Source organism: Papaver somniferum, unplaced genomic scaffold, assembly GCF_003573695.1.
Source record: "Papaver somniferum cultivar HN1 unplaced genomic scaffold, ASM357369v1 unplaced-scaffold_102, whole genome shotgun sequence".
Taxonomy (NCBI): domain Eukaryota; kingdom Viridiplantae; phylum Streptophyta; class Magnoliopsida; order Ranunculales; family Papaveraceae; genus Papaver; species Papaver somniferum.
The window spans coordinates 418185-490273 of record NW_020619048.1 but is presented as its reverse complement, the minus strand read 5'-3'; the positions used below and the strand labels follow the sequence as shown (position 1 = coordinate 490273).

The 72089-nt window shown below is 35.5% G+C and overlaps 4 protein-coding genes and 1 long non-coding RNA gene across 10 annotated transcripts; 4 read left to right on the top strand and 1 right to left on the bottom strand.

Annotated features, from left to right (window-relative positions):
- The first annotated feature begins 16118 nt into the window (after window positions 1–16118).
- LOC113327509 lies at window positions 16119–19847 on the top strand. The gene is made up of 6 exons (XM_026574697.1): window positions 16119–16412; window positions 16704–16766; window positions 16905–17414; window positions 17621–18841; window positions 18931–19001; window positions 19309–19847. Exons 2-6 carry the CDS (start codon window positions 16704–16706, stop codon window positions 19613–19615), a joined length of 2172 nt encoding a protein of 723 aa, XP_026430482.1. The 5' UTR covers window positions 16119–16412; the 3' UTR covers window positions 19616–19847.
- Window positions 19848–20252: 405 nt separating this feature from the next.
- Window positions 20253–25114, top strand: LOC113327533. Of its 4 annotated transcripts, XM_026574719.1 has the most exons (8): window positions 20253–20384; window positions 20539–20656; window positions 20779–21198; window positions 21391–22561; window positions 22657–22723; window positions 23025–23310; window positions 24747–24823; window positions 24908–25114. In XM_026574719.1, exons 1-6 carry the CDS (start codon window positions 20365–20367, stop codon window positions 23032–23034), a joined length of 1806 nt encoding a protein of 601 aa, XP_026430504.1. In that variant the 5' UTR covers window positions 20253–20364; the 3' UTR covers window positions 23035–23310; window positions 24747–24823; window positions 24908–25114. The 4 variants fall into 4 exon arrangements, with proteins under 4 accessions (XP_026430504.1, XP_026430505.1, XP_026430502.1 ...); XM_026574720.1 differs by lacking the exon at window positions 22657–22723; XM_026574717.1 differs by having other exon boundaries at window positions 21391–22723.
- Window positions 25115–31190: 6076 nt separating this feature from the next.
- On the bottom strand, window positions 31191–34723 carry LOC113327532. Of its 3 annotated transcripts, XR_003348984.1 has the most exons (6): window positions 34249–34723; window positions 32738–32872; window positions 32565–32627; window positions 32229–32379; window positions 31656–32001; window positions 31192–31478 (listed from the first exon to the last, which is right to left on the bottom strand). It is a non-coding gene; the product is annotated as an uncharacterized LOC113327532 (long non-coding RNA). The 3 variants fall into 3 exon arrangements; XR_003348983.1 differs by having other exon boundaries at window positions 31191–31478; window positions 32229–32627; XR_003348982.1 differs by lacking the exon at window positions 32565–32627.
- A 1897-nt stretch (window positions 34724–36620) lies between these two features.
- On the top strand, window positions 36621–39806 carry LOC113327523 (receptor-like protein EIX2). Its single transcript, XM_026574710.1, has one exon. The coding sequence runs from the start codon at window positions 36621–36623 to the stop codon at window positions 39804–39806; it is 3186 nt and encodes a 1061-aa protein (XP_026430495.1).
- A 29181-nt stretch (window positions 39807–68987) lies between these two features.
- Window positions 68988–69752, top strand: LOC113327511 (calmodulin-like protein 6). Its single transcript, XM_026574699.1, has one exon. It carries the CDS (start codon window positions 69043–69045, stop codon window positions 69619–69621), a length of 579 nt encoding a protein of 192 aa, XP_026430484.1. The 5' UTR covers window positions 68988–69042; the 3' UTR covers window positions 69622–69752.
- The last annotated feature ends 2337 nt before the right edge of the window (window positions 69753–72089 follow it).

The following is a 72089-nucleotide window of genomic DNA, read 5'->3' as shown; positions in this document are numbered from 1 at the left end:
TTTCATGATATGGATGTTCAAACATCAGAACCAACTCCTCTCTATTGTGATAAAAAAAAGTTGCAATTCATATCGCTCACAATGATGTCTTTCATGAATATATAAAACACATTGAAATTGATTAACATTAATTTTGTATGGCATCACTTCTAGGGCTGTCAATGGGTACCCATTACCCGGAACCAGAACCGGACCCGGTATATTTGGGTCCGGTTCCGGGTCCTAAAGTTGGACCCATTAGCTACTTAGGACCCGGCGGGTAATTACCCGATTGGACCCGAATTTAAACGGGTCCAAACGGGTAATACCCGTTGGGTACCCGCGGGTATCGGGTACCCATTTATTCATTCTTTTATTCATGTTTTTAGCAAAATTACAAGTATTTTTGCTAGTTTTAGCTTTGATATTTTACTCATTTAAATTTTTTCTCTTACATTTAACCTTTATTTAGTACATTAATAAGAAATAATAATAAACTTTTATAAAAATTACTTAAATTCAAGCCAAAAAGAGAAATATATTAAGTTTTTGAGGTTTTTTAAATAGTTTTATTAAGACCCAATGGGTACCCGGAATCGACGGGTACCCGGGTATTTAAACGGGTCCGGTTCTGGGTCCACAAATTTAGGAACCGGACCCTGAACCGTTAGGAACCGGACCCGACCATTATAAGTAGGGTCTAGTGATACCCGGGAGGACCCGGACCCGTTGACACTGTTTTATGTTCCTTCAGAATTACAGTGTAATTCTGAAGGAACCAGAACCCGGACCCGTTGACACTGTTTTCTGGACCCAGAACCGGACCCAGAACCGTTAGGAACCGGACCCGACCATTATAAGTAGGGTCGGGGTCCGGGTCTAGTGATACCCGGGAGGACCCGGACCCGTTGACACCCCTACTTCAAACAGCAGACTATTGCACTGTTTTATGTTCCTTCAGAATTACAATAAGAAGACCGTTTCTCCAAGACACTGCCTTCTTCCATACATTATTTTTTCAGTTCCAAACTCAAGTATTTTGAAGCATCTTGAATTTTAGGGACTTTTTTTAACATATATTGTCCTATTATTTTGTGGTAATACACGATCATGTATACACTATTTCCATAGGCATGTATATTTACTTATGATGTAGTATCCTTTTAATATCTTGTTTCCTTTTATTTATATGTTCGTGTTTATAAGAAGAAATTATATTGCAACCTCTTTAATATCAACAATATAATCCTAATTCCATAGTATACATGTCATGACTACTTTTGTCATAACTCATTAATTAGGTGGTGTTGTAGATTTGGTGAAGGCTGAATCTTGGGAAACCCAACAAGTAGTCTGTATTAAGGCTGCACATGGGCCGGTAAAGTCCGGGTTTCTTATGAACCCGGTCCCTGTACTTGGAGTTCACTGGTATCTCAATTTAAGGACCGGTACCTGGAGATGTACCTATACCTATAAGATCGGTCCAGTACAAGACTGGTACTCGGCTTTTACCTTCAATATTTGATGCATCACATAAATCAGTGACACTGAAAGTAGAAATTGAGTAATACCAATATCACACAACACCCAATTCTGTTTGAGGCATTAACAAAAACAGGTTGTGTGAAGAAACTCACTTCACATGCAATTGATTGTATAGTTTACAAATTAAACAAGTAAAAATAGAACATCAAACAATCTGCAATAAAAATCACAAGGATTTTTCCTTAAAACAAATTATAGAGTATTCTAACCATGTAAAATCAAATTAGGTAAGTACCCAACTCAACATTCTAAACCGATATCAATTCTTCCTTTCCCTTTGCTTGATTCACTTCAGCACCAACTTCACCATTATCAGTCAACTCCTAGAAACATCAACCATAATTCTTGAATCAACCTAATACCCATCACTGAATCAATTCACCACTTCAATTAACCAGAACCCTTTCTTCAATTTTAAACTCTGATGCAAACCCTAGTTCCAAATTCCCACTCAATTTCTTCTCCACTGAAACCCTAATATCTCAATTTCATCGTTTATTCATTGCCAACTTCGAATTTAAAGCAAGATTCATCTTTAGATTACTAACACACACTAAAAAGTAAAAACCCTAACTCAATTTATAACCAAATTACCCAACATTAGATAAATTACAACTTGTAGAAGAAGAATGAGAACTGAAGAAATAAAAGAAGAAAAATCTGGATATGGATCTGGTACTAAACAATTCTCTTTTGGTTTGGTTGCTAGTGGACTCGGTGATGGAAGTATTGATGTTTGATTATTAAGGATTTGTGGTGGTGGTATCTGTTCTGTGGCGAAAAAGAACGTGGTGGTTTATGACGAAAAAGAGAGAAGAAAAAAAAGATGAAGCGGGTGAAAAAGATAACTACTCTTAACCTAAAATATAACATCTCATATTAAGTTTTACAAATTTTATCAACGGTTAACATTGATCGGTTCTTTGGGTACCGGTTCTGTCGGGAATCATAATAGAACCGGTACATGTTCTCTTTCTACACGGTTCTGAGAATGGAAACCGTCACCTTATTTCCTTGGCCGGTTCTGGGTTTTATAATCGGTTCTCGTCCGGTTCTCCTGTTCAAGTTCGATTTTTATGCAGCTCTAGTCTGTATATATTGTTGTTTACACTTGGATTTATTTTAAATATAAAACACTTTCCTTTGCTGATTAATTAAAACAAATATGGGTACATTACATGAATATGATGCAAGTTGTTAACATCCAAAATGGTTGGTGATTCCTAAGCTAGTAATAGTTTAAAGGTGAATATATATATGTGTGGAGGGTAGATGCCAAATTTGTACGTACCAGGAATGATGCTAGTTGCAACATAGGGATGGAATGATTCCAAATGTGTGAATATACATGTATTATATTCTTATTATAAAGGAGCAACCATGGTGGAATTGTCTTGGATTGTTACAGAGTTTGATAGTGGCATTGGTTTCATATTTCTGTCTTATATGCGCGTAATAGCGAAGAGATTCTACATACCTTCGCTTAAGATCTCTTGTGGAAAGTTAGGACTAGTTAAGACTTGAGACCATTTTCTCTGCTTACTACCTCATGCAAAGCCACTGACTTGGAACTGACTATTACAGAATAGTATGCTCATATTATTCCGTAACAAATATATCGTTGATACTGACATTTTTGGTTGGTACTTTTCTCGAACTTGATCGATCCGTGGTTTAAGGGGCCGAGTCAATTAATATAGTGACTCCACCTGTAATTTTTCATCTTGGTTTGTAATTCATAGACATTACCTATTACGAATATAAAATATACTAGACGCAAGTCTCGTATTTTTGTTGAGAGGATATTTGACGGATACCAATCTTTTTTTTTCAAATTTTTTTATCGCTACTGATAATCTCGTTTTTTTTTTGGTTTTAGGTTCGGTATTGCTGTTGACTGAGTGGCCAGTAATGCACAAAAGAAAGATATATTCTGGTGCAGAGAGTGCTACGGGATGAAACTTTGGTGATGTAAAAGATCACGGTTGGGAGTGTTACTAAATGAAACTTTGGCGATGTGAAAAATCAGCCTATTGGCTGAAATATACTCCGGCGGGTCAGAAGCTCTAGGAAGAGAATTTGTTCAACTTTTAACTATAACAGAGAAAATTCATCTGAAATCATATTATTAATATATATATTCTTTGATTTTTTGTTTGCAATGTAAATCATGTTTTACCAATATTGTTATTGTTGTAGTTGCTCTTTTTGTTTCCGTTGTCTCAAAGTTGGTAGCTGTTAACTCCAGTGAGAGTCTCCTTGAACAAGTATTCCAACAAGATTTGGGTCTTTTTGAAGAATTCCAACGAGTTTTTGACATTCTTTGAAGATCACGATCTAGATTTCCAGAAGTTGGGGCCTCTATATCCATTAGTTGGTGCTCTTTCGCGACCCCTTGCACGACCACTTCCCCGACTTCTTTTACCGCCTCCACGACCACTTTTGGTACATCCATGTCTTCTATTTCTTCAAATTCCGTCTTCATGGTTATTACCGGTATCGGATGCATTACCACCTCCGTCGGACATCCGGGTTCTTGATGAGTTCTCTTTATCTCCCATTTATTTAAGGTGACGTCTTGACCTGTGCTAATGATTGGAATTAAACCTTGTTTCTCGGCCACTGACGTCAATCATTTGCATCTAACTTTCTTCTTCATTTTCTTCAAAAAAAAATCCTGAGACGCCGACACTTAATTCCATTAATTGAAACCAAAAATTATAAAAGATATACTTTTGTATTTTATAAAAATTTAAACAATTAAATAAAAACATCATGCCTTAGATACACCATGTTGTCTGACGTCTTCTTCGCCACAACTTTCTTTGCTTATGTCATCACAATTTCACTTTCGACACGATCTAGATTTTCTCTATTAATAATTAAGGGACGAAAAATTTGATTATACCTATCCATGAATGTACTTTTTCCACACCTTCACGAGGATCTTGACGTAAACTTTCTAACGTGTCCCCACTCAACATGTTATACCTTGCAAGTTTTTCCAATAGTGGAGGGACAACTCAACATGTTTTCTTGCAAGTTTTTTCAATGTTGAAGCGTCAACTCCAATGAAGAAGCGACGACTCGGGGTTTTCAACGGACCTCTCTATGCTAATCCAACAACAACTTTCTAGGAAGTCTCCCATTCCTGAATTATTACCTTCCGAACATGCTTAGGTTTCTACCAATTTTGAAGCTAATTATACCCAAATGGTCTCATTATTAGGAAATGACAAATAATTACCTATATATTAATTTGTGAACTACTACCGGGATCGGGATATTATAATACCAACACTTTAAATTGGAGCCTTCTTCGACTCCAGAATACATATTCAATCCCAGATCTCCGACATCCCCCCCTCTCATGAGACCAATACCAGACCCAATTCGTACATCGTACTCTCTCATCCTCGGAAGGTGACCCTTCTTCGGCTCTGATACCATCTGTAATGACTTGTCCCTCCACCGAAATTTTCCTCAACTTAGCCACTGTTTTATCTGGCAGTACGGGATTTTCAATGGGCAACTCTCGGGTAATCTGACAACAACTTAAACGCATAGTTTTCATTCAAATCTAGAGCCAATTGTACTAAAAAATCCTCCTATACACTAATCAGTGAAACCTACCAGCAAAACCGTAGTATTAAAAACTCGGTAGTAACGTGATCCGAACCAAGAAATTCTTCACCCAACTTATAAACCTGGTCTAGTCAATATCATAATATTTAGCATCAAGTAGTTTTCTTTCGACAAATAATAGGTATCCACAATCCATGAAGACTTAGTGAGCCGTCTAATAAGCGACCATTTCACGCGGTTTGGGGGACGCTTGATTAATCCGATGGAGACCATCTACGTCTTGATCCCTATCCAATTTTTGATGTTGGTGTTTGTAGAAAAGATAGTGTTCATGCTTACTATTTGAAGACAAATGGTTTAAAATAGTTCAATCTAACTCTATCCCTTCGAGAAAATATATCAACACTTGACTAAGTATAAAATAAAAGATAACCCACTTAAGAACTTAACCGTATATAACATTGTGAATTAGTAGTGCATAAAGTTGGATTGGACCAAGAAAATGTATGCGCGTGCTAACGCGCAACGACTTTATAGGTCGGAGTCGTTGTTTTTTCTCTACGACAATGACTTCTCCTACATTCTCTAAGACTTATATAATCCTTTGAGCGTTGTAAGATTTGATTGTCATCTAGCCGAACAGGACATGAAATATGTAAGTTTCAGGACCAAATCTCTCATTACAGGCATATGCAATCACTGAATCACAATCTTTTTTCTTATACTGAATTTCTTTCCATAAACTATATTTTGAACCTCATCAACCTCATTTTTCAAATCCCAAGATGCAGGCCTTTGGTGTCTCAAATTTCTAATTGCATGCCTACAACCTAGAGTCTCATAGATTCTTTTTGTCACCGATCAACACCTTTCCTTCATCTTGAGGAAGACGGGGTATTGGATTGTTCATCTGGAAAGGTAGTAAGTTATCATCATCCGGAATATGAGGTTTTGTCTTCCGTGGTATGTAAAGTTTCCTGTCTTTGATTTGTTTATGTGTTTTTTGTTGTAGTGGTTCTTATTGTTTTTCAACTTCATCTTCTATATCTTCAACGACCTACTTTCTATGGTGTCGTGGCCGTCGTTTCTCATCTTCTTATTCACCTTAAACTTCATCTCCATTTAGATTATTGTGTAATTCTCCCCTGCTTTCCATCTTTGCCGTTTCACAGGTATTTCCCTTGTTAGCTTCAGTTCGTTGAACTTACCCTTCTCTTTGTGTCTCAATTCCTATGTTCCAAAGGTTGTAGTCCCCCTTTTCCCTTCACTTAAATTTTTTAGCCGACTCAAGGCCGGGGAGTTTTAACATTATAATGAGTTACTTCTATAGACCTCTTTTTATTCTTTTGAGTTATAACTCTATCACCTTCAACTTTTGTCTTTTTCCTAGCATAAAAAATATAATTAGTACATCAAACATATCACTAATAAAAGAGGGTTCAGATAAGTAATAATCAAAGTTCGACTATTAATAAAATAGTCGACTGATGATTTTAAGTATTTATACATATAGAAGAATATTCGGCCAAAAACTTAGCAAATCCAAATCAGTCGATCAACAATGAATTATAAAACTTGGCCAGGTCAAACGTTCGGCTAAAAACTTAGCCAAGTTTGGATAAAAACTTAGTATGTCCACAAAAGCCGAACTTTGAAAGAATCTATAACATAGCCAAGTCAAAAGTTCGGCTGAAAACCTTGAATGGTCGAACCAGGTACATAACATTTCCTCAAACTATAGCTTATTACATTCAGCTCAAAATAAATTAATATTCCAAGATCAACCAAATTGATCTTCTGAGAGAACAAGACTAGGTTTTCCTTATAATTTCAGGGCTTTGTGGGCCAAACATGCCTCTTAAACCCTAGTTTCATTATTGAAATAACATTCTATCAATCAAACAAAATAAAAACAAAACAAGATGGATTTGTTATAAAGACTTTCTAATATACATCTGGGAGCAAACATGATTTGTATTTTGTACTCCAACGTCTTCGGGGTCGATTTGTGTTTCATTTGAATAATTACTTGCTTGATTTAATTGGAGTCCAACAAGCAGATCTTGAAGTAGATTTCTAGCACATCATTTCATTCTACTCATCATTTATAGTTGTGATTTTAATCGACAATCAAAGATTTTTCATCAACCGATTAATTGGTGATAGAAAAAATTTCAACTGTTTGGGATGAAGAATCTGACCTAAATAATTAAGAGAAAAAGTAGTTTTGAACCGATTTGGAATTTGATTAGTTTAGATATTGTTATTGATTTTATTTAAGGTAGATATAAGGGTGACATAGTCATTTAATCCCATCTAGGGAACCGCTTATAAAATACCCTATCTAGGAAAATGGCACAAAACATTTGAAGCAGTTTTATGGGTTAATGAGAGAGGAGTTATGAGTATTCATCTAGAAGGAGATTGCAAGAATGTCGTGAAAGATAACCAAGGTCACTCAACAGAGGTGAAGTGAACTAAAAGTAGTATAATAAGAGATATCTTCTTTATTCAACAAGCAGTAAGATTTGGGTTGTCCATCGTGATGCAAATTGTCGACTCTTTAGCAAAATATGCAAGAGTATTGCTAGTTAAAGTAGATTGGGATGTTAACTGACCTTCTTGGATTGATGTAGCGACAAAAAAAAATCATTCTAAATTTCAGTAAATCTTTCTTTCCTGTTATTTCAATAAAGCTTTCTCTCATTCAAACTTTACCTTCCAAAGGGGAACAAAGGGATGTTTAATACAGAAAAGCTCTGCTCCGTCATTGTGACGTAAGCCTTCCTTTTCTCCCTTGATGTTCTCTGTAATTCAATTTCTCCGTAATCAATTTTCTGTCGTTCAACTTTTTATCCTTCTCTTGATTCTCATCATCATCATTCGTTTTTACTACATCTACGAGTTAAAGATTAAACATAAAAAGTGCAATTTCTAAGCCTATTGAAACAAGCATTGATACACTACACCAAAATACTTTCATTCACCCAAGTTATTACATACCAAAAGCAAAACTTCTGCAGTTCACTACTACACCATAGACTTTCATTACCAAACCATGAGAATCTACAACCTAGATACTATAGTCAATTCAAACACTATTTTTTCATACCAGGAAAAATCCTTTATCATCATCACCTAGACACTAAAATGCTTTCAACAAAATACGACCGAAGGAAGAAGGAAACTAAGAACCTGTGCACCAACATCAACAGCAGAATTCAAAAGACTAGGAATAAGCATCCAGAAAGCCACCTTGCAAAAAGCTTTTTTATCATCTTCAAGCTTTTCTCAAAGTCTGAAAATTTGGCTGCTTCCGATACCCCAAAAGAGAACTCTAAAAGTCCTCTTCATCGTAGCTCCAGTCTTCATCTTCTTCATATCATGCGCTGTAACTACTTCCTGATGAAGCAGGGGAAGTATTATCATCTCCTGATGAATCACTCTCATCACTATCTTCGTTATCATCATCTTAATCACTGGAAACTTCACAAAGCTCTTCATCATCATCACTGGTTTTTTATTCATGCTCGGTTCTGTAAAATACCCTTGGAGGGACTCTCTCATCATCACTGGATTACCCTTATTGCATGGTTCTAGCGAAGATCTTTGGATTGGGTCTCTCATAATCATACCACTGGTGCAGTTTCCATTCAAAATACCTCTTCATCTTCTTCTGTCCTCTGCAGCATCAAAATATTCTTCACTGGTATTTACTTCCTCCACCGGATATTCAAACCTACTTTCAGAACTCTCCTGGGAATCACTCTCAGTTGCACTGCCATACTTTGGAACTTTCTGGCGCTTCTGAGATATCTCCTCTTTTTTCTGATCAACCCTTGCAAAATGTTTTGGTTTTCAATCAGCAAATAGAGCGTCAATCTCTTCTTCCTCTTTATTTTTCTTCTCTTCCTCCTCTTTTTGATGATTTGCTGCCTCTTCTGCAAGTCTGTTTATCTCCCCCTGAATCTCATGTCTCAACCTCATTATACCCTCTAATTCTAATGAAAAAACATGATGTTTCGCTTGATCATATTCACCGATATTGTTAGAAATAATCAGAATGGAGTTATTGAAACTTACCATTTTATTCTCTAAATTCCCTAATCTTTTCCTATTCTGGTAACTTTGATAATGGCCGTGCTAATTTCTCCCCAAACCCCCTATTAAAGACTACAATTTACCCATTAACTGCCATTTATGGTTCTTAGTTATCAGTAATGTCGCTTGGTTATTCAGTCCCTTCAAAGCCATGCGTATTCTTTTCAACTTCAATTTCATAAATACCCTATAAAGCCATATTTTCAAAACCTAACTGTTTCATTATCCTTAACTCCTTATGGAACTGCAATTAAGAGGAGTATTGGTAGGTCATCTAACTTTGATAAAATATATTGGGGTCCAATTAAAATTTGGTGTTTTATATAGATTATAAGAATGCAACATCAGTTGGGAGGCACCATTAATTGAAGTTTGGGCATCTCTTCTAAATGGGTTATCTCTAACACTTCTTTAGCCATCAAACCTACACCCACCACCAAAAAGCATATTATTAATCCAATTTATAAACCACCACATATCATTTTCCGTCATTTCTTTTGTTTTAACCCTAAACACCCTTGTTATTATGCAAATACCATTATTAGTTTTGGAAATTTATACCACCATATCCATGTCTACCTAAAATTTGACAAACCCATTTATGGTTCACCATCTCCTAACATCATCATGCTTACGTACAAATCACATATATCCCATAAAAACTTACAATGGATCTTTGGTTTTGTCTACACTCGGTTCTTTCATCATACGATTCACATGAACACTAATATCCCATCTCTTCCTTTATACATAAAATATGGGGAAGATAAGGACAACTCGTATGAGATATCCTGTCTCTAAAGCGGAAGTAGCAGCAAAACAACAACAACCTTACACCAATTATCTCCTGAAAATTTAAACTTCACTTATCAACTATCTCATTCCCTTTTTAAGGTTAAAAGGAATAAAAAAATAAAAACCTACTACCATCTCTACATCCATCTAATCTGTGATATCTATCAGCATAGTACCAATAAGAGATTCCTTTCTATACACCTCCATATTATATGTTTTCACTGTGTCTCTCACCCCAACCAATCTATACTTATATATACCCAGTCTACCTACCAAATGGAATCATCAAACCTACCAAATAAATCTCAAAAGATAAACCAAGATATTCAAAACTTGTCTACCCAAATGGCTGAAAATTTAACTTTACCATCTACACTCTCTGATCCAGTCTTGATGGAAAAAACTATCATCCTAGCTGAGTCTGATAGTAATTGGAAGTGGTGTATGGTGGGATACTTATGCAATGAAACTCTTGTTCCTACCTCCCCAATCTGCTACTATATATGTAATCAATGACCTCTTTCTCAATCTCCCACTTGCACAACCTTCGGTGGAATGCGAAGCAAAGTTCTCATACGGTTCTTACCTGAGGAGGATTTCAATAGTTACATTTCACAGAGGCCTTAGTCTGTATGTGGGTATCTAATGGTGCTAAAAGTTGTCCCAACCGAGGTATGGCCAATAAATTACCAACTATCTTTCACTGAAGAATTAATGTGGTTTATCATGTGTAATATTCCAAAACAATGTACTGAATTTGAATATCTTTAGAAGCTTACCTTCAAGATGGGAGAACTCATTGAAGCTTTATATCCTTATGAAAATCACCCTTTAAAGTAGATTTTCAAGGTGTGTGTCAAGATTCCGCTCAGAAAGCTTTACCAGCAGGCATCCGCATGTTTACTAGTGGAAGAACTCAACCTTTCCTTATTAAGTGTAGATACATGAAAGTTCCAAGATATTTCTGCACCTCTTGTTGTGTTCTAGATCGTAATGATGTCAATTGTTCAGCTTAGAAATTAAAACAAAAAGCCGTTAAAGAAGTTACTTATTCTAGTAGTAAATATGTTCATCCTGCTGTATCAAAACTTATGATGCCATCACCACCAGTTAACAAACAAGCTTTCACCACCTCTAATGCAATTACGGATACCATCATGCAACATACTAATATTGTGTCAGATACTCAAGTTGAGTCCACTACTGCCCTTATATGTAACAAAGGAAAAGCTAAGGAAAATGATCAAAAGATGGAAAATGCTACCCAGAAGGCTTATCAAATACATTTCAGATGGGACTTTTTATCAACCGTTCCACAACTTTGAAGATTTTTTATGTTGGCCCGATTCAGAAAAACGGGTTACCAATCATCTTCAAACAGGTTACTACTCAGTATGTTATTGTTGAAGCTTCTATCACTGGCTCGGAAGCGGTTACTAGTGGTCCTATTCGAACATCGAACTCTTCAAGAAGATTCAAAACTGCTACTGCTCCTAGTACCAATCTTATTATCACCATAGGAGATCTTATCTCAGCCGAGCAAGACGCTCCATCTAATCTCAAAAGGAGAATTAATCCCAGGGCTTATTTGAGGAAAAGTACTAGAGATAATTCAAATCTAGCTAGTATAGTGGTTATCCCTGAAGAACAGGATATTACTGAACCTGACTAAATTGGGGGAATTACCTGCTATCAATCTCTCAAGATGTTCTCTCAATACCCAACCTTTAATTGATTCTTATGGAAGCTATAATGTACCTGCTGATACTTCTCCAAACAACAATTGTGTCCGCAATAATTCTTCCCAATATACTTCTCAAAGTGGTGATACTACTAGTGCTTCTCTCGGTAGCGAGTCTAATTCTACCACTCAGGTAAATTCTACTCCTTCTCCACCTTTAATCGACCCTGCTTCAGCTGCCCCTATTAATTTTTTCCTGTCAATAATGTTAACTTGCTATCTTGGAACATTAGAGGTTTAGGTAAAAAAACTGCTAATAAAGAGCTTAGTTTGGTTTGTAAAAATGTTAATCCTGATATCATTTTCTTATCGGAAACAAAAATGAAAAAAAATATGGCTGTTAGGAAGTTAAAAAATATGGGATTTCCTTGCACTTTTAATGTTTCTAGCATTGGTAGAAGTGGTGGTCTAGTCTTGGCTTGGAAGAAGGAGATTCAAATCAACATTGTTTTATCTATCATGAGGGACATCTATGTCACGTCCATTGATATTATTCACTTTAAAACTTACCACATCCATTTTATGTATGGTGAACCTAAAAATAGTTTGAGACATGATTTTTGGGAACAACAATGCCAACAATCTAATGCCCCCTTAGATGAACCAATTTTCTTTATAAGTGATTTTAATGCTCTTCTAGGAACTGAATATAAAAATGGTGGTTTAGAGGTTGATGATTCTGATTTCTCTAATCTTAGGAATTTTTGTTCTGTTTTCAATTTACATGATCTTGGTTTCTCTGGCTCTAGATTCACATGGTCCAATATGGAACATGGACCTGATTTAATTCTTGAAAGATTAGATAGGTCCTTATAAATTAGACTGACGAAGTTTTATGCCCAAAACTTTGTGTCAATAATCTCCCTAGAGACTCTTCTGATCATTTCTCCATGCATATAGGATTTAACTGTGAGTATGTATGTATGCCTAGACCCTTTCATTTCATGACAATGTGGATTGAAGACCCCACTTGTATAGACATAATTGCTAACTCTTGGTCTGCAAATATGGAGGGTTCCCCTGCTTATAAACTTAAAGCTAGACTTCTGAATACTGAGAAAGACCTTAAAGATTGGAATAGAACTTTTTTTGGTAATATTCAAATTAATATATATACCATTTGAAAAGAGCTATCCCATGTTGGAATTTCCAACCCAACTGATTCAAGCACTACTACTAGACTCAAGGCCGGACTGGAATATCTCTATAACTTAAAAGAACTTTACTTAAAGGACAAATCTAGAGAAGTTTGGCTTATGGAAGGTGACATAAATTCACCCTATTTCCATAGAGTTACTCTCTTTAGAAGAAAAATAAATGCTATAAGTTGGATTAAATATTCGTCTAATACTATTCTAACGGATAGAAATAATATTGGTAATTCTTTCATAAATTACTTCAAAAACCTATACTCTTCCCACCCCAACAGTTTCAATAGGAAATTCTTCTTGACCTCCCTGTTAAATTCACAGCTGAGAATAACTCTGTCTTAAATCTTCCTCTTTCTCAGGAGGAAATTAAGAATATTGTATTTCAAATGGGGGGAAAAGGCACCAGGCCGTGATGGTTTTACAAGTTTGTTCTATCAGAAACATTGGGATCTTGTGGGTGAAGCTGTCATTGATATGACCCAAACCTAGTTTAGAACTGGTCATATTGCTAAAGTTTTTAATCATACTAATATATCCCTTATTCCTAAGGTTCCCCTTGATGAACTTGTCTCTCAGTATACCTATATGGTTATGTAATTTTGTTTATCAAATTATCTCAAAAACTCTTTCCAATAGGCTAAAAACTTTCATAAATAATATTATATCCCAAAACCAAAGTGCCTTAATTCCAAAAAGGAGTATTTCTGATAATATCTTGCTGGCAAATGTGGCTAGATATGCTGTTAACCATCATGATAAGATTGATGACATAACTGATATTAAACTTGACATGTCTAAATCTTATGATAAGCTGGAATAGTCTTTTCTTGAAAGTGTCTTAACTAATATGTATGGGTCTTTCTGATCACTGGATTAAACTCATAAATCAGTGTGTTTCTATCGTTTCCTATTATGTTCTTCTTAATGGTAGTCCTACTGTTTTTTTCAAACCTGGGAGAGGTTTGAGACAGGGAGACCCTCTTTCACCCCATCTCTATTTCATTTGTTTTGAAGCTCCTTCTTCTTACATTGATAGCCTCTCCAGGAAAGGTGCTTTGGAAGGTATAACAGTTTGTAAAAATGCTTCAGAAATGACACATCTTTTATTTGTTCATGATTCTCTTTTATTTTCTAAGACCACTGTTAAAAATTTGCAAACCATCAAAGACTACCTTCAAAAGTATTGATTGGCTTCTGGACAAGAAATTAATTTTGATAAGTCTGGCATTTTATTAGTAGGAAAATCCCACAACATAGGAAAGCTCAGCTTGCTAACATTCTAGAGATTGGAAACAGGGATTTATGGGAAAAATATTTTGGCACCCCTACTGTATTTCAAGCCTTTAAAGTCCAAACCCGTATGGGAATTCTCCAAGTTGTGGATGCCAGAATATCTATATGGTTACACAAGCTTATGTCTCAAGATGCTAGAACCACTCTAATAAAGCACATTGGTCAAGACATTCCTCTATTCTAGATGGGTGCCTTCCTCATCCTAAGCATTTGAGCAAACAAATGGATTCCCACCTTTGCAAATTTTGGTGGGGGAAGACTCTAGAACCCAAGGATAGGAAACTCCACTTGTTAGGCTGGGACATTTTATGCTCCCCTAAATTTAAAGGTGGTCTGGGTTTTCGAAAAGTTGAGTTAAATAACTTAGCTATGTTATCCAGGAATGTCTGGAGAATTCTGAAAAATCTTAAGTGTATGCTTGCCACTATCCTAAAAGCTAAGTATTTTCCTAGCACTGATTTTTTGAATGCCAAGTGCACTGGTAAGTGTTCCAGGACTTGGAGGTGTCTTCATGCTATTAAAGAAACCATCAAATCTTTTATTTCCTGGATTGTTGGGGATGGTCAATTCATTGATCCCTGGTGTGAAGTGGATCACTGATTTGGGCAATGTTAACCCTAATCCTCTAGTCCCACCAGACCCCAACATTAAAGTCTCTCATTTAATAAACCATTCTTCTAAAACGTGGAATATTTCTAGACTAAACACTCAGTTTGATAATGCTTTTGTTAAGAAGATTATCACCATCCCTTAAGCCAACAATGCACTCCTGACATGAGGGCTTAGGATCTTTCAAAGGATGGCAAATTCTCTTCAAAATCTGCCTACATGGGTATTAGAGGCCTTAGACAATCACACTATAAAAACCTTTAGTTGCGTATCTGGAAAATTAGGGTCTGTTACAGGATCCAAGTTTTCACTTGGAAAGCAGCTAGAAATGCTCTGTCTGCTAGAACTGTTTTGCATACTAGAATGCCTATGCACAGTGTTGACTGTGTTAGATATAGTCATCCTCATGAATCTATAATGCATTCCTTAGTAGTGTTCCCTTTTGATAGTCATGTTTGGTACTTATCTGATTTCTGTATTAACACCCAATTTTTTCAAAACATGTCTTGGATTGATAGGATGATGTTTTGGTTAACAGACCCCTTATCTAGATTTTCTGATGATAACCAATGCATGTTTGTAGCTATCTTGTGGTCCCTTTAGACAAGTAGAAATAATTTGATTTTTCAGAACCTTAATGAAAACTATACCTCTGTTATTCAGAGAGTCAGAGGCATGTTTTTAACTAGGAAAACTTTCCCTATAGCCTCTCCCACAACCCCTATCAATTTATGTGATAAATGGATGCCCATTCCTCTGGCTGGATGAAGTGCCATACTGATGGTGCTTATTATGATATTTCTGGAGCTAATAGTGCAGGATATGTGATGAGAGATTACGCTTGTAAAGATCCTTTTGTGCTTCCATGGTTTTTGAAGTCAAGTCTGCTGAAGAAGATGAAACCAGAGCTATTTGGCAGTGCTGCAGAAGGCTTTGGATCAGAAGTTCATTCATGTTATCATTGAAGGCGACACAAAGAACCTTGTTGAGCAATTTTCAACTGGCCATTTTGATGGGGATTCTAGAACGAATCCTATCTTTAAAGACATTCAGTTTTATTCTACCAAATTTGTGGATTGTATTTCTAGTTTTCAACCTTGTATCTGTAATTCAGTTGCTCATTGGGCAAAAGTAAATAATGCCTCTATGTACTGGTCTGTGCCTCCTGTTTAGTTACTACCAACAACCGAGGGGATCATTACCCTTTTTGAAGGTCGTTTTCTATTAAAAATAAATAAAAATAATAAAACTTTCTTTCCTGTTAAATTGAGTGTGCCTCAACACACGGTTCAGTAGGGCTTTCCCTTATCAGGCCGAGTCCAGACCCTAACCTTTTATATTCTCTGTTCACTTCCTGGCGCCAAAAGTTCTAGGGTTTACAAATTTACTTTACCCCTCCCTCATTCTCCACCTTCTCCTGGTAATTATTTGTATTTTTTAAAGATCTCCTTAAAAAAACGAAACCCGGTTTCTGAATCGTCTTCAACATCAATTCAATCATGAAATTTTATCCAATTTCAGATTTTTAGACCCTAAAAAATTGCAGAAATTGAAGAAGAGACGGCCAACAGAAGTCTGCAAATTTTTGGGGAGTTTTTCATTTTTTTCACAAGGTTAGTAAACTAGAGCCTTCTTCCTTATGAGTTTCCATTTCATAAACTGAAAATTTAAGGTTTTACTGGTGCTTTAAGAAGATCTCAGTGACTAAAATTATGGTCCAGGAAGTGTTCGCTTATATGTCTCAATGAAGAATTGTTAGATTCTTAATTTTTTTTTATGTTTCGTCATTTTAATTATGTTTTTTTGGAAAAGATCACCACTTACTTTGGGTCACTAATCTTCTTGCGAATATCAACTTATTAAGAATTTTGATTGTTTTCTGATGTGTAACATTGTCCTTGAAGATGTCAATGTCTACTTTGAAGGCTTGGAGGGAAGTGTTGGACATTAATACTCAAGATCCTGAGGTAGTCTGTACTGCAGTAAGATTTGGGTTGTCGCATTTTGTTTGTGGTTTTAGAATAGGTGCAGCTTGCCTTTTAGATTTACCTTTATAATCAATCCTTACTTGTTTTCTGAACTAAATACGATGATTTTTTTGTCAGGTTTTAAAACCACAATTTCTGCTGAAATTGTATGACTTGCTCATCAGTTTGTCTTTGGACTCCGTATCTCAGTTTCCTGGTGAAAAGCTTACCGATATACGTAAAATCTCCAATTTTCTTTTTGAAGAACTTTCAAGGAGGTTCGAGCATTTTTTTTCTAATGTAGGGCAAGGTGTACTATGTTCAGATTCGTGGGGTCTATTACAGGACTTAACTCTTTTGTTAAGATGCTGTATTTCTATGCTACACTTGTTAGAGTTTGATTTAAGTCTCCTCATTGAAAAATGCAAAATTCTCCTTAGTATACTCGGCAAACTATGTTCTCCGGAGTTAGCTTCTTATGTTGGAAGAAAGGGGACAAATGTAATTAGCGTTAAGGAATCCACTTCACGTGAATGCACTATTGCTGGCGAAGATTGTATTACCTCTGTAGTCGAGGAATATGAAACTTTTATGTGCTTTGTTCAAAAATCCCGTGCATCGATTCCTGTCCTGCGCTCAATCGTCGAGGTATTTTTGACCACTCAAACCCTCTTATTTACTCATTAATCTACTAATTTACTGAACATTCGAACATGAAACCATTAGAGTCACTCTACTGAAATCCTGTAGTTGTAATTTCTCAAACCAGATATTCGCTTTTTGTTATTGATATTTAAATTATGTTCATATGTTTATTCTTAGCAAGTTGAACAAACCCTGTTTTTACATTCCAGGTGTTCATCAATGAATTTCTAGTGCACAAGAAACTGAGAGATTATTTTATAATGGTTGACAGTATATCTTCTACGAGTGATAAACTATTTATGTCCCCACTGAATCTTGGTTCAAGCAATGTTCTTTTGGAGTTGTTATCTTCTCATTTTCTTTTATCGGTTTCTGACCAGCCAACCTTCCAGAACTCCTTTGAAAATTTCCTTCTGCTGTCTGATGAAAAGCCCCACTTTCTAGACCTAATAAGCCTAAATGCAGCTATGCAATTACTTTCAACAGTCCTCATATATTCTCCACCACAAATTTTACAAGCGTATATAATTTTCTTAGTATGTGGACGCAGTAGCATTAACATGGCTTCAGAGGATCAAGCATCAGAGCCAAGACTCGTGAACTGGTGCTTTTCAGCATTTGAAATATCAATGGAATTGTATTCCCGAAACATGTCAAGTTTACAATTGGGGGATGATCATGAAGAACCTGGAAGTGGGTCTAATTTTATTAAGAAACAGTGTACAGCAGGAGGATTATCACATCTATCTTTTGAATCTCATATTCGGCCGGTCATGTATAGTCAACTTAAAGCTCAGACAGCTAACTTTGCCAAATCCAGTCATGATTTGGCATCGAAAACGAAGTCTGATCTTATGGATACTTGTACTGCATACATAAAGGAGAATCAAAATATCCTTAATGAGTCATACAGAGATGAAAGTTTCGTTGTTTTGTGTTACATTATATCAATGATCCTTTCGGGAGATATCAGGGCAAATAGATTGTGGAAGAAAGGAATCATAAGTCAGCAGGAAATGTATTTGTTGGCTTCCACAGTAAATTTGATGAGCAGTTCACTGTTGCAAATAATCTGGTGCATGCAAAAACGAAGTCTGGGTAATCCTAAAATTCTAAAAGATTATTCTCAGTGTAAGGAGTACGATATGATAATTAGCATCATCAGTTGTTTCCAGCAGTGCAGCATTAGTCAACCAATGACGACCCTAGTAATGGATATGATGGCACAGTTCCCTGCAAGGCACAAGTTCTCGAAAATGATGTTTATGCACTTTGCAGGCTTGCTGTTGTTTAGTTTTGAAGCTGGATATGCCTTCTTAAGCAAAGGTTGTATACTCATGTTGATGACGTTGACAAATCTATTTATTTTCGAAGAGGGTAATCTGGATGCGCTGAAACAAGCCCCTCAACCTTCAAATAAATCGTTGGTGGTAATGTCTTTTTCTGCTATTCGTAAGTTATATGATTACATTTGGTTTGTTTATTTCCCCTGTTTTTGAAATATAATATTCTATTTCAGGTTTTTTCTCCACGAATTTCTTCCCGTCAAGTCGCGTCGAATTTTAAAAAGTTTCAAAGGTGCATCATAAGGTACATGTAATTTTTGATGAATATTTCATTCTAAATATATGCAAACAAGTTCTTGAAGATTGCTTCTATAAATTTCTTATACTATTGATATGTGCGTAATTCCATTGAAGTAGTTCACCACATTTTGGATTTCCGATGATTAGAATTTGGAGTCTGATATTTGGTTTCGGTGTAGGTATTCTGGATTGAAAACTGTGAAGTGTTTATGCTTTGGGATTTTGTTTACGTCACCCAATCCTATTTACTGTCTCCAGATGTCGCATTTAGTTTTTCGTTTGATTGCTATAAACTCTTTGATTTTTTGCAGAATCAATGAACCAATTCAATCTGAAGCTTCAAAAAGTAGCCTGATCAACGATGGGGTAGAACAGTTTGGGCCCAGCACAATGGAGGAGAATAATTGTAACAGCCAGAAGCAATTGAATTTGAAACGCATGCTAGGTAACACCAGACATCAAGATTATGATGAGTTGGCTGATTTTGTTGAGTTCAAGGAAGGAAAAGATTATTCGAAATATGAGAAAAATCGAAAGAAATACCGTAAGTATGTGTGCGGAAAAAAGGTAGGCTACAGGAAAGAAAGGAGAAGAAGATTGAGAGCTATCCTGACTTAGAAAGCTTGTCATGAATCTTAAGTAAGTTCTTTACTAGAGCTTTAATGTGTGCAAATTGCAAATGTTGTTAGGGTTTAACATTTTGAAATCCTGTTTCTTTAGAAGTAAAAATTCCGGAAAAAGGACATAAAAATTAGTGAATTTTGTATAGGTATCCAGTAATATAGCATGTACGTATATTTATAAAAAACTTTTATAGTGAAACTGTTATTTCGATTATATTTGAAAACAATCAATCACAGTTTGGCTTGCAGGTTCTGGAAAGTTAGATTAGTTTTAAATCTGTTGAAAATTCCATTTGGGCCATTATTTGAAAACATTATTACAACTTACAAAAATAAAAAATAAAGCAAACCACTTGATTTCACTGTTTGCGGAATATTTGCCTCTTTCAAAATGTAAGTGTCAATACCGTTTCATATAGGATCAAAAGATTCCACCGATCTTGGCCGTTAGATCGAGAAATGGTTGTCCTTCGTAAAAGAACTCAAATTCAAATCACCAAATTTAATGTCCTTGTCTTTCCGTTAGTTGTCATAACGGTTCACTACACGTGGCCTTCACTCGTTGGATCGTCATTTATGGCATCCGTTAGTTTGGTGAGTATATCGTGTATAGTAGCTCTCTGTACTGTGCCCGAGTGTTGGCGCGAGATTTCCCCCCACCCCTAACAAAATCCTTTCTACCCATCGGAGATTCACTAACCCTTTCCTTGAATTCAAGTGATTTGGGGTTTTGTTTTTCTTCAAATGGCAGAATTAGAACAAAGGTATAACCCAAACTCAAACCCTAGTTTGATTTATTTATTTTTTTCTTTTCAATTAGGTGTGATTTGTTTGATTTTACTGCAATAATGTCAGAATTCATGACAAATATGTCTTAATTTAGTATTGGTTGATCATAAAGATGTGTTATTGTTGCAGTAAAATCGTTGATAAAGATGTGATTTTTGCTGTTAATGAATGTGACTGGAAGGTGTCAATGACTACTACCTTGAAGACTTGGAGGGAAGTGTCAGACATTAATATTCAACTGGCTGAGGTAATTAATTAAGCTGTAGATCTGTAAGATTGGATGTCGTATTGGTTTCTAGTTTCTAAATTAGTGCAGCTTACCTTTATAATCAATTATTGCTTGTTTTCTGAATGAATTCACTTCCTCAGGGTTTAAAACCAGAATGTCTGCTGAAATTGTATGACCTGCTCATCAGTTTGTCTGTGGACTCGTTATCACGGTGTCCTGGTGAAAAGTTTACCGATATATGTAAAATGTCCAATTTTCTCTTTGAAGAACTTTCAGGGAGGATCGAACATTTATTTTCTAATGTTGGGCAGCATATACTATGTTCAGATTCATGGGGTCTTCTACAGGAGTTAACTCTTTTGTTAAGATGTTGTATTTCTATGTTGCACTTGCTTGAGTTCGACGGAAGTCTCCTCATTGAAAAGTGCGAAATTCTCTTAAGTACACTCAGAATATTATGTTCTCCGGAGTTAGCATCCACGACAGGAAGGAAGGGGAAAAGTGTTTGTATCACCTCTGTGTCCTGTGCATTTCTTCCTGTCCTGCACTCAATCATCGAGGTACTCTTGACCACTCAAACCCTCTTATTTACTCATGTATTTATTGATTATTTGAACTTGGAACCACATCACTAGAATCATGTAGTTGTAATGATATAAACCAGGTATGAAGTTTTTGGTATTGATATTTAAATTGTGTTCATGTGTTTGTTCTAAGTCAACGTGTACAAACACTAATTTTTATTTTTACAGGTGTTCATCAATGAATTCCTAGTGCACAAGGAATTAGGAGATTATTTTACGACGGTAGAGACTGTCTCTTCAACAAGTGATAACCTATTTATGGATCCATTGAATCAAGGTTCAAGAGATGTTGTGTTGGAGTTGATTTCTTCTCATTTTCTTCTATCAGTTTCTGATGAGCCAACCTTCAAGAACTCCTTGGAACCATTCCTTCTGCTGTGTGATGAAAAGCCCCCTTTCCTTGACCTAATAAGCCTAAATGCAGCTATGCAATTACTTTCAACAGTCGTCATATATTCTCCACCACAAATTTTACAAGCGCATATGATTTCCTTGGTTTCTAGATGCAGTGGCATTAGCATGGCTTCATATAATCAAGCATCAGATTCAAGACTAGTGAACTGGTACATATCAGCGTTTGAAATATCAGTGGACTTGTATTCCCAAAACATGTCAAGTTTACAATTGGGTGATACTCATGGAGAACCTAAAAGTGGGTTTGGTTTCAGTGGTAAACAATGTACGGCGGGAGGATTATCACATCTATCATTTGAATCTTATATTCAGCTGGACATGTATAGTCAACTGAAAGTTCACACAACTAACTTTCCTACGTCTGCTCATCTTTTGCAGTCGAAAATGAAGTCTCATTATAAGAATGCTTGTATTGCATATATGAAGGAGATTCAAAATATTCTTAACGTGTCATCCAGAGACGAAAGTTTCTCTGTTTTGAGTAACATTATATCAAGGATCCTTTCTGGAGATATTGGGACTAGTAAATTGTGGAAAAATGGAAACATAAGTCAGCAGAAAATGTATCTTTTGGCTTCCATAGTAAACTTGATGAGTAGTTCACTGTTGCAAACAATCTGGGCAATGCAAAAAGGAAGTTTGGGTAATGCTGAAATGCGAAAACTTTATTCTCAGTGTAAGGAGTACGATATGATCATAAGCAAAATTAGCTGTTTCCAGCAGTGTAGGATTACCCCCCAGTCAATATGTACCCTAGTAGCGGATATGATGGCACATTACCCTGCAAGGCATAAGCACTCGAAAATGATGTTTGTGCACTTTGCAAGCTTGCTATTGTTTAGTTTTGAAGCTGGGCTTGAGTTCTTAAGCAAGAGTTGTATACTTATGCTGATGACATTGATGAATCTATTTAATCTTGAAAAGGGTAATCTGCATGCACTGAAACATCTTGAAGTCGAATCTTTATCATCTCCACGTTCAAATAAATCATTAGTGGTAACATCCTCTTCTTTATTGAAGTCGTTAGGGCTATATGGCCGTGCATTGCAGAGGCTAGATTTCTGAATTTTGCGAATCCGTATGTCAGGTACAGATAGTTTTTATGAATTTCTCATTGTAAAAGTATGCAAAAAAGTTCTTGAAGATTGGTTCTGAAAGTCTCTGATTTTATCATTGTTACATATGGTCGAAATAGTTCACAACATTTGGATTTTGGTGATAAGGATTTGGAGACTAATTCTCAGTTTCGTTCTAGGTATTCTGAGATTTAACATTGTAATGTGTTGAAGCATACAGGGTTTCTTTATGTCACTTAATCCTCGAAACCGTGTCTAAATTTCTGATATACTTCGTCCATCTATTGCTATTAACTCTTTGGTTTTTCGCAGGACAAATTAATCAATTCAACCAGAAGCTTCAAAAAGTTCCCTAATCAGTGATGGTGTAAAACAGTTTGCTCTTAGCACAAAAGAGAAAACTAGAAGGGATTATATGTGTGGCGGCGAGAATTGTTTGAAACATATACTAGGTAAAGATAGACCGCCAGATTATGATGAGTTGGCTGATTTTGTTCAGTGCAAGGAAAAGATCATTCGAAATGGCTGAGAGATTGAAAAGTATCGAAATTATGCATGGGAAAAAAGGCAGGCAACGGGAAAGATAGGAAGAAAAAGAGTAAGAGCTAACCTGAACTAGAAAGCTTTTCATAAATCTTAAGTAAGCTTTACTGATTTATTTTGAGTTCCTTGTGCAATTGCTAATTGGAGTTTATCATTTTAAAATCTTTGTTTCTTTATAAGTAAAAATCTGGAGAAAGGAAATATAAAATTAGTGAAGTTCGTAAATGTAGCAAGTACATTGAAGAGCTGTTAATATTTGTACAAAGCTCGTAAAGTGAAACAGTCATCTCAATTCTCAATCCAATTTGTTTTCCTAGATGGGTGTTTTGAGATATCAGCTGCTGGTTTGGCTGGCCTTTCTTATTGTAATTCAATCCTTGTATTCACTTTAAGATCCTAGTTCAGATTCCATTTATTTTGTGTAGCTCAGGTTCAGTGTTATTTGAAAATGAGATTATGATACAAGGCTACAAGCTTTAGTCCTAGGTTTTTGCGAGGCTATATTAGCTTTTCATTAGCTATGCATATTGGGTATCCTTCTGTACATTATCTCAGTCATTTAGATACAAATAGTAGGGCATAGTAGTGTGGTGTATAAGGGTAGTTGTTCTCCCTCACTGGGGTGTCTGCCATTTCAGCTGTGGTTATACATGCGGGCCAATTCTTGTGTTCTTCATGATTCATTTTTGGATTTTAATACTTTGGTTTATGTTGGTAAATGCAGATTCCATCTTATTTTTTCGCAACTCAATTCTGTGTAGTTATTATTTTGTAGTTATTTGATTTTTTAGGGTCAGCCCTGGCTTTACAACAGCTGGTGGATTCGAGCATGAACCAGTTTCTGAAGGAGGAAGTCGAAGTCCTGCAGATATGACCGCATTTATAAGTTATTAAATGGTTGCCTCATACATGAATTCTGTGCTTGACCAAAAAAATGAGCATAACAACGGTGTTCAATCTTAAGAGAGTGCTGTTAACTCAGTGGATTTGATTCTTTTTATACGTGATAAGAAACCTAGCTTTAGAATAAGAAAGTATTAGATCAGAATAAGTTATAAGCATGAGCATAACGACATTCAATGTATTTTAGAGATAAGTCATGTTTTAGTATCAGTTTTGTGGGTACATTTGCTTACAAGAATAGAAGTCATGTATGAGGAAACAAGTTTATGACCCTCTAGAGTGATGCACATATATGCTCTCGCAGTTACATAGAACATATATGATTTTGATTTTTTTTTTTTTCATTCTTTTGGGGCTTTCTTTTTTCTTTTCTGAAATGTAATTGCTCCCCTCTCTGGATTTTGTACTCTTGTCACCTATTGTCACGATTACCTTGTACACGGACACAATATTCCAATATTTTGTGACCTCTTTTTAATCTAATCTGCTCTTTCTTATCAAAAGATTGCGGCTTAATTCTATTATGTGTTATTTAGTTATTTAGTTCCTATGCTTGATTCTGGCTTGATCCCTCTTTTACTTTATCAGGTTGAAATCCTTCTTCAGCAGATGGTAAGTTATCTTGCACACAGCATACTTCGGGACCTCTTCCATTACAGCAGATGGTAAGTTATCTTACAAACCAAGGAATTGCAATTTTGAATTTTCTCATTGTGTAATCCTTTCTGATAAACTGTTGTCTTTTGCAGCAATCTAGGGGTTTCAACAGATGTCGTACACCATTGTCTCAAAGAATATCCTTTTACTACCTTTTCATTGTTCAACTTGTATCGCTGGTAGTTCTAACTGCGAGATTGTTATTGTTCTATGTTACATCTATAATAATTGCCTACATATAAGAACGGCAAACTTAAATTACTGCCCAAGTGATTAAGAACAGTTCTTGATTCCTTAACTTCTCTGCACTTGATGGGATGAGCAATGCACTGGAGCAGAGCATCAATGCACTCAGAATAGAGATGGGATCTGAGGTTCTCCTTCACCATTACCTGGGAAACCCAGGTCTGAAGCAGTCATGCCTGGTGATGATCCTAAATACGTACAGGTGCATGGAATAGAGGAATGTCTGAGATGACTGAGAGTTGTAGTCTACTGGTTTTAGTATTGACAATGTATGTGCATCCAAGGATGTTTCTCTCAGTCTGTCATATGGGTGTTCGATAGGCTAGATATTGCCGTTTGTATATGATAAGGATATTCATGTTGGCTATTTGAACTATCTGATTTTTATCTCTGAGTTGGGACATTTTGAATGTGAACTTTTGAGTTTTCCTAAGAACCCAGAAATTATATGTTCTTGATGATTAACAAACTGCGCAGATTGCATCACCATTTCTGAAATATGTTTTTGATTGATTCCAAAGTTTTAATTCCGGCAGTATGTTACATTGTGAATCTGAACTGTTGTTTGCTGTCTGTTTTGTGGTTAGTCCAAGCTTTTTGGGCCAGAAATTCCTCTTACTCTATCTCGAGAGTGATTCTTTGTATACGTGGGAAACTCCAGTTAAAAATCAGGAAAAAATTGGGGCCCCGAGAAAATAATTAGGGGCCTCAGCCATTTTATTCCCACCACAATAAATCTATTTTCACCCGAAAATATAGTGAAAATACTCTTTTACCCTTCACTAAACCTAAAACTCAAAATTCTATTAACCCTGAACTTTAAATCCCAACTCGTTTTCATTTTTAAACCCAAAATTTTGTTAATCTCACTTAATTTGATTTTAACTTTTTTTTTTTTCAAATTTCTGATTTGCAATTTTTTTTTTCTTTTCTGAGACTCGCATGAAAAGTCGTTAGGCAGTGATGTTTTTCAAGGACGACTCTTAACAGTCGTTAAACTTTCAAAAACGACCGTAGGAGTCGTTACTTTTAAATGTTGTTTCTTGACGACTCTAAACAATCGTTAATGATTATAAAAGAGTCGTTATCCTCTTCTAAAAGCCATTAATGGCGGAAATACATTAAAGAAGTTAACGACTCTTCTGTAAACCTTAACGACAGTTTAGAGTCGTCAAGAAAAAACTTTTAAAAAGTAACGACTCCTAAAGTCGTTTTTGAAAGTTTAACTACTGTTAAGAGTCGTCCTTGAAAAACGTCACTGCCTAACGACTTTTCATGCGAATCTCAGGAAAAAAAAAGTTTGCAAACCAGAAATTCGAAAAAAGAAAAAATTAAAATCAAATTAAGTGTGTACACTAATTGAGTAAAATTATCACTAATTAAATAAGAGTAGATTAGCCATTATCTAAAATATTTGGATAAGGGGTATTGAAATTAGATTTGGGTGACCTTTTTGGTCTTCTAATGTGATGCCCCTAATTAGCTTTCAGGGCCCCCAATTCAGCTCTGCTAAAAATCTCAAGAGACAATCCCTGGCCATCCCACGAAGCCAGCAGGAGGTGAACCTTACCCATCAAAAATTGTCTCCCGAGTCTTTGTGGGTGAGCCTTACCCACCAAAAGTTGTCTCCTCAGAATTTGCCATAAAAGTTGTGGGATCCACTAACAAAAGGTTGTAACAATACCCATTTGCCATAATATAATGACATTAGAATATTTGATACCTGCGTCGTGTATTATATACCTGCGTTTCTGCTACACGTTTCAGAGGGTTTTGAGTGTCGCGTAAATCACAATGGCACTTGGCAGGTTTTATTTCCCGAACCTTTTTTTTTAATCGAATCTCCGCCATTTGAATTCTCTCAACTGAAAAACTAAAAGGTTAACAAAACTCTCTCCGTTGAAGAACAAGAAGATCGAAGGTCTTCCTTGTATAGATCAAGAAATTTATAAGAGATACGTACGATTTATTGATGGTGTCATTACCTCCGAAATCAAGTGATCTTTTGTTTTTCAAAGCTAAAGTTTAGCTGATTTTGAGTAGAGAAATTAAATTAGCATGCATGTTAACTGTCGGATGAAATTCCTCATATTTGGATGGTCTGTGCCATGTTGATGACAATGTTGTACTAGTTAATTAGCAAATGATCATTACTTTATTTTTGACTTAAAAGGTTGAGAATATATTGAAAAAAATGAGAAAAAGAGTACATGGGAGGAGCGTCTAAGCGAGGCCAAAGGTGAGGGTTTACTCTGAAAAACAGGATTAGAGGCTAGTGAAATATTGCTGCTGTTATCACAATGCAGAACAGGAGGCATTGGTAGAAAAATGAACAGGTCTTGCAGAAGTTGACATAACCAAACAACCTCAGCTGCAGTATGGGCAAGAGCTCTATACTCAGCTTCTGTACTGGATCTGGCAACTGTAGGTTGCTTCTTTGCACTCCAAGAAATAGGATTGTGGCCAAAAAATATGCAAAAACCACTGGTTGATCTTCTATCATCAGGAGAGACAGCCCAGTCTGCATCACTGAATCCTTGCTAAGTGTGAATCCCTTTGGTAAATAACAAACCATGAGTGATAGTACCTTTGACATACCTTAAAATCCTCTTAGCATCACTCAAATGAACATCAGTAGGTTGATGCATAAATTGGCACACCTGGTTGACTGCAAAACTGATTTATGTCCTGGTCCAAGTCAAGTATTGTAAAGCACCAACTAAGGATTTAAATTTAGTTGGATTAGATAGAGCAGTACCATCATGAGCACTCAATTTTCCAGAAGAAAAAGTGTAGTAGAACAAGGCTTATCACCAACCATTTGAGTTTTATCCAATAAATCCAGAGCATATTTAGTTTGACACAGAAAGAGACCTGATGCATTCCTCTGAACTTCCAAGCCCAAGAATAATGGAGAGCACCCAAAGTTTTAATGGGAAAATGAGAACTTAAATGTGTAATGAGTTCGGTGCAATAAGTTGAGGAAGTACTAGTTAGGAGAATATCATCTACAAAAACAAGTAGAACTGTGATTCTGTTGCCAATTCTCTAAACAAAAAGAGAGTGATCTGCTGATGAAGGCTTGAAACCCATGGAAATAATAATTTTGAAGAGCTTGTCATACCATGCTCTTGGTGCCTGTTTTAGACCATAAATTGACTTATGGAGTTTACAAACAAAATGAGGCTTATCAGGATCAACAAATCCTTGAGGTTGTTCCATAAACACATCTTCTTGTAGATCCCCATGTAGAAAGGCATTACTTACATCAAGTTGATGAATTTTCCAATCAAAGTGCACAGCCAAGGAAAAAAGCAATCTGATAGTAGTTGGTTTTGCTACAGGACTGAATGTCTCATTATAATCCTATGCAGCATGTTGATGAAAACCCCTTGCCAAAAGTATAGATTTAAACTTGTCTATGGAACCATCAACATGATATTTAATTCTATAGACCCACTTGCATCCTACAATGTTTTGACCAGGTTCAGGTTTTACAAGTGAGTATGTTCCAGCATTTTGTAACGTTGTATGTTCATCCACCATAGAATTCTTCCATTTGGGAATTTTGATAGCCTGAGAAAAGCAAGTTGGAGTGATATGAACTGAAGGACTGAGTAAAGCAGCTAGAAGAAGATGCTTGGTAGCAAAGTACATCTTCGGCTTTGTAATACCATATTTACCCCTAGTCTGCATGGAATGCTCATTGTGAACCACAGAAGAATGTTGTTCAAGAGAAGGGGACGAAGTAATTGCTGAAGATGGTACCACAGTGGAGTCTAATGAAGAGCTGAGTACATCGGTAGACTGAGTGAATGAAGGCTGAGCAGGAGCTGTGACAGGAAGTTCCTTAGCAAAATTTTCATAGCATATAGTTGAAGTTGTGGTTGAAGTTGATACTAAAGGAAGAATATTTTTGGTAACCACTTTAATCAATCTTTGCTACAAGATATAGATCATTTGTCTGGTTAGATCAATCTAACTTTAACTACCGAAATAGTCAAGTATAGATTCTCACTCAATCAAAATAAATATCAAATAGATATATCTAGAATGCTAATCTTATGCAACTAATCAATCGAATAAATCAGATTCTAATTGGATCCCAGCCGATCAAGGTTTGTGCACACAATACGCAAGATACGAAAATCAATAAGAAATCTTCTTCGTCTTCAAATCTTATTTAATATTCAATAACCTGCACAACACCACTTGAATCTCTTGTGATCAATCACATACATAATGAAGTCTGTTAACGATGGATTATCACAAGATGTATTTAGATCTAACAACAGTTATAAAGATCTCGTCGATACTTCGATCTAGTTTGAGTGAATCTTATATCAGAAGAGAAGATTTTCAAGAATAAACAAACTAGGTGCAACCAAATCAATTGAAAACTAAAAACACTACAATTATGTAGTTTCCCACCAACGGTACTCTTAGAGCTTCTTGATCCCACAAAAGTCTTTAAACGAGCGATCATAAGAGATTTCACCTAATTAGGTTACTTTTCTCTCGGAATAGACGGCTCCATCAGAAACAACAAAAAATGAAGTTTGCCTGACTCTTATGATAGTTTGCTAAAAATGCAAACTTAGGTGTTTATAAACCAAGGATATTTGGATATCAAGGAATTTACAAAACCGAAAATATTCTCAAGATATGGAATGAATGACAATATTCTGTCATAATTCCAATAAATGCTTGTCCAATATTTCCGAAATCTCTCAATAGAAAATCTGCAATTAGTTAATACACATTACTAATTTTTATTCTCTAGAGATATGCATTTAATTGCTGGTAATTAAAGCATATAAAGCCAAAAATATTAATTAAAATATTCTCAATTTATTTCGGCACACGATCTCCTTGAATACTAAGGAATATCTTTGAACAATAAATGATAAGAGTTATTGTACGTGTTCAAAGTATGTTGACATCTTTTCACTGCAAATCCTTATTACATATTTACATGGATTTACATTCTTGGAATCGGTTATATCACACTTCCAAACAAGTATAGAATTGGTTCACCGGTATTCCAAGACTACTATGTGATTAATTAAATACCAAATCACATACATGGGTTCAATCGGTTCTACCAATCACTAGGATCGGTTAGACATAATTATGGAAATACTTTTGATTGGTCATACCAGTCACTAGGATCGGTTACACCAGTTACAAGGATCGGTTCCATATATACATGGTATTACTTGTGACCGGTAACACCAGTTAATAGGACCGATTACACCAGTTACCAGGACCGGTTACACCAATTACAAGGATCGGTCACACCAATTATAAGGATCGATCATACCATCACATGGTGATTACTTAGGATCGGTTACGCCAATTAATAAAAACCAGTCATAACAAATCATAAGTCAGGCATTGTGATTAGTTATACCAAGATATATAATTAACATAAGTTAAGATCGGTTCTACCATCTCACACATATTGGTCATCCAAAGATTTGAAATGAAAAGCCGGACCAATAAGCCTAATGACTTCCTTTTCGATTCACGAAACAAGTTCATGAACGCACTTCCTTTAAAAAAATGTAAAACATTGTTTTCTAGGATGAAATCTTCACTATAACCCATTCGCATAATCATAACAATATATACAAGATTATGTCGATGTCACATCTAAGAAGTTCAAAAGATAAGCGCTATACTTCATAGTCTAATTCCCTAATACTATGATCATACACTTATGATCATGTCACTTCACTAGAGTGTTATACATTATGTACAGTATACACTACACCAAAAATAGACATTAGCAACTTCCTGGCGCTGTTGCGAATCGGGATCGCAACTGCAGTCAGCTGTTGCAAAACGTGGTGCATCAAGTTTTCGCAACGAAAATATAGCTGTTACGAACCGTTTGACTCGCAACAGTTGTATAGCAGTTGCGAAATTTTTACTGTTAGTTGGAAAATCTTGACTAAGTCAACGAAGACAGATACAAAATTTTGCTGTAAAAATTTCGCAACAGAGGTTTTCTGTTGCTAAATTTTTGCAACAACAAAAAAAAGGTCGGTCATCGTTGACCTAGTCAAAATATTTTCATCCCATTTCAATTTTATCTTGCAACTACTCCATAAACACTGTAATGCTTGTGATTCAATCATTCAATCAAATTCTAATATTGATATGCTTATCATTTGTAACTACATTTCCTCTAGATTTCAATCAATACTCTTAACTTAGTTTAGTTTCAAAAGTAAGAGAACAAACATACATATACGAAGAATATAAGTAACTCGTACTTGTGAACTGGTTCTTCTGATGCGGCTTCCATTTTGGCTTCGAGTTGCAATAGTGTAGCTTCCTTGAACACTTGGTACTGATTCAACACTATACTATGAAGTCCCCACTAAATCTCAAAGCTACGATTGCGCCAGCCTAATTATTGTCAAATGAAAAACAAATTTCAAATTACAATTCAAGTCAAACTGAAAACTCTAGGCATACTGTTGCGCCCACAATTTGCATTATAGTTAAACAACTGAATCCTTGCATCTTATGCAGTGAAGTAAATTATCCTTCAAAAATACAAAAACATCGACAGACAATTCTTACCTGTAAGCTGCCAGTTCCAGTAATCATCTCCTCTTTCATCTTTTCCCGTTTTTCTGCAGCTAACAGCTCCAAGCGTACAATGGATCTTCTAGCTTGATTATTTGAAGGATCCAACTCCACAGTTTTTTTCATGTTTGAAAGAAAAGAAAAATAGTAAATAAAAATCATAAGTTGATTAGTGCAAAACTATGTCTGGAGAAAATTTATTAACATTTCAGACCTAGCATAGCTTCTTCAAAGTGTTGAAGCTTTTCGTGAGCCTACACTCTCTAATCATATCTTTCATATATGCAGGATTTAACTCCAAAGCTTTGTCGCATTCCTTAATAGTCTCCTCATATTTACCCTGTGAATATCATGTTTCAACTTCAAGATCAAATGATAAAAGGAATTATGACCATACGAAGAACACCATGATACATGAAAAGAAAACCACAGTCGGAATTACACGTTGAAGTACATAGTTCAGACCATACAGTGTAACATGACTTAAAGAAGGCGTAAGAAATATAGTTCAGGTCATTTATCACGTAGCTTAAGTTGAACAATAAACATCATGTTATATACTCGTACCGAATTCGAGAAGCAAGCATCTCTATTTCCATGACATGTAACAACCTGTAACGCAAGCTCATACACTTAACAACAAGGCATCTTAATACTGCCCAGACCCAAAAAGCTTATTTCCTCCAGTTTTTGCATCATTGGCTTCAGTTAAAGTTTTCTGCATCAGTAATAAATGAAAATAAAAGATAATCATCATCTAATTCTGTATATCGGGGTAAGCCTTGACGACTACCAGCACCAATTTCTTAAGGATTAAAATGCATTTTAATATTGGATGAAGTGCCTTAGGCGTATGCCTCATCTACAAGCACAACCATAGTAACACCGACAACAACACCTCACCCCGAAATGCTACTTTTCTACTTTCCTTTGATGCGCATCAAAGGCTCCCATGTCAGACTTGAACTGGAGAAAGGACGACAAGAGCTTTCAAGATCCTACCTCTTTAAGTATATAAGCTGCACTTTTAATATGGATGGAAAAAAATGTTCAAACATGAGTTATAGGTTTCAAACCTTAATCTACTTCATCTTGCTGCTTATTTGTTTTAAGAGAATCCTCTTAGCATCTGAAAATACACAACCAAATGTATCGAAATGTACCCATATCCAAATCCAAGAGCAACTGTCACAAAGAGTACTCACTGGCACCTGCTGGATGTATTAAGTCATCAGTATCAAGATGGATGATCCAATGCATGTCAGATTCCTAGGTTGAAAATTATCACAGTAGATATAGAACTCTATCAAAATACACAACCGCAAATTATAACCACCAACAGTCTGGAATTCATTGGTAAAATGACAGGCCTACAAAGGTAATGTCAAGACACAAAGTAATTTCATGAATCAAGATGGTGTAATGAAAGGTGACTAGCTGGGTGTATAATTTTACAAATTCTCGGAAAGGTGATCAGCACAAAATATATCAAGGTCTAAGGTTTTTCAAGTAATACTCCTGCCATTTCGATGATGATTAACTAATGCAAAGATTATATCCAACAAGAGCCCAACTCTTTTTAGTTATTTCACAGCATTCTCATCTCAAATTTCAGTGAAGGAAAAACAGAAACTATTTGTAAACATAAATAGGAAGTCTACTTGTAGCTCTCATATCAGCAAAATGGACACAAGGTTTCTACTTTCAAGTCATTTGCTTTCATATCATCCAACTACCAGTTCCATGATCATACTCGTGAAATATGACCCAAAATTCCAGATTGGTGCCTCTAACTGCAGAAAAAAGCATAAAAAAACCATCAACAAGCTTAAAAACGAAAACCTAACAATCAATCTACCAAAATACACGAATAAATAACAACATTAATTGATTCAAACAAAGAAACAACATCATTACCTGCTCTGGTTTCAATGGAGGGATTTTTTTTCTTCTGCAGATCTGGTCTGAGAGAGTGATACTTCATGGTCCTGAAACTCCAACTTTATTTTATTCTTAATGCACCACTAACTCCACATTTGTATCACTAACATCATCATCCCTAACTCCATGACACTAACTAATAATCCTAGAATCAGGTTCATCTACACTCATCTCATTCTCAGTTCATCACCACCAGTTGGAATTCATTCCCAAGTGTTATCAACATCCTACAAGGCTACATCAATTTCTTAGATACAAACTCAGAATTCTAACAACACCACAATTTTCTTATCCCTGAATCAAAGCACAAATCTAAGATATAATCCACTGCTCTATATCATAATCAATTCAATACTCAATTTCTATCTTCTCAGACTCAAATCTTAAAAACATATGCACATCTCTTCTTATCTTTCAAGATAAATGAAATCCTAATTTATCTTCAACTGAATTACTAACCTAACCTGTAACACTTGATTCCATAAGGAAGCTCTAACTCAACCTCACCCAACATCTCTATCTGAATTCTAATTAAAACCCAACCAGAATCAATCAACACAAATCAATTTCACTTCAAATAAAAAATTCATACACTCATACTCAAAATTTGAGTAAAACAGATTCAAATAACAGAACTCTAAATTACCTTTTCTATTCTTCTCCTGAGTTCGATTCAACATCTGAATCACCATCACTGATAACTCCATCATATTCTTAATACGATAATCAAACCCTAGATCTTCATCAGTTACAATTCATCAACTTTAATTTCAAAAAAAAACTTCAATCTCACACGTAATAAAAGCCAACTGCAGAAACCCTAAATATCAAATTCAAACCAATGTTCAACTTCATATTCTAATCCATGATAAAACCATCTTAATTCAATCTCTTAAACCATCATCTTTATCTTCTAATTCTTCTTTGAACCTCAATTGAAACCATAACTCGATTATTTCTCAAACCCCAACTTTCTGCTTCTTCCAACACCCAATCGACAACAGCATCATCACCTTCACCCTCAATTCAACAACTACAAGCTTTACACGAACTAAACCCGGGATACTCAAGCTCAAACCACTGAAGATGAAATCGACAGAGAGGAGGAGAGGAATATGGAAGAAAAAAGAAAGATAAAGAAAATAAGAGAATGAAATTCTCTTCGATCCGTTTGAGGATAAGGCAGGATAAACCCGTGTAGGCACACACGAAATTGGCATGCGTGAATCAATGGTAAAAAAAGTATTTCCTGGCACACGCGATTTTGGCATGCTTGAAATCATATAGTTGCGAGTAGCAACAGAAATGAAGCAGTTGCGAAATTTGCAACAGCGGAAGGCTATTGCGAAAATTTTGTAACAACAATTCGCAACTGAAAATTCGCAACATCTACATTTCTCTTGCGAATCTGAGTTGTTATATCCTGAATTTGGTGTAGTGATATACTGCTTCGCAGTTATGTTTTCAATATAGCACGACTTGAAAGATATGTGAGGAATAAAACAGTTCAAGTCACTGCCCTCGAGTGGAAGGATGATGTCGTCGTTGTAGTTCGTTACTTCTTCACATTCTTTATTTTCCAGATTTATACTTGTATGTCTCGACATTCCTAGACTTTGTAGTCTAACATAAACGAAGTTGACTTTCCAGATTTACCCATGATTTTGATGGAGCCTGCATTGAAATTTTTACCTTTTAGACATTTGATTTGTAAAGGTCAAGCATGTATCGTGTATGAGATAGAACCGTTCGGGAGAATTGAGATAAAGTTGCATGTAGATAATGGATAATCCATTCACTATTACAATGGCGCTATGCCGCTATCTAATTTGGATTTCATCGTAGCAGTCTCAAGAGTGTTGCTAGTCTAAGGGTAGGGCTTATCAAGAACCAAGAATCATTTAAGTCGACGAAGATGCATTTCGGCTTTCTCTTTCTTCCAAGTTCAGAGTGATGTTTAAAGGTTTTACCTAAATACCACCCACACATAATCCGTAGAAATAAGTTATGCTGATCTTTACTTTCGGAAGGTAATAATATTAGGTCTAATCAGGTATGGTCTAATTTTAATCAACAACAAAATGTTTGCTGAGTGGATGGATTGGTTAAATCGCTCCCGAAGGTTATGTGTTTGAGTCCTTGCAAGGGTAAAGATTTTGAAGGATCATTTTTAATTAAAGCATGGAACATTTTTTCAGAAATATTAGCAACTTCAAGGTGGGTCGGAAACCATTTTCTCACACAAGAACCAACCCACCAGCCAAGCCCCTGGAAGATACAGGAGTCAAAGTTGATGTTTAAATTCGCCGTATGAACCACTAGAAATGCAATACCAATGAGAAAAACTGAAATAAATTTTTCAAAGAAAGCGAAAGAGTCCACTTTATGCGGTGTTAGCGTGTCAAGCAATAATTGAGTCGTGACAGGGTGCACAATGTAAGTTCAGATGAAAGGTTAAGAGCACAGCACGTTCAACAGCAAGCAAAGTGGCTCGTACTGATAATAAATCGGAAAATGAGTTATTTGTCCAAATATTTTTAAAACATGGTTCAAATAGACGAGTAAAAATTAGTATGGATGAAATGGACATCAACAAAATAGTAAGATGAAACTGGATTCATCCTGACTTAAACTTAAAAAATAACAAGGACCAAACTGAATGCATCCTGATATAAATTGAAAATAAGAAAAAGTATTTGAAAATGAGTAAGATGAAACTGTTTATATCCTGACTCTTTTTACATTTTTGTTTATTTAAACAGTATTAAAACATTTACCTAAATGTCCTTTTCACCCAGCAATTATTGATTTTGATCTTTTTAACCAATTTTGTGATAATAATAAATCATGTGGTATTGTGTGATGGGAACCATATCTCCACAAAATTCAGTCAACGTTGTTGTTGTAAATGTCGTTGATAACTAATGATATTGAAGAATGTCTGATTAGAGCAGCGTCAAAGTCCAAAAACTCCAAATAAAAGATACTCCAAAGATAAAAACAATCTCATAGCTAGCCATGGAGTTGAACTTGAATCAACCACTTGCTTTTGCTTATGTTCCTCTTCTTCTTGGTCTAATATTCTCCATTCATTCTCCAGTTGCTCTTTGTTGTCATGAACATGAAAGAACATCTCTCTTGACTCTCAAATCCTTTCTAACTGATCCTTCAAACCGTCTGTCATCATGGCAAGGGAAGAACTGCTGTAACTGGCATGGAATTCATTGTTCTAATGATTCTTTACATGTCATCATCTCGCTTAACCTACGAAATCCAGACCCTGAAACGTTTGTACGCAACGTTGGCTCATCTGTCATCTCAACCTCATCTCAGTCGGTTACTGCACGTAATGGTACTTTAGCGACAATCATCTCAACTTCATCTCAGCCGAATAGAACTGCACTACATGGTAGTTTATCTCCTTTGCTCTTCAATCTTGTTCATCTTGAGTATCTTGATCTAAGTCATAACAAATTAAACTTCTCAAACATCTCTAGCAATCAGTTTACAAAGTTGAGAAATCTTACTTATCTTGATCTCTCGCATTCGATGTTTTCAGGCTCCATTACAACACAATTTGCTAACTTAACTTCGTTACGTTACCTTGATATATCGTGTTCATCTATTATTATGGATTACTCAGCATATTCATATAATTTTAATAACTCAAAAGTATCATACAAGTATGATACTTCATATTTCTCCACAAGTTACATATCATCGCCAAGTTTGAATTGGTTGCATGGTTTAGTTAATCTTAAGGTTCTAAGATTGATAGGTGTTGATCTTTCCATGGCATCTGCAGAAATGAATTGGGCAGAGCCATTATCGCTTCTCTACAGTCTTAGGAACTTAGATCTCTCCGATTGCAGTCTCTCTGGTCTAGTTTTTCCAGTGCATGAGTATCTTAATCTTACGCGTCTAGCGTCGTTAAGAATGGATTCTAACTTCTTCAACTCTCCAATTCCAGTTCAGTTTGCTAATTTCACTTCTCTTTCAGTTCTGGACTTGTCAAACTGTAACTTGCAAGGTTCAATATCCCATCTTCCTCAACTTAAAGAACTTCATCTAGGTGTGAACCCAAATCTCAATGTCAATCTAACTTGGTTTTTCAACCAACAATGGCCAGAACTCCAAATACTTTCGATACGTTTAACGGAAGTGAATGGGTCGATTCCTAGTTCAATATCACACGCATCGTCATTAGTTTCTCTTGACATGTTAGGCTGTGCAATTCAAGGTTCTTTACCTGCTTCAATCTCAAATCTTTCACAATTGCAGAATCTAGAGCTCGATCATAATAACATTGCCGGGTTCATTCCTCCTTCAATCTCTAAACTCAAAAAACTTCAAATTCTATCTTTAACTCAAAACAATCTACAAGGATTCATACCCGAGTCGATATGTGAGATGTCTTCACTTCAGCAGATTAATTTGGGGCGTAATAATTTGACGGGAACGATACCAAGTTGCATTGGCAAGCTGAGGAACCTACAGAAATTTTTTATTGGCGGTGACAACTCTATTGGGGGCAACATTTCATTGATTCCTTTGATCAACGAGTTAAACTTAACTTGGATTGATCTTGCTTCAAACAATTTAACCGCCGAAGTAGATGGAAACTTGGTTCTGCCTAAAATTAGCCTGCAAGTTTTGCGTCTGCAATCTTGCAATTTGCAAGGGCATATCCCAACTTTCATTTGTGATTTGCCTCAGCTGGCTGCATTGGATTTGTCTCGTAATAACCTGCGAGGAGCTATTCCTTCTTGTATCTTTGAACTTCAAAATCTATCTTATTTAGATCTCTCCAAGAACAATCTTCAAGGTACATTACCACCTTCGCTTAATATAACTCTTCAGTTTGCATTTCCCACACTAAATTTAGCGAACAACAAAATTCAAGGTCAGCTTCCACTTCCACCTCAAAAAATTGGAGTCTTTGATCTGTCACATAATAAATTCTCTGGTGCAATCTCGGATGAGATTGGGCAAGCACTGTGCAGCATTGGGTATGTCTCATTATCAGACAACAAACTCTCGGGGTCAATCCCTTCTTCTATGTGTGCAAATACACATAATTCTATGATGCATCTTGATCTTTCCAACAATGAGCTATTGGATACAATACCTTCTAGCTTCCAGTACTGCAATTCTCTCATTTCCCTAAATCTTGGCATGAACAACTTGATAGGAAACATTCCACACGAGCTTGAACGAATGAAGAATCTCAAAACCATACTGTTAGATAGCAACACTCTCAATGGTACATTTCCCACTTTTATCCAACAACTTCAAGAATTGGAAGTTCTCAACTTAGGGAACAACAAGTTTGGAGGTTCTATCCCAAATTTCATAGGTACACTCCGTAATCTCAAGATTGTTGTCTTGAGGTCAAACGAATTCAACGGATCAATTCCACAGGAGATAACTCGTTTGCATAAACTCCAGATATTAGACATATCGAAAAACAAACTCTCTGGTCAAATTCCTAGTAAGATTGGCAGCTTGAAGATGCTAACAAGAAGACCCAGTAACAGAATCTTACTTGGTGAAGAGATATCCTTCATGTATTCGGGGGTGGAACTCCAGATTGTCACCAAAGGAACTGCCCAACACCTTGAGCTTGTATTCAGTTATAACTCAGGCATCGATCTATCGTGCAACTTTCTTGAAGGAAACATCCCACTGGAAATGGGTTTACTGAAAGGGCTTGCAGTGCTAAATCTGTCGCATAATAACTTGTATGGCAAGATACCAACGAGCATAGGTAGCATGAGAGGTCTGGAATCATTGGATCTTAGTGTCAACAAATTGTTTGGAGATATCCCAATGTCTTTGACATCAATCGACCCTCTTGGGTACTTGAACTTATCTTACAATAATTTGAGTGGTACTATTCCAAGAGGAAATCACTTTGATACATTGAGTTTAGATGGTTCCGCTTACACTGGCAATACATTGTTGTGTGGTTTCCCAACAAATAAGAGTTGTCAAGATAATGTTACGAGCACGGGTACTGATGCGTCGCAGAACGATGAAGACCAAGAGAATGCAAGAGAGAAATGGATTTTATGTGGTGTTATTGCTTTAGGTTATGCAGTTGGAGTTTGGGGTTTGGTTTTGGTTTTGGTTTTCAGATGGGATGCGTACTGGAGATTTGTTGATATCATGGTGGTAAGAACAGCTGGATGCACCACCAGCTGAATTCCCTTTATAGCTCCTTCCCTGCAGTAATTTCGAGTTTTGAAGACAACCCAACAATCCCGGCAGTTTATTCATTCAACTGCTTTGTAGCTTGAAAAAACTATTCAAATCAGTGAACAATACGTCACTAAACTCCTTCAAATTTGTAAAATCTATCGGATTCATGTATCACCTAATCAGTATAAATGCAAATGGAGAAGCGCGCGTGACTGGTTTTCTTGTTTCAAATGGATTCTTGTTCTTTTTTTCCTTTTTCCCTCGTAAGTTTGACTGGTTTTGTTAAACAATCAAGGAGAATTAGAGAGACGGGCTCTAACCGTTCACCGTCGATAAAGAGCGCGCTTGATAAAAGATATAAGTAAAATGTACAAAACAGTACTAGTATTAAGACCCGATTTGCAAAACCATCACACTGTTACAAACTATTAACAAAATGGTCACACTTGCGTCAAAAAGAGAGTTAAGTGATGACTAGCAGTTAAATATGTTAACTAAATTAACTATCTGTCTTCCCTACTTATCCATCCATACACAATTTTTAAATTTTTCCTTCATTGTAATTATTTTGACGGTGGTGTTATTTGTAAGTGGTGGTGCCGCCACTTACACACCGTTACACCGCATTCAGGATCGTTACACCGCGTTCAGGTTCGTTACACCACATTCAGATTCGTTACACCGCATTCACCCAAAGGGTTCACCACTTCCCCTTTGATGTTTAGTGAAGATTTGTAAGCTAACACCAACAACACCACCACCACTTCAACTAATTAGTTAAATGGAAATGGTATTTTCAAGGAGGGTATTTTAGGAAAAGATAACACCGTTTTATTCAAAAGTGTTAAATCGGATGGAAATATGACTGTTCTGTGAACGAATTACAAAAGTGTGACCATTTTGTGACCCAATTACAAAAAGTATGACCATTCTGTAAATGGCCCTATTTTAATTGTCTCCTGATAAATAAGTGATCCCATGCCTAGTTAGCAACGATGGAGACGGGATTAAAAGTCAAGATTGGCTAAAATAACATTATCGGCTAAATACTGAATTTATAAGAACGTGTAATCGGGGGATGTTATAGACCCTACCACCCATGTATATGCGGTCCATTTTTATTTATTTATTTATTTTGAAGGAATCACGGGCTACTGCCCCAAATTTTTATTTCAAATATCTCATTTAATTGAGGTTAGAAGGGTTACAATGGCCAACTGGAAGCCATGAATACATGCAATTACATCAAAAAGATACAACATACCAATTGAAATATATGAAAAATTATTAAAATACAAAAGGATCATATACATGTATTTCGTTGAGGAATTCGATTTAGAGATGGCCTGATAATTTTGAATCCACCATTTGAAAATCTCTTTAATATTCTTTTTAATTGAGATATTATTGTCTTCAATAAGACTAGATGCTCATAAAGAAGAGTAATTAGCACAATTGATCAAAATCGCGTTCAAATCTTGTTGCCAAGGATCCACATGTAGATCTTCGTCAAGTCGATGTAGATCGCTCTCAGATATGTGTTGAAGACGATTATGAGAATCGTTGGAAACGCCTAAAATGTTGTATGAAATTGCAATATATAATAAAAAGGAACATATAATCACCTAAACAGGGAATATAATTTTATTGATAGTAATTATATACTATTAAGATACATATTTTCTAAGATTCTCTAGATCTACCCGGTTGAACCGAGTAAATCTAGATTAGAAAGATGGAGATAATGAAGATGAAAGTTCCTGGATAATTTTTGGGAAAATACGGTTATTTTTGGGAAGGGACTCGAAAGTTAAACATGATCTTCATATATGCGGTCCAATGAGATGCATAGGTTTTGTCTCTCCATGTATGTATATGTATATATAACTGGATCCATATAACCTTGTCAATAAGAAACTCTGTCGCTTTCTCTATCATTTTCACCTTTATCACTACAAAACGTTATCATGCATGAAGCTGTACCGCAGAACTGTTTGAGATTTTTTTTTTTTATTTTTTATTTTTCTACATGGATGATTTCCATCAACGCCGAAATCAAATAAGCTAAGTTTATTTTTTTTTTCTTTTCACATTTTTTGGTTTCGGCACAAATGTTGGGTTTATGAATTAGAGATTATTTTGATTAATTAATCCGTTTATAGGGAAAAATTGATTTGATTATGATTATGAAGTAGGGATTTCGATTACGATTATGATTACGATTACGAATTAGGGATTCGTTTGTAATCTGTAATTATTCGGTGGTGTGTACGAATTAATCATTGTCGTATTTCGTACTGTCTACTAATCTTTGTCGTGTGTATGTATGTAGTAATCAGGGTGATTTGGAGTTTGGGACATGATTAAAATCGGGAGAAATATGGATAGAAAACCCATCTGTTCGCGAGGAAAAGTGAATCTGAAAAATGAAAAGTTTTCTGTCCGGTCCAACCGCTTCGGTCCATGTTCCGGTCCAATCCAGTCCAACCTGGTCCAGTGCGAACCGATCCAAACTGGTCCAGTGTGAACCGATTCAATCCGGTTCTGTTCATGCGTCCTGTTCCTGTGTTTGCTGCTTTTGAGACGTGCGCGGCTAAATCCGTTCCGTTTCTGTCTATATACAGGGAGAACCAAAGCCCAAAGATATATAACTATAACACAAGATATGGGCTTTTACATTCAATACTTGCTAGGCTTCTTTATGAAGGATTTTTTGGGACCATCCCATTTGTGAGGGACCCTTAAGTTATAAGTATCATTTTGTTCCAAGGGAGTGTCCTAACTCCAAATGAATGGCTAAATTACCCCTTCAGTTTTCCTGGCGTTTTTAGGGGCCACCCTAAAGGATTTAGGGTCCATCAATTTATACCCAGCCAAAGACTCTAGTTAAGGGGTACCCTATATGATATTGAAGTTACATAAATGCCCTTCTGGTAAAACTATATAAAAACCAAATCAAAAAAAATTCTACTCATTTCAACTCTTCTTCTTCCAGTTTCATATTATCTTCCGATTGTGGAAGAAAAAAAAAATTTCCTCGTTCAACCGAAACATCGCCGCGAATCGTAAAATCAAAACATCATCGATTCGATTATAAAACAATGGATAAGAGAAATGAAACCCACAGACCTAGAACCAAAAATGTTGCTCGGGGTATCGATCCAAACATTGGAATTTTAGCAAGAAATAAAGAAATTCTTGCTGCAAATGAAGAAGAACGCGAAGAACGCGAAGAAGAAGTACCCGGCAATGTAGTCGGTGGTGGCGATTCCGAGACTCAAACACTTCGTCAACTTCAAATGGCCCCAATTAGGTAAGAATTTATCATTTTTGGGGTTTATTTCGCTTTAATTCGTCGAATCGAGAAAAAAATTTCTAGGGTTTTCGGTTATTTATCCATATTCGGACGATATGCATGCTCATTTACTTCCAAATGTAGTCGTGTTCTTCATGTTTCAAGAACATCGACAGTATTAGGGAGAAAGATTTGATGATTATCTGCCGAATATTGGTGGCCATATCTTCCTGGATACAAACTGCTAATAATCGGTAGTTTAATGAATTTTTTGGCTACCGAATATATTTAAGTAGACACAAAGTATTCGGAAGAACACTCACTACCGAATGTATATATTGAAAAAATCTCAAAATTTCTGATATAGGAAAAATCCCATTTTGGGGCCAGTATTTATTCGGAAGACAATATAATGTTTTATACCTCCGATTGTGTAGGATAAAATTTTAGAGTTTCTGAACTCCAGTAGATGAATATTCGGTTGTAAACATGTTTAGTTATATTCCGATTGTTTTTCATTCGGAAAAAATATGTGTCTTCTTACTTCCGAATTTGTACATTCGGGTTATAGATGTGCACTTTGTCTTCCGATTGTGTAGGATGAAAAATTTACAGCTTCTGAACTCCAATTGATGTATATTCGGTTGCAAATATGTTTAGTTAGCTTCCGATTGTTTTGTATTCGGGAACAATATGTGTCTTCTTACGTCCGAATGTGTACATTCGGGTTATATTTCCATACTTTGTCTTCCGATTGTATAGTTTGTAAATATTGTTCCTTTCTTTGTTGTTTAGACAAAGTCGAGAAGGGAGGAAGAAAGTGACAGCTAGTGCTAGGAGGGAAAGGAGTGCCAAAGATAATTCAGGTGCTCAACAAAGCGAACAAGAACAAAGCAGTCAACAAGGAGTGCAACCAACTGTTGAACAACAAGGCAGTGAACAAGGGGTGCGACCAAGTGTTGAACAAGCCGCTCAACAAAGTGCAGGACCAAGTGTTGAACCAGTTGATCCAGTGGCAAGAGTAGAAGAAGAAGGACAACCAAGTGGTACCCAAAAAGCCAAAAAAGGAAAAGATGTTGTAAGGAAGGATATTGCTAAGAAAGCATCACATCTTGTCCCTCAGCACTTGAAGAAGAAGGGTATTCCAGCAGGCACAATCCTTGGACTACCAGCGGATGGAGGAAAATTGCTATTTGGATACAAAGACTCATGGGCCAGAGAAATATATGAAACCGAGGTAATAAAATTACTATTTTTTATTAATGTATTGTCTATGTGTTATATCGTAATACTTGTATTAAGGATTTTTTTATGTACTTTAATAGGATCATCAAGATGCGGTCCGTCTACTCAAACCTACCGCCGCACCAACAAAAATGCTTGCGTGGCCTTTATCCGGTGAATGTGAAAGGTTCAAGACAATTGTTGCCAACTCGGGGTTAGCTAATGCCGCCGAGAATTCATTGTTGGAACATGATCGTGTGGCCATATCGGCGTTCGTGGAGAGAATGTATCCTGAGACCGATACTTTCCATATGCCGTTTGGGGAGATGACGATCACCCCGGATGATGTTGTGCAGATTCTTAACCTTCCCGACCAAGGCACAGCTGTGAAGTTTAACTACACAAAGCAGTTAAGTTGGGCACAACTTTATTCTCTAACTAACAAGTGCTTAGGTTGGGATGAAGAGACAACAACAGCAGAGTTTAGGAGGCATGCCAGTTATAGAACAAGACAGATCAACATTACAACACTTTGATGAATATGTTCCGAGGCACCTTGGAGAAGGAAAAGAATGGAACGTTAACTGATGAGCAAGTGAACCACGCTGCCACTGCATATCTCCTCTGTGTATTGGGATGTGTCATATTCCCCAATACTTCTGGCAACCGGATCGACGCCAACCTTATACAACTTTTGGATCCTCTCCATGAAGTCGGTGACTATTCTTGGGGCACGGCATGCCTAGCATTCTTGATGGAAGAGTTGAGAAAGGCGTCGAGGCTAGGAACCTGCCAAGTTGCCGGGAACGTGGCTCTATTGCAGGTTTTTTCTTTAACTCTATAACTCACTCTATAGTTATTCGGTAGACAATACATATGATGCATATTCATAACTCCAAAGGACGCATATTCATAACTCCAAAGACGCATATTCGGTAGGAATTGATCCATCTTATTTTCCGAATGTTTGTTATTCGGTGGCTAGGTACTTAGTTTTTTTCCGATTATATATAATCGGAAATATTTTTTGATATTACACCGAATATACAGGCCAGAAAAACTAGAGGTTACTGAACTCCAAATGACGCATATTCGGTAGGAATTGATCCATCTTATTTTCCGAATGTTTGTTATTCGGTGGCTAGGTACTTAGTTTTATTTCCGATTATATATAATCGGAAATATTTTTTGATATTACTACCGAATATACAGGCCAGAAAAACTATAGGTTACTGAACTCCAAATGACGCATATTCGGTAGGAAATGATCCATATCTATTTCGAATGTTGGTATTCGGTGGATAGGTACTCAGTTTTGTTTCCGATTATATATAATCGGAAATTATGTTTGGAAATTACTACCGAATATACACAATCTATTTACTAAAACTTGGTTTCTTATGTATATAGGCATGGATCTATGACCACTTCCCTATCCTGAAGTTGGCCGGAGAGAACCCGGGGTGGTGCAAAGGTACTCCTAGAGGAACAAAGTATATATTTGAAGACAACCGTTCTAGGACAAAAGCAGCAGTTGATTCGCATGAGGGAGATTTTGGACCAATTGAAGGCCTCGACGTATGCTTTGATCCATACAAGGAAGATCGAGCAGTGGGCATATAAATGTTCGGTCGGACTTGTCCCTTTATTTTGGACCATTGTGGCACCCCACAGGATATGTGATGTATAACCCCTCTAGGGTGATGCGACAACACGGGTATATACAACAACAACCTCTGGAGAAAATGGGGGATTACTACAAATTGGAGTTGGAGTTGTGCTCTTCTAGTGGTGATAATCTCACGATTGTTCACACAGGCCCACCTACTGTTCTTGATAACTGGGATAAGAGGAATGACTTCATTATCGACACTGGTAGACGAACCACCGAGGTGATGAAATTCTCCAGACTATATGAGTTGGTATAACAAGGTATCACATCCTTTGGTTATCCGTGAAATCAAATACAACACTACTGCGGCGGGTTCAAGTTATAATTGTATCATCAAAGACAAACCAGCTGGTTATGATAGACTGGTGCGTGTTCTTATATTTTGTTCATTTTATATTATTCCTATAAATCTTAGGTAATTACCGTTTGATGTTATGTCATTACGTATAAAAAACAGGTGAATAGGTTCAAGCGTGTTTCCAAAATGTTAACTGCATGCTGAAGAGCGGAGATCCCATGCCAGCTGAGAAGATCAAAGAGGCTAGAGATCTAGTTGATAATATGGATAACGAAGATTATGCTGCCCAGTTTGGGGAGAAAGTCACGAAGAGGCATCGCCCAAGGTGGCAGTATCAAAGACGGGTAAAAGAACTCGAGCTTCATCGAGCGCTGAAGCTGCTCCAACTGAAGCTGCTCCAACTGAAGGTGCTCAAACCCGTGGTCGTGCAGGACTGGGAGGTAGTCACGGTCGTAAAGTAAAGAAGAGCAGATAAATGACAATGATTTTTGTTGTACATTCGGAAATTTGTTTGGGTAACTAAGTTAGACAAGTTCAAATGACAATGATTTGTGTGGTATATTCGGAAGTTTTGGTAACTAATTTAACTTCCGATTATTTCACAAAATTTGTATGTTTTTCCAAATTCTGATTTTTGGGCCATCGTACATTCGGAACTTTAAAAAAAATATCCTCCGAATATACAAGTTCAAAACAAACCACGCCATGGCTCCAGGTGGTTCCAAGGGCCAATATGAAGGTTAGACATCCCATATTCGGAAGTAATTGGTAATTTAACTTCCGATTATTTCAAAGACAAAATTTGAAAAGTATAAGTTTTTCCAAATTCTGATTTTTGGGCCATCGTACATTCGGAACTTTACAAAAATATCCTCCGAATATACAAGTTAAAAAACCACCATGGCTCCAGGTGGTTCCAAGGGCCAATATTGAAGGTTAGACAGCCCATATTCGGAAGTTTTGGTAACTAATTTAACTTCCGATTATTTCAAAGACAAAATTTGAAAAGTATAAGTTTTTCCAAATTCTGATTTTTGGGCCATCGTACATTCGGAACTTTACAAAAAAACCTATCCTCCGAATTACAAGTTCAAAACAAACCACGCCATGGCTCCAGGTGGTTCCAAGGGCCAATATGAAGGTTAGACAGCCCATATTCGGAAGTTTTGGTAACTAATTTAACTTCCGTTATTTCAACAAAATTTGAAAAGTATAAGTTTTTCCAAATTCTGATTTTTGGGCCATCGTACATTCGGAACTTTACAAAAAAAAATTATCCTCGAATATTACAAGTTCAAAACAAACCACGCCATGGCTCTAGGTGGTTCCCAGGGCCAATATGAAGGTTAGACAGCCCATATTCGGAAGTTTTGGTAATTTAACTTCCGATTATTTCAAAAAAAATTTGAAAAGTAAGTTTTTCCAAATTCTGATTTTTGGGCCATCGTACATTCGGAACTTTACAAAAAAATATCCTCCGAATATACAAGTTCAAAACAAACCACGCCATGGCTCCAGGTGGTTCCAAGGGCCAATAAGGTTAGAACCCATATTCGGAAGTTTTGGTAACTTTAACTTCCGATTATTTCAGACAAAATTTGAAAAGTATAAGTTTTTCCAAATTCTGATTTTTGGGCCATCGTACATTCGGAACTTTACAAAAAACCTATCCTCCGAATATTACAAGTTCAAACAAACCATAATCGGAAGTTTAGTTTTTATTACCCTTTCGATTATTCTAACCGAAATTACAATCGGAACCAAACAACACCATAATCGGAAAGAAAGTTGACTCATAACATAACCGAATATTACAATCGGTAGTTTGTTTAACAAAATAATCTACCGATTTCGTATAATCGGCTAGTTTTATATTAATAATACTCCGATTACATCCATTACATAAAATTCAAACGGCCTTAACCTTACAATTTCGTCAAAAGCACCTAAATCCATACTCCTAATTGACCATAAAAGTATTAAAACATATCATAACTTCCAGTGACCATAGAAATTGTCCCTCTTGATTTTGTAGCATCCTTCATGTTCAAATCGTTTCCCGTAGAGGTCCACATACCGGCGATCCGCAAGATTTCTCTGAAATTACGAATGAGTAACAAGTTAGTACTAACTTTTGTTAATGTGAGTTGGAGTTACAGAGATACTTACTCGTTTTTCATACGTCCACCAAGGAAAAGCGTTCCTAACAAACCGTTCCTCATCTTCAAGTTTGTCAATCTCCTTATCGAGCGCATTCTTTCTCATCTTAATGTCATTGGATGATCTTCGAATTCGATTACCATCTAAGGCCTCAAATACCATTAAGATACGGTTCCATATCTGCTCTTCGGATTCCGATTTGTGGAGCTTGTGAACACGATCATGAGTAGTTACCACAACCCACGCTCTATAAATAGCACAATCTTCTTCTTCGGCAAAAGCAATATCCATGTTTTTTGTTATGAAAATTAAAACTGAAGAGAGGAAAGAGTTTGGTGCAATTGGGGTGATAGATATGAGTTTCTTCATATAGGTTTAGGGTCCAACGGCTCTTTTTGTTTTTCCCAAAAACTCCAACGGCTAATTTGACGAAAGTTGAATGTGGAGAAACCAATAATCGGTAGGTATTGGATTTAGCATATCTACCGATTATGGTAGCTTTCAAAATTTGAATTTGCGGCAACTTATAATCGGTAGGTTTTGTAATATATTTAACTCCCGATTAACGCTGAATCCAAAACACGAACCAAGAAATACTGCACCGACTACAATCGGAAGTCTGGGAAATATTTTGGCTTCCGTTTGCATTCGGAGGGTAATAATGTTATCATATCCTCCGAATATATAAGGGTAATTTCTCCATTACGAATTACGCGAGATAAGGGCTGGCTACATTTTCCCTTTGGGTGATCTTTTTTGTTTTATTGTTTGCCCCTAAATACTTTTGAGTGGCCCTAAAAACACGAGGAAATTTAAACCTAAGAACAAAACTAAAATAAAAACACTCTCTTAGGCGAATAGTGTCGAGAATAAGAAGAAGAACTCGTAAGAACATCAGCAAAAGTTGAAATTGTGCCGAGAATCAAAGCTTTAACTCGGTATCTAAATCTTGGTTTTCCGCATATGAATATTAGAAGATGTTTTTTGAGGAACCATTAAAATTTTATACATTTTTGGTTGATAAATAGAGTAATAATGGTCAAATTATGTCTTCAAATGGCAGTTGCAGTTAAAAGTTCGGTTTGGAGAACTAGAAAGAAATCATTTCGAGATAACCGAACTATTTACGTTATAGAAACAACAAGAACAGTTCGGTTGTGAGTAAATGAATTACACCCTTTCCGAACTTTTAGGTTGTAATAATACAGAAACTTGTTCGGTTATCTCGATATTTCATAGTTCGTAACCGAACCCACATTTCGGATTAATATGGAACTTAGCAGATGAACTTCTCATCTTAATGCCACTTATAGGCACACGTGGTGATCATGTGTTCCCCCGTCCATGCATCTACACTTGTAAGTAGGTGGATGCGTTCTCCCATCTTAATGCATCTACATGAAAAGAAAATATAGGGACGTGAAAAGCAACATAAATATAATAATAAAAGTAATAAAAACACTCATTTTATTTACTGTTCATTGCGCTTATAGACCTGGTTGTGGCATAAAAGAATGAATTTTGGCTGCCTTTTAACAATTTCCAACCACCCCCACTTCTATCAATGCTAGTTAGTAATTCGGCGACCGGCAAAAGTGGCTAAGTAAAGTGTAAATTGGTCAATTATCTGGTTAATTCGTCAATCATGCACAAAATTACAAACTAGGATCCCATGATTCGGGAGTATGTTATTCACTGACTCAAGAGTGTCAGTATTTAGTGTTAGAGCATAGCTCGGTTGAACTCACCAAGCGTTGGTATGTCAAGTTTGATTGTCATATTTTAGTATCAAAACTTATCTAGAGTTGCTTGATTAAATACTTGAGTCAACTTCGTTTAGGTTAGACTAGAATGTCTATGAATGTGGAGACATACAAGTATTACTCCGAAAAACTGAATAATGAGAAGAAGTAAAGAACTACAATGACGACATCATTCTTCCACTTGAAGTTAATAATTTTGAATTGAACTTGTTTCGTTCCTAACGTATCTTCCAAGTCGTATGTATTGAAAAGATAACTGTGCAGTTGTATTTACTGTACATATTGTATATAATACTATAGTGATGAGACATGATCATAATAGTGTGGTCATAGTATTAAGGAATTAGACTACGAAGTATAACACTTATCTTTCGAACTTTGTAGATATGACATCAACATAATCTTGTATATAGTTTTATGATTATGTGAATGGGTTATAGTGAAGATTTCATCTTAAGAAACAATGTTTTACATTTGTTTAAAGGAAGTATATTCATGAACGTGTTTCTTTGGATGACCAATATGTGTTACTTGGTAAAACCAATCTTAACTCAGCTTATGTATCTTGGTATAACCGATCACAATACCTAGACTTATGATTTGTTATGACCGGTCCTGGTAATTGGTATGAACGATCATAAGTAATCACCATGAGATGGTATGATCGATCCTTATAATTGGTGTGACCGATCCTGGTAATTTGTGTGACCGATCCTTGTAATTAATATAACCGATCCTAGTGATTGGTGTGACCAGTCACAAGTAGATACCATGTTTAGGTAGAACCGATCCTAGTGATTGGTATAACCAATCCGAACCCATGTATGTGACTTGGTAAGACCAATCACAACTAACCATTGTGACTTGGACATAGTACTCTTGTAAGTCTGGTTGAATCAATTATAAACTTGTCTGGAAGTGTGGTAGAACTGATTCCAATATGCAAATCCATGCAAATACGAAATAAGGATTTGTAGTGAAAAGATGTCAACATACTTTGAACACGAGCAGTAACTATTATCATTTATTATTCAAAGATATTCCTTGGTGCTCATGGTGATCCTGTGCCGAAATAAATAAAGAATCTTTTAATTAAGGTTTTGGTTTTATATGCTTTAATTACCAGCAATTAATGCATAGCTCTAGAGAGAAAAAAATCAGTAATGTGCATATACAAATTGGAGATGTTATATGAGAGATTTTGGAAAATATTGTACCAGCATTTATTAGAACTAGGAATACCAAATTTGGGCATTCACACATTGCAAACCTTGGGAATATTTTCTGTTTGGGAAATTCCTTGGTGTCCAAACATCCTTCGTTTATAAATACCTAAGTTTGCATTCCTATAAAACTATCCTAAGAGCCAAAAAAACTTCATTTCTTGTTGTTTCTGGTGGATCCGTATAATCATAGAGGAAAGTGTCTTAATTAGGTGAAATCTCTTATGACCGCTCGCTTAAAGACTTATGTGGATCAAAAAGCTCTACGAGTACCGTTGGTGGGAAACTAGATAGTTGAAGTGTTATTAGTTTTCAATTTGATTTTATTGACTAACGGTTGTTGAAACTTTGATTGCACCTAGTTTATTTATTCTTGAGAATCTTCTCTTCTGATATAAGATTATTTTTTTTGGTATATACTCTGATATAAGATTCACTCAGACTAGATCAAAGTATCGACGGGATCTTTAGAACTATTGTTAGATCTAAAGACATCTTGTGATAATCCATTGTTAAAAAACTCCATTATGTGTGTGATTGATCACAAGAGATTCAAGTGGTGTTCTGCAGGTATTTAAAGGCAATAGAAGATTTGACAACGAAGAAGAATTTTTATTAGTTTTCGTATCTTGTGGATTTAGTGCACAAACCTTGATCGACTGGGATCCAACTAGAATCTGTTTATCTTTGATATATCTGATTGATTAGTTGCATGAGATCGGCATTCTCTATAGTTCTCTTTGAGATCTATATTGATTGAATGTGAATCTAGACCTGACTATTTCAGTAGTTATTGTATAGATTGATCTAACCAGACAAAGGAGTTTATTAGATTAAACATAAGAGCCTTTGTAAACAACTCATGTTTATCTTATAACAATATTGATTATAGAGGTTACCAAACAGATCCTTCCTTTGTTGTTCATAATACGATTTAAATGACTTGTTATTCATGTATGTAACTCCAAAAGTCGAAGATGCAAGGATACTGAGGGAACTAAGTAGCTAGGGGTAGTCTACTTGGTCTCAATTATACGAAGTTGGTTTAGAAGTTGTATGACGCCTTAATTCTATAAGTATTCAAAACTGGACTAGGTTACGTTGTTTTTATGCATTTGCGGTTTCCTCGTTAACAAAATATTGTTGTGTCTTTTATTTTGTTTTCCGCATTATAATTTTTATTATAATTAAGTAAAATACACAAGCATGTTAACTCAGTAATATTTGATAGTGATCCTATAGAGTTTCGGTTATTACCGAACCTACTATCAAGTACACACTTTTTTGTTGTATTGTCTCGATATTGTGTCGATAGTCAATCACACAAGTGATCTTATTGCCGTATTGTCTCGTTCTCATATCCATAGACGATCACACGAAGTGTGAACCGAATTATTGTATTATTCCGACTCTGTCCATAGACGATCGCATTCGGAAGATGACGTATATGTTGGTATATAGATGATTATAGTGTATTTGGGTACCCTAGTATTTTCCGTTAGGTATGAGCCAGATTTGATTCAAATTTTAGAAAAAACGATATAATATATGACTTGGATCGAGTTAGGAGACCAGTCAGATTCAGACGCTGAGCCAACAAAAGAACAAATACCCTATTAGTTGTGACTATCCATGAGTTGCTCATTCCTGCGTCAAATCTCCAACTATTTGCAACCTTGATCTAAACGGCTTATTCATACTATTTTACAAGATAAACAACTTATTCGTGATTTTTTCGAAATCCGAACAAATTCCTGAATTTATTCACTATAATGTAGTCGAGTAAAAGTCAATAATTATCATTCCTTACTATATTACAAACAAAATACACCATGCGAGTAGAGTGATAATGTTGACAAAATCGATTATGATCAAGAAAATTATTGATGAAATCAGTTATTGTTGATAAAATTAGTATTTACTAATATTTAAAACTGTATATTTATGCCGGACCTTGGATGTCAAATTAAACACGTTGTAGATGGTGAAATTTGGATAAGGGGAAAAAGTGTCATTTCAAGACCATAATACAAAACTTAACTCTCACGGGAGAGATTAATACATCGGCTCTCAAGGCACCCACATCCATGATTTCTAGTATACGTCCCCGAGAGATGCTGCTAGCCTAGCATATATCCTCGACGAGATATTGTTGATCACCTGTAGGTCATGTAAAGCGTAAAACGTCCCCAACAGACTTATGAACCAGAATAGCCACAATTTCAGCATGTATTCGCAAGACGCATCTGTTTGTGATGCCAGGATTCCTAGTATACTTCTTTAACGAGATACCGCTAGTTATATAGGCTTTATAGATGCGTAAAAATATCCCCAACGGACTTATGACCCATAGAGAAGACATACATGTCTCCTGTAAACACGATTCACCCTATTTGAGATCAAGGACTGATTCATATATAGTACATCATCGCGAGGTACACTGATCATGTCTACTTTAGGCTCTAACTCGACTTAATGAGGCTTCCGAATAATTCCCAAGACATCCCAACAAGATTCACTAGTTATTCTGCCTATGGGACCTTTTGACATACTCCTAAAACATCCTTTCGAGATACACTGGTCATGTCGACCCCATAATACGGACACAATTGACTCCTAGCACATCTTTGCAAGATACGCTGGTCAAAGAAAAGCGAGATGAAGTGTCGCAAACATTATTAGGCGTGCAAGCTTTATTTTCTCTTCCGAACATGTCTCAGCTGACTTCGGAGAGACTCAATCGCATCATCAAAATCTTAGACAGCCTCAGTCGCGTCATCCAAGACTCAGACGGCCTCAGCCGCGTCATCCTAGTCTCAAACGTCCTCAGTCGCGTCCGCCAAGTCTCAGACGGCATCAGTCGCGTCGGCTAAATCTCAGAAAATCTCAGTCGCGTCAACCAAGCCTCGGATGGCCTTATTCGAGCTGAGCCACCTCATCTGAAGATCTTACACAGGCGTAAAACTCAGGCACAAGACTCACTTAGGGATCAAGCCTATTTCTTAGCGTCTCAAACACACTCACGGCTAATAAATTGGGCATGAACTGTACATGTCTATCCAAAAACGTGGATAAGCTTTCTTGAGCTCCACACGCTCAACAAAGGGACCCACAAGAAATACTACGGTCTCAACATGACATATGTGACCGGCCACTGAGAGAAAGAGCTAAACATCAGCTTTATTCTCTCACATTATACACACGATTTCTGAATCACTCCATGTATTTTAGCACAACTTATCCTATTCAATCTCACAAATCAGATATATTGGCCAGCTTGCCTAAAGAGAATATTTCTATCTATCAACACATCATCACAATGGCTGACTCAGCTTCACGCAAATGGGAGATATCAATTCGGATTTTGGTCCAGCGGTCTACAACATATGTGAGAAATACCCGAGATGTTTATCTAGAGCTGTCAACGGGGCAAGCTAGGGTCAACCCGACCCTAGCTTGACAAGCCATGGACGGGTTAGGGTCAACCCTAGCCCTAGTACTGTTCATGTACAATCCCAAAACCCCAACCCTAGCCCTAGACGGGTTGCGGATTGGCTTGTCAAATGGGTGGCTGAAACGTAAAATCACTTGAACGTATAAAAACCTCAGTGGGCAGAGGGATTCGAACTCATCCCATCTTGGTTCATATCTGAAAACTATAGCCACTCTTCCATTTTGTGGTTGTTGATTACTTTTGCTTGTTATCTTATATATAATGGTATATTTATGTTGGTCAATGTTTTCCAAAACGCTAAGAAAGCACCCACTACTCCGTAATCCTAAATCAAATAAAATTTGGATTGTATTAAATCATGTAAGGAATATATGAACTTTGATTTCTAGCAATAAAAACCCTAAAATCATCCTAAAATTCCTAAATTAGTAACTTAAAATTCCTAAATTAGTAACTCACACGAAATTGACGGGTTGGCGGGTAACCCGCGGGTTGACCCTAGCCCGGCTTGTTTTTACTAGGGCTAGATATGACAACCCTAACCCGGCTTGTTTAGACAACGGGCCAAGCCGAGCCGGGTTGAAACAAGCCAAGCTAGGTCCAACCCGCAAGCCGGGTTAGAAATTGACAGCTATATGTTTATCACCACAGAAGAGAGTAAAGGCGGTGGGATAAAGAGATAAACTGAGCCTAGTTTGTCTCTATCTAATCCTGAAGACACAGGAAAAGTGCCCCGCACTGCAAGCAATCCCTATCATCACCGGCCCGAGATTAGAGAATTTAACTATAAATAGGTCACCTATTTCTCCAAGCTAACGACTTTCTTATAATCTCTTAGAGCGATTTTTCTTCAAACCCTAGAATTTTCTGATCTTTCTCTTCATCTGCTTCCTTCGTTAAGACCAGCTCTAACATCTCTTTTCACCGAAGAAGCTTTTGAATGGCCAAGCACTATGATTTCAACACTTTCCTGGCTATCCCTATAATATATCCAAACAAGTTTCACCAAAAAAAAAAAACAAATTCCCTATTGGAAATAACATTACTTAGCTTAGTGAGTTTCGGTCAGTTAGATTTTTAGTTACCCATAAAACATTTTTAGTTACCCATAAAACATAGGAATTAAACTTAATTGTGGACTCGAAAAGCATAGGAATTAAACCTAATTTCGGTCGGTTAGATTTTTGGCTCGACTTACTAAGCTTTATATAATTTTTGCTTTTCCAAAAAAATACAAAATAAAAAATAAATATATATATATGTTACTTCACGAAAACTGAGTTGTTACAGAAACCCACTTTATGTCGGCTATCTCTTGCCTCGAATGTAGGAAGCATACCAGTCAAGCCATGTTAAGTCTACACATTCTAGCACGAGATAACTTCTTGTGGTTCGATTTAGCTAAGGGAATTAAGGAGCCTCAGTGCTGGTGGCCTAAACAGCTGGTATTGTGCGCATTTTCGCTAACCTGCTTTTCCGTCGTCCAACAAATTGCTAGAACCTTGGGTACTTTCATCTATCTTTTGCACGATTCCTTAAAAGTTCGGCCGTTCGAATCTCGACGCCTAACATTTTCAAAAACGAAAAGAAAAGAGATGGGCTATTTTGCATTTCCTCCCCTCCCAAAATCGCTATTTGCATTTCCTCCTCAATTAGATCAAATTCAGTGTTGGGCGTTTTCCAATTGATGATGATATGTTTCTCTTGTGGTATTTGCACCTCCTTTGCAGCTTCTAGTGCCTGCAATCTCGATTAGCATAGACATCCAACACTTCTAAACACACACAATTACTGAAACACCATCAAACTAGAAATCAAAAGTTCTAAATAGACCGTTAATTTAAACTATCATATACCTATGGAGTGTTTTCTATTTCTCTCTGATATTTAGTTAGAGCGAGGGCTATGGGTAGTCTCCAAATGGAGACTAACTCTTTCATATAAAGAAGGGCTCGTTCAAATGAACGAGTGAACCCACTACAGGAAAAGAGAAAACCAACATTAGACCGAAGACTGTCCTCTGTCTAGAAAAAAATTCAAAGAAAAAACAAACCAACACACGAGGGATCGTCCCCCGTCCAAAGCAAAAAAAAAAAAAAAATTCTACACAAGAGACATTCTCTAATACATGGCATTTTGGATATTTTTTTTTCCAGACGGGAACTAGTGTTACTCTTTCGACCACTCGTTAAACTAAACGAATGTATAGTAGTGTTGGGGTGGAAGGGGATAAAAACTATCCATAGTTGGGCAAGAAAGGAACATTTGGTTGTGGAAAAGTCTCCCACGCATAGAAGACATGTACAAGGCATCATGGAATTAATTTTTTTTGAAGCATTCATCATGGATTTAATGAGGTGATCCTACCTTATTCTTGCCTGGGGGTCTTAATGATAGAAGCAGTATCCTAGCACTTGTGGTCTATGACTAAGAACTACACATAAGCACGTACAACCTAGCAAACGCGGTTTTATGGTTGTTACAGGCAGCAAGTTAATGATCCCAACAACAAAATTTAGTGGATACCTCACAACCGTACAATCAACCAATTAATTGAAAAATAAGAACCAACACCAATTTTTAGATGTCTCCAGTCTCTCCACCTCTTAATTAACAATAATGCTATTCCTCATGGATACCTCGAGATGTGTTTAGTCCTCCTCCCACATCGAAAACAAATCATATATTTGACTTGGATTGGAACCCCAAATTATCATATGGCAGTTAATTGGGTGATGATTTGGTTTTAATTCTTTGCTCTAAGAAGCTTAACCGATCTAGTTTCTCTTAGAGATTGTAGTCTAGTTTCGGATAGTATTTATGGTTTTAGACTTTCAGTTACACGTTCCCAAAAGGCAACAACAGCATCAACAGGTTCTAAGACACCAGCAACGACACTAAAGACATTGAAAACACAGAAGCCACATAAGATACCAGCAACTAAGAGTTTCAGACTGATCCCGATGAAGCCCCGTACCGATACAGACTGTGTTCGTTATCCGATGACTGATTCAGGTTAGCTATGTTACCTTTACTGTTACTTTGAAAAAACATTTGACAAATGGGTGAATTTTTGGATCCGTTTATACATGGGTCATCTGTTTTACCATGTTTTTATAAAAATCCTTGAGAAATAGTTGGATCTTTGGATCTCAGCATCCCTACTGACTGTAGTTGTGTTATATGGTTTGGATGAGTTACTTTTAATCCAAACCAGACCATTTAAACCTGTTCTGGTACACAAAATTACGTGAAATGGTCAGGATACTGCCTCGGATGATCAGGTCCTGTAACTGTGTTGTTAAGTTGATTTCTTGTGCTTATGTTTGTTGCCTGATTGAAATACTTGTAATGGTGGGAAATCTCCTGGTCTGTCCTGTAACTGATTCCGACTTTGAATCGGAGTGTGTTTATCAATACAATTGAGGTTTTTGCCTCCTATTCGGAAAAAAAAAAGAAACAATTAATTATCAAATAATTTACCTTGATAATAAACCTTGCATTTTTATGGGCCACTCAAAAGGAATTAGTGCCATCTTTTTATTACCATCCATTGAAGGGGTTAAGGGTGCGTTAAAAATAGTGAATTGGCTACATTGTTCTTCACCTTTATATTAAATCTAGACCCATATCATTTATTTTCATAATCATATCATTGCTCTTCTTCTCTTTTCTATCATTGAATTTTTTTCATCATTTTAATTTTGATTGAAAACAAAGATCGTTGATCAAACAAATGTTATGTTTGATTTGTTTAAAATTAAAACTCAAAATTCATTAACCTTAGAGTTGAAAATTAGAACACCAAAAAAAAAAAAAAAAAAAAAAAAAAAAGAAGTTCAACAAACAAAACGAATAGATGCTAGTAGTTATGATTCAAAATTGTAATTTGATTACTTGAAATCAAAAATTTGATTCGAAATTTTTCTTGGATTTACAGTAGCATGAACATAATCGGTAGATAACTATCTATTTTACCTACCGATTATGGTTTATGTTCTTGGATTTACACTAGCAGAAACACAATCGGTAGATAATAATCTACTTTGCCTACCGATTACGGTTGATGTTCTTCCTTTCTTAAGAACATCAACTATAATCGGTAGGTAAATTGATCGTTTTCTACCGATTATTCTTGATTCAAAAAAGTCAATTTCTCTGTACTAAAAGTTACGCACAATCGGTAGATAATGAACAGTATTACTACCAATTGTGAAAGTAGAAAATTTCGAAATTTTATTATGTTTTGAAAATTTGAATTTGGGGCCATGAGCATAATCGTTAGATAATAAGCATCACTTATTAACACAATTTACTATCGATTATGGTAGTACTAATATTCGAAAATCGAGTATATTTGGAGGTTAAAATAACACACTTTACTACCGATTATGGGAGTACCAAAGTTCGAAAATTAAAGGATTTTGGCAAAATCTCATGTTAGGCGAATATACATTCGGAAGTTAAATTTACTACCGATTATGGTAGTGCTAAAATTCGAAAATTGGGTATATTCGGAGGTTAAAGTAATACACTTTACTAACGATTATGGTAGTATCAAAGTTCGAAAATTTTAGGATTTTGGAAAAATCTCATTTTGGGGCCAATATACATTGGGAAGTTAAATTTATTACCGATTATGGTAGTGCTAAAATTTGAAAATTGAGTATATTCGGAGGTTAAAGTAACATACTTTACTACCGATTGTAATTAAACTACCGTTTGTAATATTAACTACCGATTTTGAAAGGGAAATTTTATCATTACGAAATACGCGAGATAAGGGCTAACTTCAATTTACGCTTGAGTGACCCTATTTTGTCTTATTATTGGACCTTAATTCCTTTTGGGTGGCCCCTAAAATACTAGGCTAATAAACTTGTCCAAATTGGGATATACCCAAGGTAGTTAATATCGCGTATCGGTATCGTATCGGTCGGGTCCTATACACTTATACGAGTGATAATATTTGTTTTTACAGGCGATGCATCGTTTAATATAGAATTTCAAATAATTATAAAACCATAGTAAAAAATAATAAGAATGATACACATGTTTTAAGTTTCCAAAATACAAGGTGGTTTATTAGCCAACGTTGTGATTGTTGTCCCATTATACCGGTAAATCTTTTTTATTATCTTTCATGTTTATCTTTTATATTTCTCTGCCTTGCAATCAAAATATGGTTTCCATCTTATATCTTACCATATAGTCATTGGTTTTATATTATAAATATATTAGAGCTTCTGACCTTCTCCAATTGACATTGTACTTGTCTGTAAACACTAGATGCATGTTGATGAAAAATTTATTCACGAAACCAATATTATCGATGTACAAGTAAAACCGATAAATCGGTCTGTACCGTCCTGTACAAACGATAATATCATTACATCTTTGTATCGCCGATATTTTTGATACCGTATAGGTATTTTACGATATCTGATAAAAACCTGTAATATCGGCATGTACAATCGATATTGACTACCTTGGGCATACCCAGATTAATTGGGGTATACCCATTTTGTTCCCAACCATAATAGAGGGTTAAGGGGTGTCTATTATGTGTAAAGTTACCTAATTATCCTTCTCCTAATAATAACCAAAACCACCCCTTTTGGGTTTTATATCAAAACCTTATTAATTTCTTTCCTTCTCCTTCATCATCAATTCCTTTCTCCTACTCTATATTTCATTGTTTTCAAATGAAAAGATATCGTTGATTATGATTTTTTTTATTGTCGATTAATCTTTTCAAACTCATTCTAGTACTTTTTTTTTGTTATTTGAATAACAAATTAGATCATAAAATTTGAAATTGTTGAATTGTAGTTACACAGTCAGCATGGTATTTGTTTGTCGAGTATGCCGACTTTTCATATTTATTTTTAATCGGCAAGCTTATAGGATGAATAGCATGCTGACTTTTCATATTTATTTTTTTGTCGGCAAGGTTATAAGATGAATAACATGTCGGATTTTCAAAGAGTTTTGTTTCTGAAAGTAATATTTACAGGGTCGGCACGATATTCATCCTTATACCTTGCCGACTATAGTTTATTCGGCAAGGTTATGAAAATTAAAACCTTGCCGACTAATTATGCATTTGTAACACTTTTCTCTGTATGTCGAAAATCCTATAGTCGACAAGGTATTTTTTGTCGACCTTGCCGACTATAAGGTAATCGGTTAGGTAAAAAATCAATAAGATGCCGACTAGTGAAACATTTACAATAGTCTCTTGTGTGTCAAAAATAATAAAGCCGACATCTTCTTTATTCACCGACCGGATATAGTCGGCATGTTGTTCATCCGTAGACCTTGCCAGCCAGATATATTCGGCATGTTCTTCATTCGTTGACCCTACCGACTTTTCATAGTTTCATAACTGAAAGTGTTGATTTCTTCTTTAATTTTGAATATGATTTCACACATAGCTTTACAATCCCCTTTTTAGAAGTGTTTCGGTAGTATGTTTTCATTTCCATTGCAAAAAAAAATTCTCAAAACAATTTTTTTCATCAAAAATCTTCCCACATGAGTTCAATCAAAAACAAAATTTGATAACTTAAATTCATAAGTTTTAATCTACTTAATTAATTCATCTAAATTCAATTAATTAACCTAATCAGAATTTTTAGTGTTAATTAGACAAGGATATATTGGCATTTAGAAAATATAAGATTAAGGGGTGGCTTGTTTTACTTCAAAATGACCTGACTTTTATCTCATCATGTATATCCGATCAGTTTATTACATCTCGTAAGGGAAGAATATTGTTATTACTTATTAGGGACACAATCTTTTTCGCATACATATGTATCCATTCTCCCATGCTTCAGTGACTATTGCAGACCCAATGCACTGAATTATAAGGTAGCTGTCAACACTATACAGTCTCGTACGGTATGCATTAAAGTATTCAAGTAAGATTGGATATTTTAGTATTATCAGCTTGAATAAATCTAAAAAATATAAGTATAGCTGGTATTGCAGGTCATAAGCTAAAATACGAATATTCATCGTGCACTGATATGCTTATTCGTTAGATATAACATCTAATCCTAAATCTTAATAATTTTGTGGATAATAGAAAATTATCAAATACCGGATCAATCAATTGATCCATGTCTGGCGACAATCTGGATCCAGAAATTGTCATTGAGCGCCTATATTATTTGTACTTTCTCAAGAAAAAAAAATTGTTTGCTCATGTATAGGATTAGTGGAAAAGAAAATACGTGGCATGTTGGATATTATCGCTTAAGAAGTTACCACTATAAGGTCTATTTCTATGCACCATAGTTAAAAAAAATACAATTTACCACGTTAGATGGTATGGCAAACTAGCGCGTCATTATATGAAGAGACTTAAGCGATGAAAATAATCGAGCGATATTATCTATATATGTCGCAATCGATAAAATATTTACCACTGACTATTAAATCAAAATCACATGATATTGTTAATATCATGAACTTTTGACTATCCCACCTATAATTATCACACGTCCCCTTATTTCTCTTCGCATCTTATATCTTTCTCGAATTTTTCCTAAACAAAAGTCTTAAATTTATAATTACATCCTTCTAAATATGAGTCGGAAACCCAACCATAAAAGAAACAAAAACAAAGTTAAAGAATTTACTAGCACCACAACCAATAGATTAAATTTTGAGAAGGATAAGGAATATGATTTTCAACATATTAGAAAACTAACCGGTGGTGGAGCAATCTTTGTGCACATATCTGAACATTATGAGGAGCTCAAGCGTGTGTCTGTGTTGTGGACAATAATAGGTCAATGTCTGGTGAAATTAACTGGTTTTCTCAAATCGTTAAAGACTTAAAGTGATCACCAAGATATGACTGGGGGTCTCCAATTTTATTAGAACTTTACATAACTCTTGTCATCTGCTTGACGTGTGCCAAAGAAAGCCTTAATGGTTTTTGGGGAGCGTTGACATGGTAAATACATTAACCCAACAATGTTATTATTTTCAGTATTGGTGGTATATGTGCTTCAATATTTGAGAACATTATACTCACAACCACACCAATGTATTCTCTCAGTCATTCTCGATAATTGGACAAAAGATCAGATTGATGATGCTCAACAAGATGTCGTTCTACAAGGGCCTCAACAGTTGTGTAAAACAAGTAATAACATTGTTTTCATACCATATGCAGCAATCCATGACTTTGAAGATGTGGAAGCCCGGAGAATGCATGCTCGAGCTAATCCTTAAGATGATTGAGTTATACAGTCATATTTATGAAATGAGTGTTTGGTGTTATGGTGAAAGACTACTTTTTCATTCGCAGAGAAGAATAATGATAGCCATCAACTCCTATCCAACTGAATAGGTTTCTCGATATGACAAGGATAAATTTATAAGGGATGAATTTGAAAATTTGATCCAGGTACCAAGGTCTAAAAATGATTACCTATTTAGTTGCACGCTATTTACAAGTCCAATATTACTATGCAACCGTAAAATTAAGGTCGGGTGGATTTGTCAGCTTTCGGTAGGATGCCACTTAGTGATGATCTTACTTCCCAACTTCTAGAGGTTTATATAACCAATTTCCAACTGACATTATGACTCTTGGTGGTGGCTTTAACATTGAATCGATTACGCAATCTACTCTTTATACCCCTAATTGCCTCATATACATCAATATTTCACCCATTTGCGGATTTTTATCATATTCCCCTCCGCTTGAGTAAGAATTAACTACCAAATAAGTCTAAAACCAGTGAGATATCTGTAATGTTGAATAACAGTCTTGATTCAACAAAACATGACCAATTGGATTTTCAATGGTCGGGAAAATGATCAGAGAAATGAGTAGTTCATGTATTTCATATAATTTCATTCTTACTAATGTAATTATTTTTTTTTATTAGTGAAAACTATTTATCAACTCTAAACTAGTTTTACATTCATGAAGTTCCAACATTTAATTAAAAAAAAAAAATCAAATCGCATTATATGATACTTAATGAAATCCCTAGACATGAATCTGACAGAGTTGATGGTATTCATCATGCTTAAACTGTCTTCTGTTGTCTTCAATAAATTTGATGTGAACTCTTATCTTCAGTTCGAAGATGGACAACCTAGGATGATCCACTTTTATCACCCATAAAATTTGCGCGTACTTAAAATTCATTTGCTTAAATTGTCTTCTGGTATTCCTCGCATCGTTATTGAAACACACTGTCACATAAATTAAAAGTGGTTAAATTAAAATCTCTGTCGCTTGCACTTGATATCCAACATCGAATTATAAAAACATATTCTTCTCAAGTGAAGCGAGCACTATCCTTGTTGAAATGAATTTGAAGTTGAGATGGCGGTGTGAGTTAAAATGAATTTGAAGTTTAGTATTTATAATGGTGAATTCCTAGCCGTTAGATGATGAACTATTGTCCGATGATCATAAAAACAAGCGGTATAAAGACTATTGTTAGCGCTTTTCTGAGCAGCTATTTTAAGACCATTAAGCAATGAAGTCTCTATCGCCGGGCAAAGACTCTAGCTATAATGTATGTCTAAATGGTATATTTGACAATTACGCAGTTATGCGTGTCATTTTTCTATACCATAAAGGGTGCAAAAGTGGCAGACTATACCATTTGACTAGTGCATATAATTAAAATATGTTAATGTTAGGTTTTTATCTTCTTCTTTTCTTATTGGGATATTTTGTGTCTCCTCACCTCTAAAGATCACTCATTTGCATCATCTTCTCTCGAAAAAATTTAATTAGCGATACTTCTCGTAGTTACTTTTTCCATCAAATTCCAGTTAGCTTACTCAGGAATAGCGCATTCGTGGCAAGGACAAAAATATATGTATAACTATCTAAATTATACATATGCTCATATATTGCAATTACTAGCAAACAAGATGAGGATAATTTGGAAATTTCACCAAAGTAATTTTTATATTTTGCCATGCGTGCACCATTGGTGGGTCACTAACGAGAGGAGGTATCACTAATTAATTTTTCTAGGGAGGTAATGAAAATTAACGATCTTTAGAGGGGAAAAAACACAAAATATCCTATTCTTATCTTATCAATTTTACATGGAGTAGGACATGTTTTCATCGGTGTTGTCAATAAAAATTATAAATAACATGATTTTACACGATCAATTTATTTTATTTTTCTTTTAAAAGTTTTTATTTAATAAATTTAGATGTGATATTGATTGTCATAGAATTTAGTCGCACAATCAAAATAAAGTGGTCAACAATTACCTACATTAGAACCTTTATATAATTAAAAACACCCTATATAGGAATAACATCCATATAAGAATACTTCTTGTCCCGACATGGGCCAGTTATATTTAAGAACAAACTCCATATTGGAATAAGTTTTTTTTTTCCAGTTCCGTTTTAAGAAGATACCTCCGTATTAGAATAATTAACATGATAATATAAATAATATAAGTCTTCACATATATCAAATTTTAAGACGGAAAATTCTTGTAACCATTTTTGCCAGATCCTTTTGCATCTAAGTGGTTTTGATGTTTTATTTCTTCAGATCTCTGTACAAAAATATTTGATCATATAATTTATAAGTGGTTTTGATATTTTATTTCTTCGGTACTTATACAAGTGTCTTAGATCATATAATTTTGTTTATCGGTTTTCTATGTCGGTGGTTGAATTTATGTGAATTGTGTGTCACATAACAAACTCATATATTCATACATGTGAAACTAAACAAAATTTAATTAGAATTTGTATTACTTAGGAACATTTTGACGTTTCTTATGTATATGTATGCATCTTTCTTAAGTACATATACAATAATTTTTTTTTTATATTTCAAGTCGCACCTCCGTATATATAAAAATAACCTCCATATAAGATTTTTTTTTCTTGTGGTCCTTAGGACATTTTTATACATAGGTTCTACTGTACAATAATAATATCTTTGTCACCCACATTGACACAAATACAACATACAAATAATTTTTACTAGATTAGTGCGCTCATGCTATACACCGGCCATTTTTATTCTTTTAACCATACATTTGATTTGGTGTACGCGGGGCTTCCTCCCGCTTGTGAAGATATATTTTTAATTTGTTGTAACCCCGTCACGTCCCAATGTATTAAATAGGTGGAGAAAAAAACAGGAAATGCGAATTTTATTTACTTTTTTCTTTTTATTTTCGTAGAAAATTTGTGTTTTTTATTTCCCTTTATGTATTAATTTGGAAAAAGAGTCATAATATATTAGTTTCTCGACTTCCAAATTGAGATTGGACTTCCATAAAATTCTAGACACGGTAAGTTGAGGTTTCTTTTTCTATTAAGTTATGATTTAGAAAATTTTTGTATTGGAAAATATTTATGTGGTTTGATGGAGGTATTGTCCACCTTAAACGGTGTTACTAACATATAGTTAAGTATTTAGTGTAAACACTGTGTAAGGAAATTAATTAGATTAGAACTGTCACGGAAGTGTTGTCCACTTTTCGTTTTGTTGACGGTGTTACTAACGGAAGGTTAAATACTTGATGTAAACAAAGTATAACCCAATTTTTCATGTCCCGACCAATAGAATTACGCCACTTGTCCTCACCATAGCTTCTACATTAGAAAAGACATATTTCAACCAATAAAAAGCGAGGGTTTCATCGTCGTTCAACGTGAGAGCTTGTTTTGTCAATGCCTTTAAGGATAAAGATTGTACCTTGATATGCCAAGTTATACATTGTGCCCAAACTTTAATACAAAATACTCTCTCCGTCCCACTATTAAGTGACCTAGTTGAAGTTTGCACAAATTTTAAGGCAAGCAAGGAAAAAGAGATTTTTAAGTATTTTTTACAATTATATCCTTATGGATAATAATTAATGAAATTTTGAAATGATTTATCTCTCAAACTACACCACGGATGTTCTCAAACTTTATACCATTGAAAAGCATTTTAAAACACCTACGTAACGAATATAAACATGCCTATCAAATTATGCATATTTCTTATATTTCTTATAATCAATTAAAAGGGTAATTTTAGAAATATCTCCTTGTTTAGTGATATGGGTCACTTAATGATGGGAAAATTAAAAACCAAATAGGTCACTTAATGGTGGGACGGAGGGAGTATCATATAGCCGACATGCTAGCATGACACACTTTACCCTGGTGCTATACATTTATATTCACGAAATTCATGCCTGTTGGGTTTTAATTTTCTCCTTGTCAAAACTTTTTGATTTTGAAATTTTTTCATTCTTCATTTTACAAATGGATACTAGTTAGTAAATTAATGAATTATTTTGTACAATTTTCGAATCCGTCCTTTTCATCAGAATCAGTTTGTATCATCTGTATGTTTGGAATCCTGATTTAGTTTTGCGAATTTTCATCCTAAAATCATTACTTTTTACCACGTTATTATCAAATTACCATTTTCTAGCACATTCTTGACTAATCCTACATATAGTATATACTAATCTAAGCCCTATACCACCAATAAACGTGTTATTTAAGGAATATATTACATATGTCATATGTATATTTTCATCCTAAAACCATTACGCTTTACCACGTTATTATCAAATTACCATTCTCTATCACATTGTTGACTAAATCTTACATATACCAATCTAAGTCCTGTACCACCAATAAACGTGTTATTTAAGGAATATATTACATATGTCATATGCTATTTTCATCCTAAAACCATTACGCTTTACCACGTTATTTCCAAATTACCATTCTCTATCACATTGTTGACGAAATCTTACATATACCAATCTAAGTCCTGTACCACCAATAAACGTGTTATTTACGGAATATATTACATGTCATACGTATAAAGCAATTAAACTATAAATCACAAATTAGACGAAATTATGTCAAAAATAATTTTTTTATAGAGTGATGTATGTTCACATCTCGAAAACAGAACTAGTCATAAAAACCCAAGATGACCAAACCTGTGGTACAAAAATCCCGTTCAAATGTTGTGATCCATTAAAACTCCATCTTAAACAAAATTGATACAAAACCCCCAAATTTTAAAATTGGTTTCATCAAATTTTATGATGAAATCAAAATCGGTTTCATCAAATTCTTTAGGGTTTTGTGTTAATTTTGTTTTTTGAGGTTTTTGTGTTACTTTTGTTTGGATTGGTTTTTTGTGGATGTATAGTGACGCCTTTGGGATTATAACTCGCGGCGTATGAATAATAATAGAAAAACAAGATCAAACTTTAAATTTCAGTAAAAATGAATTGACCAAAATTAAATGAGTTATGGGTTGATAAAAAATACATGGTCAATATACTTATATGTTTACCTTCCCAAACTTGTATATACAAATTTCTATCTGGGAAGTGGATTTCTTTCTTTCCTTGTATCTCCGTTTTTCCCTGGTAATGATTTTTTCTCACTACAAAACAAGTAGCTTTTAGGGACGGTTGTTTTGGAAAAACCGTCCCTAAAGAAAGATATTTGGGACGGTGATGGCCTGACCGTCCCTAATAGTTATAGAATATTTAAATCAAGGCTAAAATATGTCCGTCCCAAAAAAAAAACATGGCCAAATAGTATTAGTGACGGTGAAACAGGGGACGGCACATAAACCGTCCCTAATACCTCTTGGGACGGTTTTTTGTCCTCTTGGGACGTTTTTTGGCCGTCACAAGAGGCCTTCTTTTTTTGTAGTGTCTGTCTTACCTAACCCCGTACTATATCAATCTATCCGATCAAATTGCATTGGTAGGAGACATCCTTTATATCATAAAAGATAGATTAGTTAACCCACTAATGTGATTTAGAAAATCAACATATAATAAATGTACTCACCAGATCCAATATATTGTATAAAATATGTTAAGCCGATTAATTTATCTACAAATTACGCAAAAATTACTTTATTTCGTATTAATAATTAAGGGCAATAAGAATCTTGGCAGTGCATCAAGGAAAATGACATTTTCATCAGTAGTCAGTACGTACCAAATTGCCAATATTAAATCGTCATGCCTCCTACTATATAAGCAGTCCTTGAGCAGACCCTAAATTTCATCATTCACATTTTCTTTTTATTTCATTTTGAAAGTTCGGTGGGTTTTTTTCTTTTTTGTGTGTATACCTAAAAGATAAATATGATCGATATCGTCGGCACTTGTTATCGCTTCATCGGAGACGTTCTACACGGGTTCCGGGCACAACCAAGTAAATCAAATGTCGATAATGTGGAAGTAGATCCAAAACCAGCTTCTAAACCACTGAATCTAACAAAGTTCGATGATTTAGCAGCTCAAGCATTAACAACTGTGTTTGGAATGGATGCGGAAGGAAGAATTAAGAAAGAACAAGCACGTAAAGTTGTCGAAAATCTTGGGTTAATAGGTGGAATGGATGAAACTAAGAATTTCGAGCTTCCGGGCAGTTTAGAAGAAGATCAAGAGTTGAAAGCAGAAGAGATCGTGGATGGTTTGGATGATGATCAAGATGGTTTGAGACGTTCCGAGCTGATGAAACGAGCATTTACGGTGTTCGACGAAGACGGAGATGGGTATATAGATGCTACAGAAATTAAGAGAGTTCTTGAGTGTTTAGGGTTAGCTAAAGGATGGGATATGGATCAGTTTGAGAAGATGATTAAAGCTGTGGATTTGAATTTTGATGGGAAAGTGGATTTGAGTGAGTTTGAGTTGATGATGGGCGCAAAGATAATGTAATATTATTCATGTACTTAATTGTTTTCGTATTGTTATATATTTTTTCATGAGTGTCAGTGGAAAATAATGCAGATAAGCTTGGATTATTTTTTTCTTGCATCATGGCACTGTATAGGTGGCTGTTTTTCCCATTGATAAGACTCTATATGCACTTTGTATTTAGCTCGCATACGATCATATACATGTGCTAGCCGATGTACAGTGGATTCCAGGGTAACAACCCTGACTATCTTCACACAAACCAGTGAATATCGCACTGTGAGATCCTTTAGCAAGACAACAAATAAACCAATATAAAACTGAGCTAGTATTAAATTTTTTCATGTGACTAAGCAGACAGTATATATGGTAGATGCATTAAATATCCATAATCGAAGAGATCTCCAGACAGATACATTATTGGGTGTGACATAGCTGGTTGGACCAATTTTAAAATAGAATGAGTTTTTCACCACTTTATCGAAGAGGCACATGAAAATTTTGGAATTTACAAATGGTGATTGATTTTAATCATTGATATCGTTTTTGAAAATATACAAACAAAACTTACACAAAATTGGTTAAAAAAATTAAAATCAACAATTTTTGGGTGAAAAAACATCTAATTTTTGATAATGTTTAAATGGACAAAAATGTTATAATAGGCAGGATGTAAACAGTTTCATCCTACCCATTTTCAAATATTTTTTCTTATTTTTAATTTATATCGGGATGCATCCAGTTTCATCCTCGCTATTTTTTAAATTTAAGCCAGAATAAATCCAGTTTCATCCTTGTTCATTTTTTTTTTTTGTCCAATTCACCCGTAATAATTTTTACTTGTCCATTAAAACCATGTTTTAAAAATATTCCGACAAATGACCCATTTTCCGTAAAACTTAAGAGGCAGTACGTTTCAACAGCTCACTGCTTGATCCTCATAATTCCCAAAACATTCCTCAATTTCACCATATTCGGAAGACAACAAGTTACACCAAACTCTTAACTAAAATCCTGCCTACATTTTCCTGGTCATCCTTGTCAGCTCAGATTCGCTTTACCAAACATACCTACATTAGACAAGATAAGATTCTTTAAGAGTTACAGCCACAATCAAAACCCTTCAACCTGTTGCTTATGAACTGTCTTGCCAAGAGGCACCTCGACTAATGAAACCGTGACACAGTTACGCATTTCCTTTGGTCAAATTATGGTGGGTTTAACCTTCACTAGTTAGCAATGATCCTAGAAGCTGAATAGTAGGAAAGAGCCGAACACAAAAAGGTGAGTTATATAGTCCATCATTACAATAAAAGACATAGAGTTGTCCCAAGCTATTAACCAGATCCGTGAAAGCCAGGATGATATATATCACCCATGCTCACAGGTTTCTGATCCAATTAACTTGAGATGTTGCCCGATTGCAAACCATGACCAGTGGGGAAGCTGAGATGTCGGAAGGTGCACCAGAAAAGGGAAAAAAAAATAAAAAAACTCTATTTTGTGTGGCAAACTGGAGAATAAGATAAAAAAAAATACTAAGTACTTCACTCCATTGTTTATTGTCTCTTTTTCAAGGCTTCTTCGTGAAACCTGTTTTGAGGCAAATCAGATCATTTTTCCATCACAGGTAGGTTTATAAAGGGTGTCTTAGCCGTGGATAGATTATTATGTTGGCCTTAATTATCTTAAATTATTTAAATATCCTTCAATTAAATTTAAAACATAAACCTAAAATAATTAAAATGCAAAATCATTTTGAAAATCAAAAATCATTTTCATTCCTAACCTAAGCTCATCATTATCAAATCGTATTGATTTTGTTTTTCGTCGCCGATTAATTGACAATCCATAAATCTTTGATCATTGATCAAAACCACAAGTATAAAATGATTCGTATGAAGCATTGCGCAAAGAGATTTAGCTTCAGATCTGCATATTGGAACCTAGATTTTTGTTCTTTTTTTTTTATGTTTCAGAAGAACAGTTCAGCTGATAATTAAACATGAAAACGATAGCCGAACTTCACTTTTTTAATAAACACACTTAGTACGGCGATTCAATTTTCGAAACAGTCGAAACTAAATTCGTTAGTTACAAAGTGAAGTTCGGCTGATAACTTGTCAGCCGAACTTAGGTATATTTTCAGAAATCATAGGTTCGGCTGATAACTTTTCAGCGAACTTAGGTATATTTTCAGAAATCATAGGTTCGGCTGATAAGTTATCAGCTGAACCGTTCATCTGGTCAGTAGAATTCAATTTTCTGACAAATTCAACTAATGAAAAAAGTCATTAAACCTCGTTTAGAAATCTATCTCTCTATTAACAAACCTTGATTATCTATTAGTTCAGCAAATCTCCAAAAAGCCTAACTTCTTATTCTTCTTCTTTAACAAATCCTAACCTAATTATCAAAAAAAAAAAAAAAAAAAAATTGAAACTAAGACTATATAATCATTGACATTACACACTAATCAGTAATATTAG

Bases quoted from the DNA above. Each gene is read 5' to 3' on its own strand.
- LOC113327511 (XM_026574699.1), top strand. From the start codon at position 69,043: ATGATCGATATCGTCGGCACTTGTTATCGCTTCATCGGAGACGTTCTA.
- LOC113327533 (XM_026574717.1), top strand. From the start codon at position 20,365: ATGGCAGAATTAGAACAAAG. The intron at 20,385-20,538 runs GTATAACCCAAA...TTATTGTTGCAG, and splicing joins ATGGCAGAATTAGAACAAAG to TAAAATCGTTGATAAAGATG. The intron at 21,199-21,390 runs GTACTCTTGACC...TTATTTTTACAG, and splicing joins TCCTGCACTCAATCATCGAG to GTGTTCATCAATGAATTCCT.
- LOC113327523 (XM_026574710.1), top strand. From the start codon at position 36,621: ATGGAGTTGAACTTGAATCAACCACTTGCTTTTGCTTATGTTCCTCTT.
- LOC113327509 (XM_026574697.1), top strand. From the start codon at position 16,704: ATGTCAATGTCTACTTTGAAGGCTTGGAGGGAAGTGTTGGACATTAAT. The intron at 17,415-17,620 runs GTATTTTTGACC...TTTACATTCCAG, and splicing joins TCCTGCGCTCAATCGTCGAG to GTGTTCATCAATGAATTTCT. The intron at 18,842-18,930 runs GTAATGTCTTTT...ATTCTATTTCAG, and splicing joins CTTCAAATAAATCGTTGGTG to GTTTTTTCTCCACGAATTTC.